We start from the raw sequence: 72,089 nt of genomic DNA on the forward strand, positions 1-72,089 counted from the left end.
TGGGCTATTTTGGTAGACAACGACGTTGACATTGATCGCAAAATTGATAAGCATCTGTTTTATTATAGTTCTTGCCACGTTCACCTCCGGTGGAAGCAGAAACGCTACAAAGATAACATGTGTGATTGTGTGTTTGTGTTAGCTTGATGTTGTGGTGCAATTTTTGACATATATCAAGATTTTTCTAATTTTTTTCGGGTATGTTGCATATAAAGCATTAGCTCTGCATAGCATTGCGCTTGGTATTGAGCACTCTTTTGTGGTATTAATACCATTTATCGTATTAAGCACTTTAGATTGTGCAGCCAACAAGTGAAGACTGCCAACCCTTTCCTCAATGATCATGCTGGTTTCTTAGGATGACAATAACAAAAGTAGTTTTATTTTTCCGAAGTTGATTCAGCCTTTCACTCATGTTGTCAGGGATATCGAGGCATTAAAACGTGACGTGTTGGAGACTTCACGAATGGTGACTGTGTCTTGCAACAAAGTCATAAAACTAGAGAACACAATACCTATCTCTTTCAATTGATCAATCTTTGTTGCGGCTGCATGGCCGATTGGTGAAGTGAGAGCCATATTGTACGACGTTCGAAGGAGAGCCGGCTCGACACCGCTCAAGAGCATGCCGCTGTGTCTTTGCAGGACACTTAATGACATGTTTCAAAGTGGATACCAAAACTGGCTTCCTTGCTTTCCCGTTCACTTAAACTAAATCTTCAACTGCAATAAAATCTCCTTTTCCTCCAAATGCTTTTGAAGATTTCACATTGCTTTAAGCGTGATTTGGTTTCTGGCAGAGATGATTAATTTAATGCTTTTTGAACCTGTAATAAAGCTACTTTTGTGCTTGCGTTTCTGGATATTGTACTTATAATTTAGATTCTGGTCTACTGGATCAAGGAACGATAGTCACATTATTCCTTTATTTAGGTTTTTTCACATATTACCTTTACATAAAGTTTACAAAGCAGCATGCTTACAAAATTGAGGCTAAATCAAACGATAATGTTCGAACAGCATATTTGCAATTAGAAGTTATAATATATTTCAAGTGCTTAAAGGTATTCTCGTGTTATTTACTCTGGTGGGGTACACCAACACAAAGACATCACTTTACCGAAGCTTTGTTGGTCAAGCAAACGATAGAATGTCGATCACTTGCAATTTGATATACTAATGGCCTGGTGCGCTTACACAAGTAGGAGGTTGTAAACGTATTTGAACGAATGTAAATATGGTTAACTTAATTGGCGATGTTGTAATTCATCCCACCTTTTACTTGACGTTTTTTAGTGAAATTAATCGTGATAAGATTTCTAATCATCATAAAAAAAATTTTTTTGAAGGCGTAGACGTATTGTACATCTACACTAGAAAATATAGTTAGTCAGGTAACTTTTCAAATACATAGTGGATGTTATCAGAGCCGTTGAGTTTCTTCAATCTTCCAGGCTCCTTCGAGAGGTTACAGGCCTTTAAAATCACGCTAAGTCCTGGTTCGAAAGTATTCCCTAAATCGTGCCTGATTGTTGAAACGTTGGAATAAATGCAAACTATCACTTGTTGCAGTGATAGTTTTAGAGCATAATAGACTGTCGAGTAGTTAGGGCTCTTTTTGAGCGTGTTTAATTTGATGTGGGTTGATACATCCGAATCGAGTATTGCGTTTACAATACCAGTTTTGTTAACATTGCTAACATTTATGGCAGCTGAAATCAGTGATCAATTTATTTGAGCATTAGAAGTGAATACAGTTCACCTATGGCTTTCAATTCAGCCAACATCATGCATATTATCATCTATGTTTCTGTTTCAAGCTTTTAAGGTGTTAATAAGCAAATCAGTAAACACGCCTAACAGCCTATGCCCTAAGTTTTCTCATACTTAATTTTATCCTACAATCTCCAGCACCACCAGCATAGAGTAATCTTCTTGTTTAAATACAAAACATAGCTACAGACCAAAGGGCAGTAGTTATTGAAAATAGTCAAACACCACAGCTTTGTCAATCCTGCTTTGAACTGTTCTGAAAATATCCACTTGTTACAGATAGTTTTAACTGACTTAGGACAAACCTTTTGAAGTGAGAAATTAATGTTTAATCTTCTTTTCAAACAAAAAAGTCCTCCAAAGTAATAACGACTAATGTTGTTTACACGCTTTAAGCAAAACCTTGACCACTGACCGTCAAATAAATCGCTAAAGCAGCACACATAGCCTATATCAACAATTTCAGACTGGCCTTTTCCATTAATTTAGTCTATTCTATGTAGGCTACAACGTTTGTGGTTACTGAGCAATTAAAAACCACTTGACTAACTATTTGTCCCTTGAACAAACCAATGTAAACAACAAACTGAACAAACCAAATGTTTGAAAGTTTATTTTATGTTGTTGATTTTCTTTGCGTCAATAACAATATGTTACACCCATTGACGTTACTCAACTTTATATGTCTATGGTACAACAAAGCAAACTCTTTACCAAAGCTTTATCAAATCACTCTTGTTATGCAGTTGTGATACTTCATGCGTTTGACTGCCCCATCTAACCTAATCTTTTCCATGTACATATTGCAGGGTCGGATCTATCAAGTATTCTTAGAAGAGATTTTCGCTTTTAACAGCATGATCGTTGCCTACTTCACAATGTAGATACTAACGATCTGTTTTAGCGTGATGCACGAGTTCGCTGTGGAGGAAAACTCAAACTCGAACCCACAGCAAACTCGCAACATCAGGCTAAAACAGATCGTTAGTATCTACATCAATGTGAAGTAAGCAACGATCATGCTGTTAAAAGCGAAGCTCAATCTATTGCAAAACAAAGTGATTTTAACGGGTTTAGCACATTTGATTAGGCAAAGAAATATAACACAAGTAAAATAAACTCAAACGTTTCCAACACGCACTTGTGTCCTCATCAGGAATTAATTTAAGTCTGCAGTATACCTAAAATGAGAATTAGGAGATGAATCTGACTTGCACTATAACTGCAAACGACACTCCGGACTAAACTTAACAAGAGATACAAAACAAAAGCTTTATCAATCTTCATATGGTGTCGGAATTTCTTTCAAAAAGGCCTCAAGAATAGGCCTATGCCCGAACTACATCTCACGGTCTCAAAATTTTTAATTATCATGATATTGTAGGTGGGCAGCTGGGCACTGGACAGTGTCAAACATTGTTCAAGAATAGACTACACTGATGACGTTGACGAAAACTTCTCTCTGACTCTGCACAGTGCACAGCCTGTAGAATATTTCTTATGAGCGACGCCGATACGTCAAAACAAAAGTTGTATTCCATAAACATACTCCCTCGAATGAAAGCTTGAAGTGATGCTATGCTAAACCTCGCAGTAAAACGACTTCATTTTGATATACACTCTTGACACTCAAATTGGCATTTTCCTTGAATGTTATCGCTTTTATAGACCAATTTACGGTTTATTGGCAAAGTATCTACACTGGTCGTCTTGTCGAAGAAAAATTCCAATTCCTTTGTAAACCACAACTGATACAGTAAATAGACTTTCGGAAGATTGAAAACTTTAAATTACAAAAATTAACAACTTTTTTCAGCATTTTTAGTTACTGTAGAATAACGCATAACGATGCATAGAGCTGCTGGTCTCACTGATATAGTTTGTACGTGCTGCCATGCAGAAAACCCAAATATCAAGTTACCGCTGTGCAAACTAATCAAATGAAACTGCCAGAGAAGAGTTATTCGCCTGTAAACAAGCTTCGAACTCAACTTGTCTGATGTAGGCAGATTGATGGCAGAAACTGCTTTATTTCAGCACTTTCACACCGGGGATGGTGAAAATAAAATCCTTACAGAAGCTAAAATGAAACCTTGTGTCATAGATTCATCATTTTATAGTACAACATTTAGCAAACTCTCTACTGAAGCTTTGTTATTATTTTATGTCGAGTTATTTTAGAAAGTAACTCAGTTTCTGAAAATGTAAAATCAAAACAGGCCTATTTAAATCTGATAAACTTGACGTAAAAATACTTTGACGGATTCAAGACAAGATTAAATCACATTTCAAAATACATTTCAAACTTTTGGAAAATCTAATCAAGTTCTGATCTGCCACATTCTGAATAGGCTAGCACTAGTTCTTGTTGACCTTTTCACCTACTGGACGTCTGGGCACAAGAACTGATCTTCTTCTGTTCATGCGGTAGAATGAAACCTGGTAAGCAGTTTTCATTCTTCGATTCTCATTTGTTTCAGAGCGTCGACACAGGTTGTAAAACAATTTCTATTTGCTGAAAGTAAACAAATGCGTCGAAAATATTCATAACTGTTTTCTATTACTAGCTACCCGGTACATTTGGTTAGCTAAATAAAAAGCCTATCAGGATCTAGCTTACTAGTCACGACTGTTCTACAAACACGACTGTTTTCCACAAGCACTTTTTATGAAAAACATTGTTTAAATCAGGGGCCTCCAAAGTACGGTAGGCGAGAACAACATCTGAACCCCCTTCTGCACCCATAACCTCCTTCAGGCATGGAGGAACCACGTAGGCCTCGTGGGCCTGGGTGGGCCCACCTACTTTATTTTCTGGGTGGGCCTGGCCCACCCACTTTTAAAAGCCAAATTTCTTTGAAAAGGTAGTGAAAACGGTAAATCAGAGATGGAGTTTTAAAAAAAGTTCTTCACTCATTTGATACGCACTAGTTTGATTATCTTTGGTAGCTCAATGATGAAATCCAATCTTCAAACTTTTCTATTGAGCCCACTATCGATTGGAAGCACGTATGGGTGTGGTTGCATGTGATTTGTGGAGCAATCTATCAATCAATATAATTATTTCCATGGTCTCTATGGTTGAAGCTATGATATAATTGTTTAGATCAATGAAGTGATTTTTAGTCTCACTGAAATTAATAGAATAGGGCAGTATAGGCCTACTGTATGGTACTGCATTGTTTGTATCTGTCTGCCAACTAAAATGAGGAAAATTACATCGTTTTTCGCCAAGCGGTCTTTAGACAAGTCCAGATTCGAAGAAAACTCAGAGGAACCTCATTCTAAAAAATATAACTGTGTGTGTATTGCTGCCTTTTTATTTGTGTGTACATCGCCATAGAGCAATTTAAAAAAATTGTAAATTTTTTGGCCAAAGCGGGCCCAAAAGTGGAAAGTTTTTGCTTTTTGACACGAACGGCAAACATGAAAACACAATGTATAAACGATTTGAAGTAGTATGAATGCAAGAATGTTAAGGGAGGGGATCTGGGAGGCGACACCCCTCAGAAGTTGGATTGACTTTGACTGCTGCGCCTCTGTGCCCACCTACTTTTAAAATGGTTCCTCCATGCCTGACCTCCGTTATATCACTTATGATATAACGGAAACCTAGTAGCTGAAAACAGACTTTTTGAAAGTTGCTAAAGCTGAAGCTGCATATTTTTCCACACTTCGTATTTCTGCCACCATCTACGTGCCACGGTTTATCAAAATGTTGAATGAAAAATCACAGCCACATCGATCACATAACATGTGATTTCTACGTTGCTTTAAATTGTTTGAATGGTGTAAGAATGCAAACAAATAAACTAAGAGTTTTGTTGTCTTAATATAACCAAATGCGTTTCGTGATTGGTTACCCTACAATATGCAATCTTAAAGCTAAAGTTGACAAACATGGATGAAAAATTTAATACGGTTTGCCAAAACTTACAGGTAGCGAAATGCTGCTCGTGGCTACAAAACTTTAAGCAACTTCGTTTTAACTTGTCGGCGGCTTCAATCAAGAACTACAGTAGTATTTGTAGCATTTATTCGTCCGCAATTGGTTCGTCATGTAGCATTGACAATAAGTTAGTTAATGTAATACTAATTTCACATGGCAAAAAATGTGGAGAAAAACGGTTCAGAAAGTGAACTGAAAAATTTTAAAAATCTTTCATTGTGTCTTATAGGCCTAGAGTGACAATGATTATTATTATTATTATTATTATTATTATTGTTATTATTATTATTATTATTTATTATTATTATTATTATTATTATTATTATTATTATTATTATTATCATTATTATTATTATTATTATTATTATTATTATTATTATTATTATTATTGTTATTATTATTATTATTATTATTATTATTATTGAAAGCAGCGATGGTGAAGGTTTACATAGTGCAAAGACTTGCGGATTCTAGGACGACAGATTCAACTTAGCAAGTTATTTTTACTTTTGATAAATAAGAGTAGCTTACTTATGTTAACTGAAACTAATGGTAAACAAACTAATAGAAAAGGTTGTGCACTACCTCAGGCTTCTTGCCAAAGCAAATGCCAACAAGTGCCAGGCAAACTTGTTCAAATAGAATTATTACTGGTTCCTTATAATTGTTGTTAATCTAAGTTCCTTCCTTATAAATCTAAGGTCCTTCCTTATAAATCCTTATAAATCTAAAGCGGCAATGGACGGGACATGTAGAAACAATGACAGACAGCAGATGGGCCAAAACAACTACAGATTGGACACCAAGATATGCAAAAAGAACTAGAAGGAGACGGAAAAAAAGATAACGGGATGACATTGAAGAAACAATTGGCATCACCTGGAGGAGAACAGTCACAGAATGAAGTGGAAACATATATGCCAGCAGTGGCATGGCTGGCTGATGATGATGCTGATGATATTGTTATTATTGGATGTTTTTATTTAAATGTAAAGATTAATGTTATGTAATAATGTATCTATTAAACTAAAACTATTGCACGCTGGCCTACTGATTCGGGTTGTTTGGCTCTACGACGAATATAGGTACGATTTTAAAATAAACTTAGAACACATTGAAATCTTTCCTAATCCAACTTTATATCCCTGGCATTAGGTCACTCAAATGAAAGTTTTGTTTTATGGCCGTTAGACACCATAAATATTGTTGAATGCGAGTAGGCGGAAGTGCTACACATCCCTATTTGTTCGATTTCACATAAGCGAATTATTTTCAAAAACCAATTTATGAATATGATTAATTCCATCTGTTCCATATTCACTATGAGTATTTGCAAATAGGACCTTACAGTAGCCTACATTATTTTTCCTGTTATTGTAATTAGCTTACCATTTATTGTTTGCAATACATCACAAACGAGATCGCATAAGAAGACACATTATGTTATAATTTGGATATGGACAAAAATTATAATTGACAGATTATTATATAACGTAATCCCTAACCCACTACAAATAAGCCAATTAGGCACACACAATAAATTCCAGCGCAGCTCAGGAAGTGGTGTGTACATAGGCTAACTATAGTAATGTGAGAACTGAAAAACGGTCAATAAGAATATTTGCTTTCAGATAAAATATTTCTGAAAGGAATAGCGGCAGAGGCCCATAAAAGTGGCATTTTATTTCTAAATAAAATGTATATTTTATTGTAATCGCCTATGCGCTAACTAAGGTACAGAAAACAATCATTAAAACTAATTGTTAACTCCTTATAGTGCGTTGTTTAGTATTCAGGCTTACAAAAAAGGCAATTTAAAAAAAAATTTTGACTAAAAATGACATGGAAAATATTTAATGTTAAATTTGTTTTATCTCATTTTTTGATGACTTCAACTTCTTCGGCCTAGTCTTATAGGCCTATCAAGCCTAGACCTAAGCCTACTTACCAATACCAAAGTCGAGATGCCAAATATATGTGTGGAGACGTGCTATGAATAAATAATATTTATGCATTATTCCATTCACTAACTGGATTAATTAAAGCTTGAACTTTTACATCCAAATATAAGTTAATGTTATCTTGTAATATAGGGTACTTTAACAGTAGGCTATTTCAAATCTTTTCAAAATAAACAAAATGTTGTTTCAGGAGTCCTTTCTACTCTCTATGCTTCGCTTAATCATTTTCAATCAAGCTCCTTGCTGTTAAAAAGCAGTTCTAACACCCTCTTCGGCTATGTTAAACCTGCAGTATGGAATTGTGCAATGTGCAGCAATGTAAGCTACAAACTGTTAGTCACTGTAGGTGTGTTCAGTGGTGAGTTTAGATAAACTTATAGAACATTAATGTTGTTTTAAACAACCCAATGTAAAAAAGCAACAATCTACTTGACATTCAACTGTTTTGTATTTGTGTTCAAGGCGTTAATAAATAGTTTTACCATTTCGCAGTGGAGTACTGTATGTAGTACAACTTCTATTCCAAACGAGCAGCCTCTTTTCTGTGAACTGACTTTCTCTCGATGTGCTTCATAACCTTGCATCCTTCCCTGCTTAGCATGCCATGTTTGTATAAAAGGTCGTTATCCTGTCTACAAAATTTAATTGCTTATACGTAGTCAACGTAGAATCGACGTCAAAACAAGAAACAATGTTGATTTGGAAAAGCCAATGCTATATCAATTTTGTTTCAAAGGTTGATGACAGAGTGGCAGTTGGTGAGTTTATAACCTCGTTAAACTCACTGTCAGGTAGAATAATTAATCGAAATCCACATAATAGACGCGAGGGCGCCAAAGTTCCTTTCAACCAGAAACGAAGAGTTATAGATTTTTATCTCAAAAATTCGGCCTTTAAAAAATACCAAAATTTGAATGGATTGTTGAGAACAAAACATTTAAAAACTAATCGAACTCACATATTCTAACGTTTTTGAAATGATGTAAGTTGAAGCATATACAGTAGTTTGCTATACACATCATCAATCCGTTTGTAATAAATCTTAGCATTAAATATTAATGAAAAATTTTAACTTTACAAAAATTGGTTCGATTTTATTGAACGATGGTAATTAAAATCTTTAATTTCAAAACCATTCGGCTGATAGTTTTCTCAGTAGCGTTGACAAAGGGATCCTGAGAGTTCTTTTGGACGGGCCCGGTATAATTTTAAAAACCCGGAACCTTTTTAAGTGGCCAGAAAACAGAAAGAAACCTCAGCGTATTCTTTGGCTACTCTGCGTTTTTTTTTCTATAAATGTTTTGATTTGAGGCCCAATTATCTCCTTGGTACCGGCCTAAAATATCCTCTATCGGTATGACTCTTTACGTTAAAGTGTAACAAATGTGAAAAAATTTTATTATAAAAAGCTGACACAAATTCTACACCAATACTTCAATAACCATCCTGCTCCGAAATAAATGCTTAGGGTTGTATCCTATTGGGGACTTTGAGGAAAGAAAGTAAAATTTAATAAAAGAAGGTTTAACTTTTTCCGATGTTCTAGTTTTTGCAAGGTAATTTCTATGTATTTTAGTTCAGCGTGAAATTTGCTAAAAAGGTCTTGCCTCCCAGATGCAACGAAAGGGATTGATTGTGTTCTGTAAGTGAAGTCTGCTCGATGTTATGCTTCACATTTTGAATGTCCCTAACCCAGTGTATGATTGTTTATCGCTTTTGGCTCAAGAGCTGGTAGGTCTGAGTTCGATCCCAGATTGGGCCCACCAACGGAATTGAAACGGTACTGATTTGTTCTTTGCTGCATAAAGTAGTGAAGATATGTTGAGTGATAATTTAGTGCCATCGTAAAACGATACAAAATTGAAAATAAGTATTGTTGCTTAAACACGCTGTAAGCTGTTAAAGAGCAACAACAAATATAGCTAAACTACCGCATCAGTGGCGCACACAGGAGATCAGCTGGGATATATCCCTTTCCTTTTAAAACTTTTCTTAGATGATTTATTTTCACATCGCTTCTCGATATCTTATAAAAATGCTCTGGCTGGATAAAACATTTTGAGACCGTGATTCAGTATGAGTTTGATGTACTTGCTGCTGTTTTGTTTGTTTGTTGTGTAGTTTTGGCTCCTTCCCATTAATAAGTAGATTTTATTTTGCGCCCATAGTGACAAAATACAGTACACTGCGATCACAGATGCGATACAACAGACGACAGGAAGCAGCAAAATGACATATTAGTCTTTAAGTTTGCTGCTCTCATTATTTTGGCGTGCTATTAAGTGTCTTTGCCGAGACACAGCCGCGTGCTCTGGCGCGGTGTCGAACCCACGCTCTTTCAAACGTCACACATACGCTCTCGCCACTCGGCCACACAGCCACTGTTGAGAGCTCTTGAATCGCAATCAACTGCCGGATTTTTAAAGGAATCCTTGTTGTACGAACGTAATTCACTTTGCCTGTAAGACAACGTGCTTACCCCCCCCCAACACCGAAAGCAGAGTGCCCTGCGGTTGCCAACGACGTTCTTGCTGCTAGTGCTGCTGATACCTTTTTATCCCACGATGCAGTGATGGCCTTCAGCAGATTATCCCCAGAAACTATTCAGTCAATTAGCGGCAGATACAAAAGAAAACATCAAACAGTAAATAAGCAATGGAAAATGCAGTGAAAAGCCCGATTCGTGCAGTGAAAGGCATGGCGCAAAAATAAATTGTAAGTACTCTCTGTAATAGCCGCACAATGGCGTGCAAGAGCTAAAAAGCAAGCTGCAATATTCTCATTTCAGCTGCCAACTCTGCCCAAAAAGCCGATGCTGTGACCGATTGATCGTGGGATTTTATCTTCGGAAAAATCATTTTTCAGAATTTTAAAAACATATCCTACAACTTTATGGTAGTGGACAGTTTACTTTCTCTGAATATTTTTTGCATTATTAGGGTAGCTTATTTTTTTAAATATTCACGGGTAGTAAATGGAGCAGCCAATCCACGGCTGCCACAAAGATGTTCTTGAAAAGTGTGTTAAACAACTGGTGGATTTGAATCAACGTTTATTCAAACGTCCTTTAAGGAAGTATGAATACGTAGTTATTCCCCTTCAGAAACACAATTCCGCCACGGTGAGGTGAATAATGACCTCTCCATGACTGCTATCTTTTTCATGTGACGCTCAAATTATTGTATCAATGCGATATCTGAAGAAATCAATGTCACGAATTTTCGCTCAAATTTTAATATGAATCAGCTTAAGATTTAGTTTGACGTAAGAGTAGTCAACATAAAAGTAAATTTCGATTCAAAATTTAAACCTTATGATTCGTGTTGATTTCAAAGATATGACGTTTTTGTGACGTGTGTGACGGATTTGCAAACGTTGGAAAATTGTGTTCAAAGATGGTGCGATAATATAAATGAATGAATCAACACTGCCTTCTGGTTGACCTAAGTTAGTTATTCTCAAGTAAGATCACTCAGTAAGCTAAAGGTTGTCCCATACTCAGTTACTGCGCTTCCGGGGTTTTTCATCACTTAGGCCTTTAGTACTAGTGAAAGTGGGCATGCATCACGGAATTTTAGTGATCCATAGTGTAGGGTGGCTAGTTTTGTTCTTTCGGCCGCCTTTCCTTCAGCAATTATGTCCACCCAATTTATTACCCCCTGGGTTGAGGTGAGTGGTGTTTATCAACAACCAGCTTAAGCCGAGTGTCGAACTAGGTCTGCTTTATTGGAAAGCCAACGCCTTATTCGCTGCGCCATCCCACCTCTCAGACCCCTCAGTCTATACATACAAAAAGCAAAAATTTAAAAAATATCAGTTCACACAACAAAATTATTTCTCATCACCTATTGACTGCAACATGAAAACTACTTGTGGAATTGCCTAAACCGGGGCTACATTTTGGGTTTAAGCTGAAACGATCAAGCTTTCTTTAATAAAATTAACAGTAAATGGAGTTGGGATGGAGAAAAGTGCAGTGACGTCAGATACAGTTGTTAAAGTTGCAGAACCGTGTAAAATAAGTACTGCGTAGCCAGGGCCGTGTTAACTACTCTCCGTACCTCAGGCCGGGGAGGCCCACGGCTGGGCTCACTCATTTTAGCCTGTCATATGTTTTTTGACTATTTAAAATATAAAAAAAGTACCAAAGAAGTTCGATAATCATCGATAGCTAATTAAATCATGCAAGGCCGTATTTACTGCTTTTCAAATCCCGACTGGGGTTCTAATTCATATTTAGTTCGTGCAGCGTTTTTCGGCTTGTAATTTTACAATTTTTTTTCCATTTTTATAAAAAAAAAATTCTCTCGCTCAGTCACATTTCGTTCATCTCGGCGATATTGAGTAAGCATAGTTGGGGAGTCTGATTAACAACATTAACCTCAGAAAATTGAGATATTTCGGACACATAGCAAGAAGAAACTCGTTGGAAAATTCAATATTGACTGGGATGGTGCAAGGCAAACGAACAAAAAGACGACAAACAATCAAATATTTTGAAAATTTCTAGCAAATTACAGGAATAAAAAGCATGCCGGAAGCACTAATAAAAACAAAAGACAGAACAAAATGGAGGCAGTTCATAAGGGAGATCACAGCTGATCTAACATGATCAATCTGTTGAAGAAAAAGTTCGGGATTAAGGGAGTGAAAATTTTTTTGATTTAAAAAAAAAATGATGCAATATTTTGCAGTAAACACTGCTTACTTAAATAACCCAGTTAATTAATAATAATTAAATTGATAAATTTCAATGTGAATCGAGATAGGTTATGAAGTGAAAATGTTATCTGTGAAGGGGGGGGACACCTCAGGTAAAATTTTCGAAATTTTAGCCTGATGAAAGGCTACAACACACTAGGCTATATAAACTTTTAAGAAATAAATTATTGAAATCCTTCTGTGGTTGTGAATAAAAAAAAATTGAAATGATAGGCTAACTTAAAGTCTAAACAAAACTTCTACCGCAATCCAATTTTAATTTGATGAACTTGGTTACATACAAAGTGTACATCTTAATAAAAAAAATATTGCTCCTAAAATGACTAAAAATTAATCAAAACAGGATTATATTTGTCAAAACTTTCTGAGAGGTGAGCCCCCACACCCTCTTTCCGTTTCATTTATTTGGACACTAAGTTTTGCATTGCATTGTTCATTCATGTTATAAATTTTACTTTGCTAGAACCCTGGTCCTTCCCAACTTTTTTCTAGATCCCCTTCTGCATTGTTGGCATAGCCTATTAACTATTTTTCCATATAATCTTAAAAGTTGTTTACTCTTTGCAAAAATGATCCATGTAATTTTGTTCCCCACATTGAATGAGTTTGCCGCCCTAAACGCTTTCTGGTCTTATTTTTAAGAGCAATCACTAAACATAAGGGCCCACTAGTGGATTTCGGGGGAGTTGAGTTGATGTTCACACGGCCCTGTGTGTAGCAGTAGCGTTGACAGGATTAGGCTACTGGGTAGACTACTTTTTGACCCAGGCCCATTTTAGATCTCCTAAATCTTCCCTGGAGGGCTGGGAAAGAAGAAAACACCGAGGTTTTCGGGGGTCCGATTGTTTATTTTCTAGATATGTCTTGTTTATGATGCTCGGGCCTCTTGTTGTTAATGGGTCGAAATTATTATTCTTTCAACAGCCCTGCTCGTCATAGAAAGAATATGAACAGGAGAAGGTTGATGGTTGATACACTAAATTAAAAAACGTCGAGCTTGAACAAACGACACGAAAACTGAATAGAAAAAGAACTTTCTTAACCATTTGATTAGCACAAGGGCGGATCTAGGAAGTAGCCTGAAGGGTGATGGTAATTTTAACAAAAACACAATGAAATGTAGGTCTACAATAATCAAATCTTGAAATACACCACGAATGTAGTTACTTTCGCTGTGTTGTAGGGGGAGGGGGTGATCACCTCTATTGCCTCCACTCTAGATCCGCTATTGGATTAGCATGGTTTTGAGTGACTGTCAGCCAAAAGTGTTTATCGCTCCCTTTGCGATTGGATACAGACCAAAGTGTGACTAAAATACTATATCAATGCTTTCGGTATTTGAAACCAAACACAAACGCATGTCATTTTAAGTCAGAGAAATAGAAAGAAAATTCCTGTTGTTTCTGACCACAAAAGTTATCCCAATTAATTCTGTGGTCAGAAATGTTAAGTTGTCGCAACATCATTGCAATGCAAATTCGTAATTGTATTTCAACGTAAACAGGTGCAGGCTTACTAAGCATTAACCTTTCATTGTCTGCGTAAAATTGACAACTATTACAGCATAAATAGCCGTCGACATGCCCAAATCAAATAAACCGTATAAACGACGGTAATAAGCCATGTACTTTATAATCTTCAATCTCTGGCTGTAGTGTACCTAAAACCTAACCTAATAATGTTAATAAACACGCATAAATATTCTGTTGGTCGTGTTCATGCGCACAATAGTTCTTGCTCTGTTTGTTTTGGTTTAATAAATGTTCAACGAGCTTCGTTCGCAGCGGCGCATAAAGAAAATCGTTCTTTGATGTCACATCATATTGTAAACTGATGTGTGCTCGCAATAAACTGCAGTGCTGAAAACACGGCCATTGTATCATGAGTTGCTACATGGTTGTAATGAACAATGAATGTAATCAGCATGCTGCATTGTCATGCAGCTAGAAAAAGATATTGAACGTAACATAAGCGTCACATTTGTTTGACACTGTTTTGAAGCAAGGTAAGGGGTTGAAGGCTTTCGCTTTGAATGTTGTGTGAGTGAGGTCGATGGAAGTTTAGCGGCTAAACTTTAGTCTACAATATGATTAATTTAAGATTAATACTCTGCACCATGGCTGCACTAATGAACAGAAGAAGTAAAGTTAAATAAGTGATTTTGAGCATGTAGAGTTTTTCAGCTAAGATAACTTAGGCCTATTGATATAAACAGGAAGACAAATATATTTCCTAGTGGACCACACACATAGGCTATCATCACAAGCTTGCGAGATTGTAGCCTGGCTTTTTCATCTTTTGTGACTTTTGACGCTGCAAAGTACAGAGATGATTTTGAGATGAGATACTAAATACCCTAAAATCTTGCTTTTGAAATGAGGTAAATACAGTGGTGTTAAAACTTATATAACAGTGCAATTTTTTTAGAAACCTCTCTTCAGTCTCTACCCTATACGTAAGTTAAAGATTTGCGCAGGTCTTAATGATATAATTGAAGCACAGTCAGCTTTGTTAGTTGAGAGAAGTTTGAGAGTACACGTATTGCTAATAAAGCAAACAACGATACATTCCATAAACTTTGCCATCCGTTTCACTGCAACATCGTTAAACGCTGTGCAGTGGCAAATGTATGTGCAAACACACATACAGTAAAAGTTTCAAGCAAAGAAAGCTTTAGCCTACAAGGATTTCAAATGAACTGTTGTGATGGAGCCATTGGTTGCATCTATTGAGTTGATTGTTAGAGAAAAAACGTTATTTTGGATGGCAGATGAAGCTATTTTGTATTTAGAAACCAGTGTTGCATGCTGGTCAGTAGCCTACTTCGAAATTTCACAGTGATATGATGTTTACACTTACACGTGTGTTCTAGCGTTGAGTTGATTGGTTTGCTTCAAAGTCTCATCAAATACCATTGTGATGAAGCCGTGATGAAATAATAGTGATGAAAGAAGCTGCCTTATATAATCTCTGATGGCAGCTCAAGTATCCGTGTCTGCCAACAAGCCGATTAAGATTATAGTATGTTGAAAGCTTCGCCTTCAAAACCTGACGTGTTTTGAGGTCGTTTTTAAGTGTGGAGTGTTCCTGAATCGAGGGAAAGGTTTTGTGTGGGAGTCTGGTTTTTTGGTCCTATTCCACACCCTTTCATTTTTTTTTACATCAACATTTTATGCAATGTTGTCGAGTTTCCTATTGCGATTAAACAGCACATATCACATAGTCATAGACCTTTCGAAAGTATACCTGTCAACAATAACAAAAACTCGTCAAAATTTCTAAAGTATTAAATTTATTAACTTGCAAAGTGTACATATGCTGTGTGTTGGTGGCTATTCACCTACAGGCTATTGATATTTTGAATACAATGATTTGCATTAAGCTTTTGAACCACCATTGAACAATATCTTCTGGTTCATTAATCAATCTTTGTTTTTTTCAGATTTAATAGACTATAAAATAATTTTTATCATGACGGATTAAAAAATATTGTATATTAAAGAGGTTAGATGCTCTAAGGTTTCACCTGAACAATATTTTCCTTATCGCAGTGGCCATTCACGTAAGGAGTAAATATTTAAGTAGATAACCAGGCACACTCATCAACTTCCTCTGATAAACTGTGTAGCCTACAAATCGGCTGCAAAAGTCAATAAAGATAAGAGTGGGGTATCGATTGAATCTAGGTTAAGCAATTTCGTTTGACCTGCTGTATCGTGCAAATGAATAGCTGCGAATCATAGATATACACTATACACCACAAACTATAGCCTAAGCTTTTGTAGGTTGTACGATATGCTGGTGCTGGGCCATAGTACAGCCTACTGATACAAATTCTTGTCTTTAGAAGTTGTTTCTGCTAGTCTGTATTTCTGCTTGTTACTGAATAGGTCCACCTCTTACATTCGTACAGGGATTCATACAGTCGTGTTTTGCATGCGACTGAAACATGACCTCTCAACTGAAGAAGATATGGGCGGAAAGAATGATATCTGAATGAATACTTAAAGATTAAAAGCTTATTGGAGCAGTTTACAATTGTAGTTTGAATTAAATGTACGTCATAGTTTATATATAATTAATAAAATGTAAACAATGGTGGTTTTGGTATGCTTATCCGCACTTTGTATTGTAGTTGTAGGTAGGCTAATCTTTTGTGTTTATGGGCTACGCTAAGACCAAGGTTAAGGTTTAAAACTTGAAACCTCACTGCTTTGCAACCGTCATAGTAGTTCAGCTTTTTAGTGTTTCATATTTGCATTCTCAGTACGTTTCATGAGGTTGCTTGTTTGTAAACTGTTACATGTTTACAAACATGGCATTAGATAGAGAATTGTAGCCAACGCCATAATCAAACTGAGGTGAGAAAAATGTTAATTAAAACGCATGTAGCGATGCTGGCCAAATTCAGGAATGATTTTTAGCTTTGTTGTTGAAGTGTGTCCCTGGGAAGGTTGTTTGATAATACTAAGGTTAGGCAGCTTTGATGCACAGGTCCACTTTTTAGACGGATTGCTTGCAGAAAAGGAAAAAGCACAGCTTGTACATCTTTGCTGGTTAGGTCCACACTATGTCAGCAGTTAACTGTAGCGGATCCAAAAAAACAATTTTGGGAAGCGCCAGATTTCGTTAAAGTTTATTGATTGAGAGGAATGGATACTACAAAAGTTGAGTCTGAAGGGGCAAACGTTTTGGTAAAGAGAAGTCTTTTTTTAACGTGCTCATCAAATTCAGGCAAGATTGTATGTTCTGGCTCTTCTAAAAAGTATTGCCGACACCCTTTAAGTTTTGAGCATATAGTGTAGGCACATTTGTCATGAAAAAAGGTTTCGTGTTTTTTTTTTGTTAAAAGCAAAAACTTTCTTGATTTTGTCAGATGATACAATAAAGATGAAAAAAAATTAGGGTGGCATTTTTTCTGTGCACTCTAATGACCAGAAATCCCCTATCAAAATGGCCAAAATGAAATTTTGGCCCCATTCATTAACGGTAAAAAATTTATAAAAGTACTTTATGACGTAAATAATTTGTAGCAAAGTTACTTTGTGACGCACATACAGCAAGCTTATTGAATCATTTTAATCAGCTGTTTTTTATAATTTGTGACGTCATAGATGAATGACAGTAGGCTACCAGAGAGAACCCAAGCTTGTATAACGGTTTTTACAGGTTTACTCAGGCTGCTGGATAAAAATAACAAAGAAGTGATGCTGGAGTAAAGGGCGAAACAGCCTGTTAAAATTTTTCAATAAATTGAAGAACTCATAGTAGCTGCTTTTTATGTAGAAATAGTTTCTGGCGATGATCTGCGAAGCAAACAGTTTGCGAGTAGCCAGAGTGTCTAATGATAAAATGTGATGCACAAATAAACCACTATTGCCCATGATCATTTAAATTATGCACGCCTTTTACCACTTTACATTTCTACAATGCAGCAAGCAGAAAAGGAGCACCCAGAGATTAGATTTACTGTGATGGGGTGGTGGCTGACTAGATGACTGCTTATGGTCTTTCGCTACCATCCTGATTGCGCCATAATCTAACCAACAGTTGTACAATGCATTGTTTTGACAATTACATTTTACTCTGATTATATGTTAATATATGGCGCTGTTAAAACAAAATAAATTGACTTGACTTGACTGGCAGAGTTCATGAAAGGGAATTTCTGCGTAACCAAAGGTGTTGCTGGATTCACATCAATACGTGCAGACCACGGAATTGAACAAGAAAATCGTGAACTCAAGGTTATTGGAGGCATAGTTGGAATTGCACAGAATCAAAAGTCACTGGACAAATACTTTCTCATCGCACCCAAACTCTCAAATTTGCAGCATGACTTTGAGAAAAAGTACTATACTCTGGTAACAAGGCAAAGAGAACGCAACACCATGAGCTCACAGGAGGAAAACTCTCTCGAATAACGCAAAATGCTATCAAACTCAGCGTAGTATTTCACGAGCATAGAAACCCATTTGAATCCTCTGACGAAGATGAAATTTACAATTTGCTCACCAAAGCAGTTATGAACGAAACTGCTACCAACGACATCCTTCGGCGTGATGAGATTGGGCAACATATTTTCGAAAATTTCGTCATTGAACGAGTGAACGTCTTGTAGAAGGAAAACTTTCCGTTTGGGACAAAATGACCAGAAAGAAACTGTCTATATTCGAAAGTGCCAATGCAATTGCAAAAATCAGCATGGGAGACAAGGTAATCAAAATTAAAGAAGAGCGAGGACTGTTGCAGCGTTTCATTGTAATATCAAGAAGTCGACCAGAGATGGACCTCAAGGAATGAATCGGAACGTATGAGTTTGGTGTGGTGCCCCGATCCCTGTTTGCTTCAGATGGATCCCTCCTGCTGGCATATGATAAGGCATCAATACTCAGTCATCTTGAGAAGCTGCTGGATACCGGTAGTAACAGACAACGGGTACAAGTTGACAAGAATGAGGTAACTGTTACTAAGCGGTCTGATAACCATTAATTCCAAGTACCTTTAAAGATGACAGACACAGCAGTTGAATATACCACTGTGGACCTACCAGATGAACTGACAACTCACCAAGTGATCATCATTGATGGGAGGGCTACGGTAAACGCAGTTACCAATACGGAACAAATGAAAACATGCCAAGACTTTGCCGAAGCCTTTCTTCAGATAATTTGTAACATGGGTACATGGCATGACGAGATCAGGTTGGTGTTTGACCGGTACATCGAAACATCACTCAAGCAACAGATGCGGACAAAGAGGACCAAGAGAAAGTCAATATATTACCACGTGAAAGACAACACTTTAATCCAGAATATTTCCCTGAAGGACTTTCTCTCAGATATCCGCACCAAAGGAGAACTGACCGAGTATTTAGCTGAAAAGGTTGTACATTACAGCAAGAGCTCCAACAACAGACTGAAAAAACTACTGGTGACATCGGAAACACAAACCAAGGGCAATGTTAATATTCCAGACTCGCTCCTGACTCACAACCAAGAAGAGGCAAACACTTTGATTGTTCTGCGCTCTCTAACTTTCCCAATGAAACAGAACTGGCTGTCAGTTCCCCAGACTCGGACATCTTGTTGTTGCTCATCTACATGTATCCACACTTACCCGGGTCTAAAACTTTCCTTACGGGAAAGGGCAGATTAAAAAGGGACATTTGTGTGCGAAACATATACAACAACTTGGGACCAAAGTGTGCTTCTGCACTTCTAGGTTTTCATGCTCTGACTGGTTCCGATATGACTGGGAGATTTGCTGGCAGAACCAAAGACTTGGATGCGAAGATGCGAAGAAAACGTAGATGCGAAGGAAGGTGCAGCTGCCACAAGAACAATATTCCATGTAGCCTACAGAAGTCTGTGGCTGTGGTCTCAGCTGTAAAAACAAAACTATCCAACCAGTGATAAATGAAGACTGAAAATTTGAAGATGAATTGCTTTCTTTGACATTCAATAAATATTATAAATTCCGTAGATGTCGGTTGTTAACGATAACTGCCATTTAATCAGAAGGCCTAAGACTTCTTACATCTTTCGCGTGTAATACGACTTAAAGGATCGAACATTAATTCAAGTTTCATTGTATTTATATCAGTTCATTGGATTTCTAGTTGCGTATTCTTTGTGAAAATGCATGCATTTAAGTTAATACAGTCCTTTGTGTAAAATTACAAAATTACGTAGGTAGCTTAGCATACGTTTCGGGTGCGCGGGGGTTATTTTGAATAACATTTTAAAATTTGACACATGTATATCATACATGAAACATAAATTCGATGATCCCATTAGATTTCCTGGCTCAGAAAACATATATTCAGATATTTTATTTGTAATTGTAGCCTATATACTTGCGAAAACATTGCATAATTATTGTTGTGCCCCATTTTGGACGCCATCTTGGATTTCGTGGCCCAAAAATGTTCAGAAAAAATGCCAACCTAATTTTTTTTTAAGCTTATCATGTTTTCTTTCAAAAACAAGTGAGTTTTTGCTTTTAACAAAAAAAAAACACGAAATTACAAATACGCCTACACTAATAGCCTACCTATCTTTGCTATTTGCATTGATTGATATTAAACTGTGAGTTGGTGTCCTGCAGACAACTAACTGGTACTTAGAAAATATTTTCTTCGTGAGTCCTGGTCAAGCTAGCCGTTTTTTAATTGTCGTAAATATTTAATTTGTCTTATTAACATTTTAGTTTTTTCCAATACCTAGATCAAAAGAGTACGCTAGCTACAAAACAGCAAGTATGTGATGTGGCTCCAATGAGGGTGTTGAAATCTTGAAAGGTTTAACTTTGAAACTTACTCGTATAATAGTTTGGATACGATAGCTCACTAAATTGCATGTGAGCAGCTGGTAGGATATAGAACAACCATAAAGCCAAAACATACAGTCGCACGATATCTATTATGAGATAAAGTATATTCGATAATCTGGAGGATGTTACTATTCACTACTATAGTGCCACTGCTTTACTCAAACCGAAACACAACCGATAGCCTATGCCTTTTAGCAACTTTTGTATTAGGTACCCGAACTGGAATTGAATCCAAAACTATGGAAAGCAGAGATGCATTCACCATTCCTTGTGCTGTTGCGCGATCTTCTGATCAATAAAGTCATTGTGGAGTCATGTTATGTGCATGAAATCATGCGACACCTCTGGGTTGTTAGAAAAGTGTAGGCTAAGTGGTTTAGGCCTGCATTGATGCATTGTTTGGTTTAGAATCATATGTTTTTTTTTACATTTTTGTCGATGTTTAGCTTGTCTTGTGGTCCGTTGTTGACCTTACAAGCGTGGGCCACCTTTTGTTTATTTTTTCTTCTGTTGTTTTCGAATTCTGTACCCAATTCACTGCGGACAGTTAAATGGACAGTCTGGCTCCCAGGCTCATAAAGAATTCAATACTATTGATTGGCATCGGATCGATTTTTGATGATTTTTTTTAACATTACAGAGCTAATTTTACAATAAAAAATGCCTTAGCCTGAAAGAGAGAACTAAAAGACCTTTGAAAGCTGTTTTTACGGTTGATTACAAGACACTGGAAAAGAAGCTCGAAAAATAATCACCAACGCCATGACACGAAAGAATTCTATAAACAAACATCAAATTGGTTTGTATTCAGTTTACTACTAATTAAAATAAATTCTAATATTTACCGAAATAACAATACAGTTTGCGATTTTTATTCTTGTATATGTTTTTGCATTGCCTTCTCGTGTTTGTTGCAAACACTTTCGACTTGAAGGTAAATTACTGTTTATCTTGAATTTAAAATGGTTACTACATTGCAACAAAAGGGAACTTTAAAAGTTTTAATTTGTTTAATTTTGCTTTCCAGCAATTTCAAAGTAATTAACTGCCAAAAATGGGAAAAAATTATTTAAGTAAAATTTTGCCCATCGTCTTGCAAGTAGGGTACCCCTTTCGCTTTCTTTTTCTTGAATGCAAACTTGATTACGTTTGCAACCTTGCATGTACAGTCGCACACACTTGTTCGTAGACTTTAAGTGCATATTTTGAGTTGAGATGTAGCCTACCTTGAGCCTAAGTCTGCAGTAACTGGAATGAACTTCATTTGCTTGTTGGAAAACTCGAAAGACATTCTTTGTATGAAATTCTGCTAAGTCATTCATTGTCATTGAAACATAAAATAACTATTAAAGAGATGTTAGATAGGCTAGACGTGGCACACAATGACACAACATACTATAACTACCATTTGCAGAGGCTTGGCTAGATGACCATCCTGAATTTACTCAAGATTATTTTCTCCGGAAAGCCACTCAGTCCATGATCAACACCTGGCTAGCTGATAGAGTAATACGGATTGCTGCTGATGAGCGAAAATTATCTAGTCCGCTGGATAGGCCGATTATAAACAGAATAATATCGAAATCAGGTAATGAGGTTCATCCTACAGTGTTCTGTTTAGTGTTTTTTTCTTCTTCGCAGCTAAGTTATACGTTGTTTTTTGGATCTCAGTCGTTGAAGAAGACATTATGGGATAGCCTATTCTATATGAAATGTTTTTTGTATATAATAAAACGGAATGTTTTCGTCACAATGCATGAAACTTTTAAAATTTGTGCATAAAAACAACCTAGTTATTTACTGATGGTCATAAATAATGCACTTTAATTAAACACAAATCATTATGTGAAACATGTTAAGGCAAGTTGCTATTATCTTGACACAGTATACATTACGTTGTGATAAATTGACTAATTGACTCGTGACTTTGAGGTGTTGATTTGTGTCGCACGTAGTTGTTTTAATATGACGTGTGAAACCCAAAAATTGCCAGTTATGGTCAATTTTTAAGTTGAACTGTGGATAGCAAAGCAAAGTTTTCATCGAATACTTTGCTTGGGGAAATTTAATAGAAACGTAGTAGAAAAAGTTGCTTGAGCTGGTTTCAAGTGCTGTAAACACAAAATTTACTAACTGATGAGTATTAGCCTAGTGTACCGCTTCAGGTATAATTAATCAACACTATGGCAAGATTTCATGTGTTCAACGCAATTTTAGGAGATGGAGACTCACGTCCAAGCAGTGCATCCGGTGATGCGGCAGGAAGTACAGGAAGAAAGACTCCGATGAGAAAAATCAGTCATGAGGAGATTAACCCTCGAAATCTTCCCTTAAAACCTATGGTGTCCACTGATGAATTGGGTGCGCCCAGCTTCTATACGCCAGAAACTTCTTCACCCAATGCAATCAGAAAAGTACTACCCAGGGCTTCAGAACGATCCGTAAAGACAAGAAGGATTTCCCATTGGCACAATCCTATGAATCAAAAGCCCAGTGAAGATGGGGGTGGGAAAAGAAAAGATATCCCTGAGTTTGACGAAAGAGATATGATTATGGAGCTTGTTAGAGATATAGCAATGGACTTGGATGTCACATCTGTCAGCCATAGGATTCTGCAGGTATGTATCAAAGGGATTATAAAAAACAAATTGTATTACATTTTCGTCTTTCATCGATTGATGCAAGTAACTGAGGCGTTAAAATCCATCATTCGCACGTAACAGACGATTTCTCAATTCCAACAATATTTCACATTTAATTTCTGAACGAAAAAGATAAATTTTTAGCAAGTTTACGCTTTGTATGATCGACATGTACCCTAGTCAGTATCAGTAAGCTACTTTTCATTGAAGAAAAGTAGCTGATTTGGCTTTTCTGCGGATCAATAGGGTTGAAAATTCACAGCAAAACCGGATTGTGGATGTTTTATGTACAATTTACAGTATATCAAAAGCATTTGATTATGTGTTATGGCATGTAATATCAACCTTAACTGCAAAATTACAATTTATTCAGTTTTGTTTTCAAGTTTGGAAAGGAAAGGCTACTACTTTATAGCGCCGTAGAAATCTTCAGATGTCTTATCTCTTGAATTACACTACACTTAACGCTGCATAGTAATTTGATATTTCAGCCTGTTGTTACGTCATTTTAAGATTTTGACATGGTTTTTGATTTCACTCAGATTTCATTTTTCATGATTGTGTTGCCCGATGTTACTTTTACAATTGCCTCTGGTGAAATTGCAGCTGAAAAGCACAGTCGATTAAAGTCAGTATTGGGAGCTGACGTCACCTCAAATGACTTGAATTAAATCAAAGATCAATTCGCAAAAAGAAAATCCAAAATGACATTTTTCTTAGGTTCAATTTTTTCGCATCATTGAATTATCTGTAACAGGCCATATCATATTTGAATTGGACGAAAACGGTTCTTTCAGGAAACAGCCAATTTACTTTTAAAATTTGTGTGAAATGTTTTTGACGTCGTTTTTAACCTTAGAAAAGGTAAATCGAACGCCTTGATACGTCATTCAGTATGTAGAGAAATTCGTAAAAAGGATGCGATGTGTTGGATGTCGTAAATTGGCAGTGACAACGTTTTCCAGCCAGCAAATCCGTCCTTTTTACATTAATTCAATGTCTGCAAACGTTGAATCTTTGTGAAAAAGTGACAATTTTCTGACTGGGATACTTTATGGTTGTTTGTTTTGCTATTTGCCACAGCTTTTTATTTCTTTTTTGAAATAACATGTTGTCAATGCGTTGGTACAACGAATGTCGCAATTTTTGGTTACAACAATCGGTTAAATCCAGCTTGATCGACCTCGATATCAGCTTTGCCAATTCATGATCAACAAAGCTGGAACTTCGTCAAACTTTGCTTTGTTGTTATGGTCATACTGTTGTCATCTGTATCAGTTCAATATCCAATCAACGCTGTATTGGCAATGAATCAACAAAATGTGTCTCTGAATGAAAACGCCTCGTTTCAGGTGATGGCTATTCTTAACTTGCGTCATTTATCACTAGATATTATACGAAAACTATGCGATTAAAAGCTATCTCGCTAGTCAATTAGCTAGATGGCCATTTCAACGGCGGTTATTTTTGTGTAAAAGGAGCGATCTACCTGGTATCAGCACAAGGCTGAGTAGCCTACTTACTATAGAACCGCGAGCATTGCTTTTCGCTAACCACAGTGGTGTAGCCTCTACGCTAGCCACCAATACTTTTCCAAACATATGTTTCTCTGTAGTCGAGTGTAGCAAGAATTGACAGTGATAGACACGTGTTTCGCTTCTGAGGCTGGGTTCATCAGTAATTGGCCAATTAATATATTGATTGTATTGGATGGTGGTACGATACTGATTAGCCTCATGGGCGGAACACGTGTCTGTCGCTGATTGCCGAGAAACGGCAGTTATTCCTGTAATACAGATTCTTGGTGTCACGTGGTTTGATCTACAGTGTATGTCAGTGGTGTGTACTTTGCAGAATGTGAGCATTTTGCTCGAAGCCGACAGATGTTCGTTGTTCCTCATGCGAGAGAGGGAAGGAGAGAAGTTTCTCATCAGCCATTTGTTTAACGTCAACAAGGTATGTAAAGATAACGTTATCGTGACGTAAGTTGACATCAAAATCAAAATCCCATAGAGTTTATACTTTCTTTTCACTTCACGTATTGTTGTTGGCATATGAAAAAAGTACCAACAACTACCTATAAACAGAGGTAGCTGCCTAAATAATTTACAAGTATTTTTCTTATTTGATGTTCGTGTCAATATATAGTATTAAGTACTAGCACTCTAGCAGCCTAATGCATCTAGCATACTTTTCAAATAATATAATCGCACAGCTTTCTAAGGCCAAACAACATTTATCTACACAAATTTTATGGTTTGCACATGGTAACGTGGTAATAGAAAAACAAGCTACTTTAATTATAAGAAAAACAGGGGTGTGCCTGCAAACACGTGTCGGATTGGCACTACTTTTAGTGGATGGTTTATGTCCGTGTCTAACATTATTATTTTTTGTTTGGTTGAATATTTTTGCACAACACAGTGTATATTTTAATATATAGGCTAGCACCTAGCATACGTGCTTTGTCAAAACTGAAAAAATGTCTCAATGATTTGCTGATCCAGAAAACTTTGTCGCCTTTCTGACCGTGAAGAGTGGTGCGAAGTTGTTACCGCCACCCAAAAAGTTATATATTTGAATACATGTTTCCAAAATTTCTAAAAAACATGCATTTTCAAACATCAGACTTAAGCCTATAACCAAAACAAAAATACAACACATTAAAACAGTGGTTCCCAACTTTTTTTGGTGTCGGGGCCGAATTTCAAACTTCAGAGTACGTATGGAGCCGCATGAAAACACTCAAGTAATTAACGTGTGCTTTAGCGGATAGCCTATGTGTGCTTTAAGCGTGCTTTGTGCTAATTGGTATTGGTTGCAAATTATTGGGCTTGTCTTTGTGTTGATTTGCCTGTTTTGGGCTTGTTTCTTAGATTCACTTTCTTGTTTTCAAAAAAACAACCTGACATCACTGTGTAAGATGTAAAATGAAAATTTCACTGACAATGCAACCTCTACGACACAACGACAATACAGTTTGTAAACAATTTTGACTTCGCAAACAATTTTGACAAGTCATAAAATAATCGCCCTAGTTATTATAAATAGATTTTTTTTTATTTTTTTGTGGGATTTTCAGGGGTCAACGAGAGCCGCAAGAAGGCTAGCTTGGAGCCGCATGCGGCTCTAAGAGCCGCGGTTGGGAATCACTGCATTAAAACCTGCAAACAAGCTCTAGTTTTCAGTTTCACAGCGTCGTCAAGCACAAACAGTGCGTGACTCGCAAACGAAAATGGATTTTTTACGATTTTAATTGTTGTCAAATGAAATGCTTTCTTTTCACAGCCTTGTCACTGTCGTTTCACATCAATTTTTTCAGGAAACATCTTTGGAAGAAGCCGTTCTAAAACAAAATGAAATTCGCATAAATCTTGGTCAAGGTATTGCTGGGATGGTCGCACTGACAGGCAACACTCTGAATATTCCTGATGCTTACAAGGTTTTGATTTATTCGCTTCTTTCACTGTTTCATATGTGTTCAAAAACAGACATATGTTCAATGTTGATTTGCTCTACCCCAAAGACCGAATGTTGTTTGATTTCAGTTGATCGGTTTTTGCTCAGTCAACACAATGGTTTGTTTGTTGTGGTGAAAATCTTTACCCAAATAGCAATTTCCGTCATTTTTTACATTGATTGACGTTGAATCAATGTCAAAATGATCGATTTTGCTCTGGTTGACCTCATCGATAACTATATCCATGTCAACATGTTGACTTATTTTAAATTGAAGACTAGAGTACACAATACGTTGAAAGCTTTTTCTTTTAAGCCATGTTGTAGCCTACCTTTGCTTCAACCACCAAAGCTACAACCTCATTGGTTTTGACGTTTCCAGCCAGTGTGGCTGATTCATGCGTACGCTACAATAAATGCCCTAAAATGAACTAAGCAAATATAAGCTGATCCTTTAGCAAAAAAGGTACAAAACCTGAAGCAGATTTTTAGCCCTAAATGTTATCACAATGTCAAATGACAACGACAAACATGACAGTGTCTAAAACAAATAAGAACCTTTACCCATGGAGGATGACAGCTCAACCAAACTGCCCAAAATGCACCATACCCTATCAGTCCACAGACCATCTCATATTGAAGTGTCCAGTAAGCAAGCTTCAAGGAGGATGCCTCACAGCCCACCAATGCAACAACGTCCTCATGAATTGGCTAAATGAAAACTGCTTGGACTTGAAGCATCATACGAGCAACAACAATGTCAAAAAAGAACACTTGTTGTGTGCACTAGACAGTTAAACGTATTCTGCAATAACAGAAGCAAAAACCAACAGTCGGAGCACTGTGTGACTGCAAGCTGTGTAGCCTACTGTTTGGCCTTTTACTAAAAGCATCTAATTGTAATAATGCCAAGATTTATGTATTGTTGCTTCACAGCAGCAAGGTCTTTAAACGACAGTACTTTTGTCAATTTTGTATTAAATTTACAATGTCACCACATATTGATCTGACTTATCCTCACTACGCTATGCAAGAAAGAACACAATCAGTACCGTTTTTGAAGTCTTTCGTATGAACCGACCTGGTATCGAACCCAGGCTTACCAGACGATACCTATTTAGCCACTGATTTGGTTCCGCGAGTGTCTGATCTGATACCCGAAAGAATGTGATTTTGAAACTCTTTGAAATCACGCGACTGTGGTGACAAGACACATAATCGCGTGCAATGACGTGATTGAAGGCGGACACGAAGATCAACTTCTTCTTTCACTTCGTTTAAATGCTCACCACCAGAGCGTAGCTGGAGCATGACAACGCAAAGCAGTATAACTGCTTTCAAATAAATTCACAACTACACACCCCACTTAACAAACAAAGACTTTCAACTTACAATGTCAGTAAATACCCTTGTGTTGATATTTCAAAACTTGTAGAACACTGTCATGATGGTTCTTCAGAAAAAGCTCTCTCAGTCCAAATTAAAAATAAAAGACTGCTCAGTTGCAATTATCACACTCCATGACCAATTCCAGTCAAATGAGCCTACCAGTTGTCTTACTGTATGCGGTGCTGGTGATTTAAGCGAGGTATTAAAACGGTTTATTCAAGAAGTCATGTTATAGTGGCTTATTCCAATAACAGATTATTCTGATCTTTCTCTTATTGCGTTGTAAAACTTCATGTACTTTGCTTTTGCATACAAACAATGCAAAGTTAAAAAATGTCGCTATAATTCAGGATCATCGTTTCAATCAGACTGTGGATCAAAAGATGGGATTTACCACGCGGAACATATTATGCATGCCGATCAAGGATGGGGAAATGAAAGTAGGATTCTTGCTGTTTACGTGATATGGTGTACGTGACGTCTTTAGAGCATAAAAACAATGTTTGTTTTGGACAATTCAAACAGCGCCAGACTTGTGCATGTTTACGTCACGATTAATATCTACTGAGATAGCAAATCAGTCGTTTTTTACGTTGATTTGCTGTTTTGGTACTCGCACGTCTTTTGATCATTTGCAGGAATGTAAAGGAAAACTGTTTTACCAGACAAACATGATTTTGCTTTCAGCCTCAGTTGCATTATTTAAAACGTCAATACTAATATTCTTATGATTACACCAGAGTGATTTTAGTTTAGTGTTTTTGGTCGGTACAGTAAACTTTCGGAAGTTCTATAGCAAGAGATTTTTACAAAGTTGTATGAAAACGAAACTTAAAGTGTTTGCAAAAAGTCAATAAATTTTTCCTTTTAGCCTATCTGTCTTAATTGAAATCCTTTTAACGAATCTTTGGTCTTGTTTTTGGGCGGTTTGTTTGCAAAGCAATGTATCAAAGAATACATACGCTTTGAACATGCTCAGTGCATTAGCGTTTCTTTTGATTCAACAGATAGTAGGAGTCGCTCAAGTAATCAACAAGTCAAATGGAGTTTTCTCAGAGAAAGACGAAAAAATTTTTGCATCGTACTTGGGCTTTTGTGGCATTGCAATCCACAACGCTCAACTTTTTGAAAAGATTCAACTGGAAAATCGCAGAAACGAGGTACAGTTGCTCAAGATATTCAACATCGCATACATTAATGTCGAAAGCTATCCATTACCACAAAAAATGTTGCAAGTATGTTTTGATTGTTTTTAACATCAATCAAAACCTAGAAAAATAGAAATGAACGCTTTAGCCTACCATACTTTTTTCTGATATTCTATTTGAATAAGGATGTGATAACCCCCTTTTAAGGTGAAACAGGCTGTAGAGATTTTAGAAAGTAATAACTATATTTGATGTAACTTGCTCTGCTTGGCTGTTTTCCTTGGTATTAAGCACTTTTTGTAGTATTAATAGTATTTATTGTTCATCATCTAAGTTGTATGTAGGGGATACGAACAGTAGCGTTGACGGGGGGGTCCAGAGGGTGCTCTTGAAACCTGGCCCGGAGTCTTTCCAAGGGGCACGACAACTTAAACAAACCACTGCTTATTCTTTGGATATAGTGAATTTTTCTTAGAATTGTCTTGATTTAGAGCTCGAAAATCTTATTGGTACCTGGCTCAAATTATTCTCTCAACGGGCCTTGCATACAATGAATACAAGCGGCCGTTTGAAGTCTAGCACAAGCTTTCTAACGTATTTGTTACAAAGTTTTCACTTATTGGTAGAGAATGTAGGAAAATAGCCATACAGAAAATACCGATACGTAAGATATTCCGACTGAAAAATATTTTTTTATTTTTCGAGAGAGGGGATATTTTTCGAGTGGGTGTTTTCCAGTCGGGATATTTTCTGTATGGATATTTTCTTCATGGATTTTTTCCGTTTGAATTTTTACTGATTGCTATTTGTACACTACCAGTAAAAGTGCGTTCACGCACACTGAAAACCATTCAAATAGCTTCTACGCAAAAATACGAAATGCGACGATAATTGACTTTGATATGCAGGTACTTCTCGATTTGGCACGAGTTTTGTTTGAAGAACAAATTTCACTGCACGTTGTCATGGAAACCATCCTGACGCACACGACCTCGTTGTTAGGCTGCGAGCGATCATCCATCTTGCTCACAGATTCTTCTCAACCTGAAAGTGAGTTTAGTTCCAGACAGCAAATCAATCGTTTTTTACATAGATTCAACGTCTGCAGACGCTGAATCTATGTAGAAAACGATTGATTTGCTTTTGCTGTTTGGAGTTTATGGAACTAACTAAAAAGTGCGGTACATTTTTCAGCTGCACATTATTTGTGTTTTCAGCAATATGATTATTGGAGATTTTGGAAATTCTACATGCTGCACCCGCATTGCAGAAATCACTTTCTTCCGAAACGAAACGGCATAATTTCGAAGTTTCTAATTATTTCTTTTTGAACAGCCCCACAGAATACCATGTGGTACTGTCAGCGATTAGGGCTGCCCGAAACGAACCTTTTTTTAACTGAATTTAAAAGAAGTTTTTTTTTTTTTAAACAACGAAACGATTTCAAAACATTTCCGAAATAGTTTTGTTGCGAGCAATTGAATATGTTCAACTTTTGTTCCATCATCATTTTTTTTCAGATGTCTTTACGAAAACGTTCGAACACATGTCGGACGAAGCCAATCTCGCAGATAATTTAAACAACACTTTCAATGGAAATTCGAATACTGTGAAAAAACGAAAGGTTCCTTTTAATATCGCTATTACGTCATACGTGAGACAAACGGGGCAGGTAATCCTCAAGCACTCTTTGTTCAAAGCATATTTTCGCAAAAAGGAAATTTACCAACCTCACCTATGTGTGGTTTCTTTTTGTATTCTTCTTCCGGTCAACATGGCGTTACTCCGTTATCTTTTTTGTTCCGCAAACTTGTACTTGAGCAATAGACTAAAAGACCAATACGACATGTCTTTTGAGTAAATATTTGAAATCCATATATCAGCGGGGCTAAGTGATATGCTATTGCTCTATTGCAACTATGTTACTTGCAACTACTTGTAAAAACAGCAGGCTAAAACACACCGATTTCTTTTTATTGGCATGTGATACACATACAGCCTACACCTTTATTTGTTTGTTGACTCACTACAAAATACCTCAAAAGTTACTATTTGAAATGAGAAAAATAAATTGCATGACAAGACGCGCATTTGCTCCATGGTGATTTTTTAAACCAAGCACAATGTTTGATGTATAATAGTGTTGTGTCTTATCAATGTATTTTTATGGCACTTTTACCTGTCATATTCGTTCTTTAATTTTATCATAGTGGATTTCTTTTTACAAAAAGAATTAAGTGTTCTAGTTATGTTATTGCAGTTGTAGTCTACTCTATAAAACTTTTGGAAAAATTTGCCTGGTTTTAAGGAAACTCTGAAGGCAAAAAAGGCTGTAGCCTGGCCTTATGCAAGGCGAATTCAGTGGGTGCATTGTGTTTGGACACGAGAGGTCTATGAATGAAAAACAGCTTATAAAGATACGAAGTTTTGAATTTTTAATTTCAAAATGATTTTGTAAGGGGCTGATAGCGTTCGTTTGAAGGCCCCCTATTCTTGCGGGCTGAGAAAGTGCCATACATGATATTGTACTGCATCAAGTTGTCAGAATACATCAACGTTTTGTAAAAAGAGAAGATGACTTTGTTTCTTAAAAATAACAGAGCTGAGTAATACTAGTTTAATTCTGATTTAACTTCAGATTAAAAATAATAACATTTTTGTGAAGAAATCGAGAGTTTTTGTCTTATTATCGTGTAACGAAGGATAATCGTTGAGTCAGATACGTTTATGGTGTTACTTCGCAACAACACAACACCAGGGTAGAAAATAAACTTTTCGTTTAGTGTTTACGTAATGATAGGTTTATGTTCATGCATTTGTTTACCCTGTCCACCTCAATAGGTTTAAGGTTTATGTTCATGCATTTGTTTACCCTGTCCACCTCAATAGGTTTAAGGTTTATGTTCATGCATTTGTTTACCCTGTCCACCTCAATAGGTTTAAGGTTTATGTTCATGCATTTGTTTACCCTGTCCACCTCAATAGGTTTAAGGTTTATGTTCATGCATTGTTTACCCTGTCCATCTAAATCGATAAACACCTGGCTCCATAAAAGAAAGAAATGTAGAGATTGAGCAAATCTAGGCGTGTGCAGACAATTCACTTCAAAAACAAGTTTTGTTTTTTGGCATCCAGTGTAAAGAATACGTTACCAGCGATAACCCGCTGACTACAACGAGCTACTGCTACCTAGTGGCCGCTTTTTTGTGGTCCAGGCAAGCTGGGGTATAAACAAAATAGATCCTTGTCCCAGAAGGGTTAAACGTCGAGATAACATAATCAAAAACTTCGGTTTGTCAAACCTTGACGACCACTTGGTTTAAAGCAGGCGTGACAAACCTTTTTGCGGTCGCGGGCCACTTTGTCAATTACACATGAGTTATCGGGCCACACAACTTAACGCCTCTACTAGTAGTCCAAATGAAACTACTTGAATTCAGCTTCAATTCACCTTTTCTGTTCAGAGATAATCTCAGATAAATATTCTACGAAATTAGTATTAGTTGATATCAAAACAACGGCAACTTTAGTAAGATTTTGAATACTCAGGATTTTCCACTTTGTAGGCCTATTTGTCCCAGTATTGACTTCGGATTTGTATTTTCTGACGTGACTTTGCAAGGTAGGCTACAGTTTGCTATAAATTTTTAAAGCATTAACTTTATACTTGCAGTCGCTCAATATAACTGATATTGCCAAGGACAAACGATTTAAATTTGAGGTATGTATGAAGGCTACATATTACCGTGTGACGATATTATGAACCGTTTAATTAACATAACAAATGGTTGCCGCACATGCGTATTTTGTATTTAGTCATTTAGATTTACTTAACCAGACTTTTCAGTATAACCAGTATAATCAAAAAGTAAACAGCCCAAAATGTCGACTATCTTCATCTTCAGTGCTATAAATGCATAGTGTAATGAAGACAGTATAATTATTGAAACGTTTGTTTGCTGAACAAGAGTTTAGTATCTACATTTTGGGCTCTTCATTTTTGATTAGGTTAATCAGTATACTTCATTAATTATTAACTGCAGACAGTTCACACCGTTTCGGCCTTCCGGCCTCCTTACTGCAGTCAGTACACTGGTTTGGCCATGGAGATATATACCTCCATGTGACATTTTCCATTTGTGGTACCTAAGTTCCAAAAATGGTACTACTGCCAACCTTGCCAAAGTGCTCAAACTGCAAGCAGTGAGCTTTGCACAATGCATAGCAAGGTGCCTCCAGTAAAGAGCTCAATCGGCTTAAGCCAAGAGCGTCCATAACTGCAGACAGTGCACACCGTTTCGGCCTTCCGGCCTCCTCAGTGCAGTAGGTACCATTGGTTCGTACCATTGGTTCGTACCATTTTTTGTTTGTACCATTTTCAATTTTTAAGCTTATTTCTTGTTTTGTAATGTGTTGCATTTTTAGGAAGATGCGGAACTTGGATTTAAAACGAGATCCTTGCTGTGCGTTCCAATACGTGACAGCCTCCGTCAAGTTATCGGTTTGTTTTGCTTATAAAACGGTTTCATAGAAAGTTTTACCATGTATGATATGTCTCAAGATTGTTCGCTGCAATGACCTTCATGAGCATTAATCCGAAATATTCACGACCTGATTTGTATTGATACAGTCCATATTTTACGACAATCATAATCGTTTGATTTAAAGTACTTGTGCTTTGTGAGCTCTATGCCGTGACGAATATGGCGTGATGGCTTGACATAGCGGTTATGAAGTAGTCAACATTGTGTTTACAGTAGTCTTTTCTACTGATTTTGATAAACTGAATATAGAAATACCAATTGTATCTGCCTGAAATCATTGCTGTGTGGCTTTGACAATAATTTTTGCTCTCGTGTCAATTCTAGTTATGTCTACTGATCACACAATTGAGACTGGAAAAATGTTTAAAAAATATGTTTTTAAAATTTTAACTGCTTTTCCTTGTCAACACGTTATATGGATAGTTGGACACCCTCAAACTTTGCAAAGTAAAATTAGCTACGTTTCTCAGAGATTGCGACTTTCTCAAAGGATTGTCGCCCAAGTTATGGGGTGCGGTTGTCTTGTTTTATTGTGTAAAAATATCTTGAATAAAATCATGAAATTCTCAATTTTTTTTACTACTTGAATCAGGTGTCATCCAGCTCATCAATAAACAGCAAAAACTCGGTTCTTTCTTCTCCAAAAGCGATGAACAAATTCTCGAAGCTTTTGCTATCTTTTGTGGTCTTGGTATTTCCAACACAAGAATCTATGAAGAAACTGCAAGACTCGCAGCAAAACAGCAAGTTATCTTAGAGGTAATTTATAGTTAGATCTCTGCTTCTTATCAAGTCTGTTTCTTCTCGATGTTCCAATAATTCCTATCTTCTGCTCTCTTCTTCATTTTATATTAAGCTAACTAATTCACAAAATCCAAAGTTCATTTTATTGTACCTCCTTTAAAAAGGCAAGTAAACAAGCGCAATCAATGATGATTGTGATCCTTATTATCAATCATAACTATATGCTCGTACTCCAGCATTTATGTAGAAAACAAATGATCTACAGTGTTGGATAGTTGTCACGTTACGCAGAACCAAAAACACAAAATTATTGATGCACAATGCACATGATGTCGATCATCAGTTTATTGTACACTGCGGTTACTTTCTCTGAAATGTATATTACTTCTATACAAACCCACCGGCGAATGCAGTGGGAAACGATTGGGGGGATCGTTCCCCCCCTCAAACAACAGAAAAGTAACTTTATTCACGGTGTGTTTGCAAGGTCGGATTAATGTAACCTTTCATGTCAATGCGTTGTTTCGAAATCACCCCCCCTTCTTTAGCGCTACTTGCTGGATCTGCTCCTTTGCAGATGTGACTGTTTGCAGGGGTGCTGCGAACGATAGTTGAAATCAACTCATACATAGCTTTGTTGTTTCGTAAAAGCTTTTTTTGCAAAGTTTTTTGTTTTGTAGGAATGCTTATCAATGCATTTAATGTTGACCAAAACTTCTCATGTTTAAATAATACTTCATTGTTTCAGGTTTTGTCCTATCACGCCGTAGCATCACAAAAAGAAGCCAAAGCGATTGCGGTATGTATTTTGATTTTCTTTAAAAAATATATCTGAGTAAATGTATCCTTTTGTTTTGTTGAACTTCAACGTGGTGGGATTAAGTAACAATTTAATTGTTACCTTGAAAGAATTAGGTAATCTGTATCATCACCTACGTCCCGTCGGCTGCACTGCCGAGTGGTGAGAGCCCTGGAATGACATTCAAAAGGGCGCCGGTTCGACACCGCTCAAGAGCATGCGGCTGTGTCTTTGGTAAGACACTTAAATTCATGCCTGAAGGTGGTCACGAAGATTGGCTTCCTTGCCTTCCCGTCCACTTAATCTAAATCTTCAATCACCGGGCCTACGCCTGGATAAGACAAAAAACAACCTAGGTCCTAGCCTATGTAAGCTGCATTGCCGAGTGATAGGAGCTCTGGTTCGACGCTCGAAAAGGCGCCGGTTCGACCCTGTCTAAGAGCGCGGGCGAGTCTTTGAAAAAACATTTTATGACATGCCAAAAGGTGGATACGAAGTTTGGCTTCCTTGCCGTCCACTTAATCTAAATCTTTCACTGCTGAGTGTAAGCCTGCATACAATAAAAAACCTTAGCAATTTACCAAAACTATTTCTGTTCAAACTGGCATCAATTACAACACTTCTCTCTTTATACAACGTTTGACACTTTTAAAATTTATTGAAAACCTAACTTTTCTGAATAATTTGGGAATCTGCATGTCTGTTCCCACCCTTCACTATCCTCGAATACAATGAACCTCTGTTTGGTTAATGTCATTGAGGAATAAGGTATTTAAGCAGCCTCATGATGCATTGGTGTTCCTTTTTTAACAGCAGAGTGATGTCCAGTCGTCACAGACATACAACATTCTTCGGTTTGATTTCGATGACGCAAAGTTGTCCGAGAGCGACACTGTGCGGGCGGCAGTCAGAATGTTCATCGATCTCAATCTTCTCGAAAAGTTTCATATCAACTTTGAGGTTGGCTTTGAAACGTCATAGTCCAATAAAACAATGTTTTAAAATTGTTATATCTCGCTAAAATTTCCAACGAATCAGAAAAAATACGACAATATAAAACAAGTCACTTAAATCACATTTTGAATTTCACTTAAAAATGCATTTTGAATATTAAATAATGAACTAAACATTATTGTTATCAAAACATCAACCATATTTGTAATAACTGCATAGCCTATCTCATTACTATTGTTCCTTTATAATAAAAAGAGTGTATATAAAGAAAAAAATTTGAGATAGAATCTAGATTTCTATTTGAATAAGAACCTTCTGATGATCCCGGTATAGATAAAACACTGAAACAGGCTGTTAAAGTTTTCAGTGAATAGCAACTGTACTTAGTGTCTTTTATGTAGACGCTATGTCGATGGGTGGCCAGTGTGAAGAGAAATTACAGAGACGTACGCTATCATAACTGGAGGCATGCTTTCAACGTCTGTCAAAGTGCGTTTTGCATGATGAAGACTGGGGGAGTAAGCAAGTTCTTCAGCGACTCGGAGCGATTGGCTTTACTTGTGGCATGTCTGTCGCACGACCTTGACCACAGAGGAACAAATAACGCCTTTCAAAGGAAGTATGTAGCTACAGTAGTTTGATGCGTGATACCTTCTTCTGACGTAAATAATTATCACAAGATGTTGTCAGCGACCATCTACATTCATTCCAATATTTCGTCAACCAATTCTCCTCTGGCGAGATCGATGAAACGCGGAACGCATGCAGATTATCACTTCCGAGGTGATGGAATTGTTTCGCATTTAAGCATAAGAAACGCCCGCTATGCTTTGAATTAGATGCCTGGTGAACAGCTTGATTTAATTTTTAAATTTCCTATCGCTACCAGTATAACTGAGTAAATAAAGAGTTCTTATTTCGACTGGGCACTTCTGATTTGAAATCCTGTTAATTTGGCTGCTATACAATACAACTAGCCTCTGCATAACCAAGTTGTAAAGACATTGGTACCACGCTCCAATGGACCCCGGTTCGACACTGCTTGGGCATGTGGCCGTATCTTTTGCAGTACCCTTAATGGTATGGCTAAAAGTGGACGCAAGGATTTGGCTTCCATGCATTCCCGTTCATTCAAACTAAAATCTTCAAACCACCGGCGTTAACCACCGCTGCTTGGAGTTATCTCCGGCCGCCCTGGTGTTATGAGAAAAACAACACCCACCTCTCTTTCAAGATGGATTGAAATTGATTGGTGGAGTTACAGAAAAAATCGAAACAAAACTAACCATTCCACTCTTTTTAGTACCATATTGACTCGCTTATCTCAGCTGTCAATTATGAGACCGCCTTTGTCTTGATTGTCACCGGTACTGGCGCCAAAGTTGCAGTTTGTCTTAGATCAACATCGAATTTTAAATCTTCTCAATGCATTTTCAGGATCGAGCATCCATTAGCCAGACTTTACTCTACCTCAACAATGGAACATCACCACTATAACCAATGCTTAATGCTCTTACAAAGCGAAGGTAACTGAACTCTTGCATAAACTTGAAAGTGTTATTAAATTACAGGGCTGTGGAGTCGGAGTCGTGAAGTTGCAATCGGAAGGAATATGGCATGTTTGGAGTCGGAGTCGTTAAAAAAGGCCGATTCCGGCTGAATGCAAAACGATAAATAACAAAATTTTTGTTTGCTATGTTATTTCAATTTATTGTTTTTTGTTTTCCCTATTGACTTTGACAACTTTATCGAAAAATAGAAGTGTTTGTTAGTTACTGTGAAAGTTTCCGTTTCAATTTCAATTTGATAACTTAAAGTGAAATTAAATTTTGAAAAAATGAAAAAGGGCAAAAATGTAAAAACAAATCTGGCAACCCTCCAAAATCTGGCAACATTGAAGCCGGAGTCGGCCAGTTATAAACCGAGGAGTTGGAGTCGCACATTTTTCGCACGACTTCACAGCCCTGGTTAAAATTGACAAATGATGTAGGCTACAAATGACGAATGGGTACAATAGTCGAATGCATAAGGTAAGAATAGCAATAAACAGCGTGATATTGTAACTGGAAGTCTCACGGTTAGCGTTGAAGCTTCACCGACATGGTGTGTAAAACTCAATAAAGTAGCTGGACGGAGACTGATCAGCTTTCTGCTGATACTCAAGATAAACGTTTTCATACAGCAGGTTACTTTCAATTCATCACAAATTCAAAAGTCTTTGCATAGACTATCGTTTTCAAGATTTGTGTTTGTGTAGCACGCAAACTTCCTAAAACGATGTAAAACCACTTCGATTCAATACAATATGATCATAAAATGACCACAACTAACTAAACACAGGAAGCTAGTTTTGCATGTGTTCACGGCAAGGACATAGTCGTATTACAGTGCTAGGTGGTATACAAGCGCAAGAAAACAACAAAGAATCAGTTTGGAAAAGACACTCTTTTGATTCATCGTGGTAGCTTGGTGCGTGACACGGTACCTCAAACTCTTTGTAGGGCTTGTTTAAACTTCGATATTTTTGATAATCCTCCCGTGGGTTTATGTGACGGCTGCTTCTGCACTCTAGCGCCACTTTGCGAAAGGCTTCCAAAGAGTTTATATCAGCAAAAAAGCTTGGCTCGCACACCATCTTGTGGCGGGTGCATGTTACTGAGCAGGTTTCATCGGCAGTGCCAATTTTAGCCTAAACATTACAATTAGAGCTTGTTACTCAATAGCTTGTTTTTAAACTGCAATCTTCGTTCCGAAGTACTGCCATATACAACATACACGATTCAAGGATACAGATAAAAGACGTAATTTTATTATAAAATATTTTCTTCATGAAAGAGAGAAATGACCTGAATTCACTGACCTGCAGAAATGATACAGGTGGCCATTTTGTTTTTTCATATTTCCAAATGTTCTTTGATCCAATTTTAGTTCTGATCGTTTCTGAACAAAAGTCTTGATTTTCAACGTAAGCATTTATGCGCTGTAAAAAAAGATGCAATAAGAAAATCTACTTTCTAAATCACAGTGGTAGTACATTTATAATATTCTGCATGCCAGAAGAAACATTTTGTTTCCGAGTTACATTAATAATTCAGTTTATGCAATTCTTTATAAAAATATATCAAATTTATATTTGGCTTGTAATTAGAAGAACGAAAACATTAAAGCAAAGCACAAGAAGTCTATTTACGAAATCATAAGCTATTCTTACTCTGCGGACTTCTATCTTTTTTTTTTTATATCTAACGTAGACTGTTTTGCTTCTCATATAATAAAAATCATTCGTGCAACGTTGAATCGCGCCAAGCTATCAGTTCTTAATCGACGATTTGTAAACAGAAGTCCTATTACTTAATCAAAGATACTGCAGAATGTCAAAATGGTAAAGCTTGTTATGCTTACTAAAAAGTAAAGAACCCAAAATGTAGGCTAGATACTGAACTCATTTTCAGGACGTTTCAGAACACTAAACTATCATCTTCTTCAGTGTTATAAAATCTAAGTGCCATGGAATCAGTTAATAACACTGGAAGATGAACACAGTTTTGTTTATAAAACGCTTACTGTCTACTGAACATGAATGCATCTATAGGCTATTTTGGGCTTTTTATTTTTTGATTAGGTTAACCAGGCGCCCCAACTATTTTGTTCCCATGTTACGCTTACTTTAATAAACCCTAGATGAGTGAACTCGTGAGGCACATACGGGTCCGGATGAGGAAGCTTTTCTATTTTTTTCAACGCTTCATCTACTTCCTCTACGTTCCGTATGTTTATTGTGTAAACGTGAGGTTCCCCTACACAAGAAAACGAATATGAAACTATTCTTCTAACATAAAGTAGTTAAAATAAAAACAACAAGGAATTACATTTATTGAAAAACTCCATAATCTATTTGGAAACTTACGTTACCTTAACGTAGCCTACATTTACCCGAGAAGATATTTGCTTGGTGAGAATATCTTCATTTATCATGCATTGTGTATCGGTCTATTGTATTTAGATTCAACTTAACTTTATGGTTTCGGCTGTGAAATTTTCGTGCAAAGGCTATAAATGTGAGATAAGACTAATTTGGATTAAATTAAATTTAAAACTTACCAATTTGGATTTCTGCATATGGGTTTTGTGAAGCTAGTTTTCGGCTGGTTGGTTTTCCTGCTGTAACTTGTCGCATTGGAATGAATTTTGGGTTCAGAAAAATTGCCCCGTTTGCTACCGCTTCGAGCGCTGCCGGGCCTTCCACAGGTGACCCCAGACCCACAAAAAGCGTTGACTGGCGCAACAAGTCAAGGAAATCAACTTGATTCATGTTTTTGTGGTTTATCACATATGGTGGAATATCATAATCTTCGTTTTCCTTTAAAACACATTATAAGTTTGCAGGGAAATGTCTTGGCTAACTATACGCAGCCGACAGTATACAAATTTCATACTATGTTTGTTGAATTTCTCTATTTTAAGCTTGGTAGAGGCAATATACATTACGAGATGCTACACTCCGTTTTTCCGCTTACATCAGAAGGGTTAATTCCCAACTTGTTCCCATCTTAAAGGAATCTTACAATTTCTAAAACTATTGTAACCTCATTTCTCTTATATAACAAATATGAATTACAGAGTTTTGGCAATCAGGAGAGGTCACTTTTTGTAGAATAGCGAATGGGGAAAGCGAATATAGTTTTGTAGCCCCCGATCTAAACTGTCTAAATTTAAGTGAAGATATATACAAAACACAATACATGTCCCCTACAAAAACAAGAGCAAATAAGTTGAACATGTCAGGCAGACGCTAAAATCAAAGTCAATCATATCCGTACTTTCATATTTGAAAATTTAGAGAATTACGAAGAGTCTTCACAAATTAAGTAACTGCAACATGTCCTCACAAATTCTGCTCCACACAAAAGTCAAAATGAAAACATTGTTTTAAATGTTATACATGTTTTGTCACAAAAAAATTGAATTTATTGTGTATATTGTGAGACTAGTAGTAGAAACACACCTTTGGCCACATTGTGGCATGAATTTCTTCATAAAATTCATAAATTTTATCCAAATACTTTCGTTTTCCTCTTCCTGCAAGTGAAGAAGTCCGTTTTCCGTACAATACCGCGCAACTTCTACATACAATGATACATTTCTACATAAATTTCCACATTCTATAAAGTAATCAAACTGAAATCTATATTTAGGCCTATACTATGTTGAAAATCGATTTTGGAAGGCTAGTAGTAGTGGCAGAATACTGTTTCATTGGTGTATCTTTGGTTAAGATCGAATAACTCTGACTATAAAATTTAGATTAGGCTACCACTCAATGCCGCTGATGGTTTCCCTTCCATTGTTAGAACGGATCGTGTTAAGTCACAATTACCTTGATCAAACATTACTCTGCCTCTATATTAAATCAAAACAAAAATAAAACATTTCTTTCTTCTTCTTAATCATCTTCTTAATCTTTACCTTTTTCGTAAATTTGTTTCTTCTTCATACTTTTCAATTACAAATCCGAGAAAAGAATTATCAGGAGAATGTGGAAAATGTGTAAAAAACTGAGCTGGATTCAAACCCTTTCCTGAAACAAAGACACAGCACTCAATTTAGCTTGAATGGTTTTAAAAATATTATCAAAATATAGTCTAAATCCGTTTAATTTTTCAATTTAGAAGATTAATTTTAAAAATGTTACGTACATATTAAACTCAAACATTGAAGACTAATTAGTCGGATCTTCTATTTGTAAGGTGCTAATTCAAACTCGATTGATAGAGCTTGAGTTGAGATATTACTCTGTTGTGTCACGTAGTTTAGTGGCCTGAGCAACAACACTGAACTTAACATTATTTGTAGGCTATTTACACTTTACGAATCATAAGTCAACAAGCCGGCCGATGTTAAGAAGCGTGATTCAAATATGAAATTTATATCTAGTTTTAATTTTGCCAAACTAACATTGTGAAAATCAGATAGCTTTAGTTTAGGAAATCAAACTTACCTCCCCAAGATCTTGAACTGGATTTATCTGGGTTAAAAAGGGGGTGATTGAATCTCGGTTCGGTGCCATATACATCTAGCACACGAACCAAACAGCGATAATGATAAAGTGATCCCATGCTTTCTCGAAGCTTCAGAAGAAAAAAGTTTGAAGTGTTGCAATCAATGTAGACTAAATGAAAAATTACATAAGTCGGACATACAAAATATTTTCTTGCATGGAATTAATCAGTAGGCTAAACTACTTTCAAACTGATATTGTCTGCGTCGTAAATGCTCAACGCAACGGTTGGTAGTCGAATCGAGCAGAAGAAAAGTAGGCTACCATCTTCTGACAAGCTAAATGTTGAAGCTGCTAGACCGTGATGATCTTAACCTGCTTTAAAACATGGCACATACATCTAGAATTGGAACTTGAGCCATTTTATTTGTGCTTACCCGTCGGGCTTAAAACCTTTAGTTACACTGTTGGTTATCAGTTTACCTGTTCGAGACCTACTAGGTCTGTAAAAACCATATCCACAGTCCTTGCAGGTTGGCACAAGTGATAATTGTCTTTGTTTGGCACCACGATTTTTCGCAACCTTTCTGGTGACCAAGAGAGCACAACATCATGTCCCAGTGTATGAAGTGCAGCCATTAGATCAGACCATTGTACCAACTCACCAAGCGGTCCACCATTCAGAGCAGCTTCACCAAAATTCAACCCATATTCTTTAGTTAGCAGACCCATGTGCAGAAGGATTTTTAGTCTTACTCTTTTGGAGTTAAAATCATTCAATAAGTATTTTTGTTCGCTGCCTTCATCTTGAAGGTCAAATGTTACTGATTTGTAAAAAGTGTTGTTGAAGAACAAAAACGTTTTAATCCATTTTGTTTCCATAGATATTATTCTGCTTTCGATCCAACGACATACCTATTGTAAGAAGACATAATTTAAAAAATCGAACAAACCATTTTTGTTGATTTGTTTTTAAAAATATAAAATCTAATTAAACAATGAAGAGACCAAAATGTAGATACTAAACTTGTGTTCAACAAGTCTTTTGAACATTGAACTGTTTTCATCATGGGTGCGATTGATTTAATAACATTTGACCATTTTGCTCCTACATGTAGGCCTATTCTATCAACCAGAAGCTTATCTTTACACAACAAAAATACGTAATTTGCAGCTTAAAGATTTCTTTACCAAAATATACCTTTTATTTTGCAAAGTTATTCACGTCTTGAATGTCTACGTTTTCTTGTCTCGAATATAAGTTTTGCTTTTACGAAAGCAGACATTACAACCCAAGTGCACTAGCATGAAATCATAACTTACCGATCCACATTCTCGCAATTTTTCATACAAAGCAGTAAAGTTTTGAGCCATATGTCTCTTAAATTGTGGCTCATCAGCCATATTTTGGTATGTGCTTAGTGTTCCAGAGAAGAATTCATCAGCTTTGTCAGGCAGTGGACAAACCCTTTCCACGAATACCAGATACTGATAAACAGAGCAATCGACGTCTGTAATTGGAGAATAGGCTGCTGTTAAACATGTGCTGCGTTGTGTTCATAAACCCAGTTTTCCTTTGGAATTGTTCTTCAAGCCTTTGAATAGGGTTGATTAGTATGATTACATAGGCCACTAAAATACTAGGCTACAAAGTTTTAAGTAACAAATGCTAACTGTATTAACAAAAACTTTGACAAATAAACCTTTCAGGGTAAAGTAGCTAATACAGTAGTTAACATATAAGCTACATTTCTGCATTTCTAATTAGGCTACTATACCTGCATGGTATGAAAACATAACAACTCACCTACTACGGAGGTAACTCCAAGTTCTCCAAAGCATTTATGCTTAATCCAATTTACAACAACCCATTTGAATCTTTTTATACATTGTCTATCTCGTAATACGGACAAGTGTTCGCCGCACTGTATTTGAAGCATATTTCCAGTGAGTATATTTGCCTAAACAATACCAAAAGTAGCAAGGTCTAAGCTGTTTCATTTTTGCCGACACACAAAATTATATTTCATTGATAAAAGGCAACATAGTAGCCTAATCTGCAGCTATGAGCAACATTTTACTCACAATTTTCAAGTTTTGTACCACCAATCAACTCTTTATAGTAACCTGGATATTCAGTAAACAACCCATCAACAAATATCACAACTTAGCCTACTAGTAGTAGTAGCAAATAGTTACCGCTTTCTTTTCGTTTTCCTTGTGCTGTCGCAGCAAACGCCCATGCATCAAAAGTATGGCTGCACTCCAGCATAATGCTAATCCGATAGCAATCAACTTCAGGTTTTGAAATGTGATATACATAACGTAATCACCTCTCGGACAGCAACCAATCGACGCTCTCACATCTTAACTTTTTTCACCTTAGGGTATGATTGCAGACCAAATAACCTATTGCAAATGGCTAAGTTTACGCCCTGGATCAACAAGGACACATTATCCGTTCCGCGACTTCAGGATCACTTATGGTCTATCACAATTTTTTAAATGCTACTAAAAATGCAATCGTGTTTTGAAGCTTTGTGAACTTCTTTAAACAAAACCCTGAATAATTTCTTTTAAGCATATAGCCTACTATCAGGCAAACTATATACCATACAAATTCTATCATACTTTGCGAATTTGCTATGTAAAATTTCACTACGTTACAACAGATTCAGAACAACAGAACACCTCTAGAAACTTACCATTGTTTCTGCATTGTTGTCTGACATTTTCGCTTTAAAGATATTAAGAGTTGCAGCCAACATGCTAAAAGTTTAGTAATACCTTAAAATAGGATTTGCACACAAAAAGATTCTCTTGCAAGACATGGTGTTGAACCTCCACTAACCCTATGTTCAGTGTTTTTTTTAAGGTGTTTTGGGGGACCGAAACGGTTCCCCAAATTTCTCCAGCGGTTTCCCAAAATTTGGACTTGCAACTACAGTAGAAAAGTAATGGTTGTTTCTCGCTATGTCTTAAGCAAATATGGCTATTTTTTGGTATTTAAATGAAACACTTGCGGTCTTTTAAAACTACTTAGCGGTCACCCAAACCAAACCTTAAAAAAAACCCTGCCTATGTTAATCCGGTATTGAGTAATATCTACTTTCGCTGTGGCGGAGAAAGTCTACAACTTATCTCCTGTAAACTTGCCGACCTATTCGTGAGCAGTCTCTCCATTCCTATCAACATCTTACCTACAGCAATAATTGCTTACATGTAACCTCAACACAGAAGTGTGATAAGACCTGTTCTAAAATCGCATACTGTAACGACAATTAGATTGAGTCTCTTAATTTTGATACGAAACTTCCATTTTATGAACTGACTAAACTAGTTATTGCCTACTAGCTACAACTTACTTGGCTTCTTGAAGGCGTATTTTGCTAGTTTAAACTTTTATGCCCTCGGGGTTGCAATGCGGTTTCTTCGGTAAACTCTGCAATGATTAGCATATTTTGAAACCGTATATGATAAAGGATGTGATTTTTGTCTAATGCAGCGGTATACTATTTCATTCTTCCCCAGTTGGTTATATAAAGGGTATCGTAGGCTACTGTAGGCCTACTGTTTACATCGTGTGTTTCTTAAAATCCAAGTTACGTGATATTATCCCACTTTCCGAAACTCTTTCGTTTCCTAAGTAAGCCTACGCGGATCATTTCATTTATTTACGAAAATTAGATTCAATTTAGCGCGCTAGACTACAAGGTAACTCTAGCGGTTAACTCGTTAAATGCGTAATTAATATTTCCCAAATCGCGTTATTGTGCGTATTTAATTTGGCAACGCCCAGTCTTTTACGTTGCATTATTACTTCATAGAGTAAAAACAGAGAGAGACTGTTCACCAGGCATTTTATAATAAAAGTAATTTGCGTTCTTCTGGTGACTATTTACTAGGTTACCTCCTGATGTTAAAGATGATAATCTTTAATCTATCATCTTTAACATCAGGAGGTAACCTAGTAAATAGTCACCAGAAGAACGCAAATTACTTTTATTACTTCATAGAGTGTTGGGTGTCCTTAGCCCTCAGCGCAATAAGCTTTTGTTTTGTAGCTTTTACTCCATTTTGGCTTTTCGACTATTGTCTTCTGATGTAATCACACTATTTTTGTCAGACTGCAATCATAGGAAACAGTGTTTCTCGGTTTCTTCACTCGTCGTAATAGTGCCGACAAGACAAAGAGCACAAAGCGAACTAACTTAAACGCGCCATGAAAGGCTCGTTACCGAAATCGATTATAGGCTTGTTGCTCACAGCGACCGGCATGCGCACTTAACAGGTTAAAATTAAAACATGTAAAACGACCCATCATTTTTTCAATACCGATTTTCAAAAAGAGTAATTTTTGCTCACACACGTGACTTATAAAGTGTAAAAGTTTTTTTTTTTAAGGTTGCTGAAGAATGAAGATATGTTTACAGTAGTTTCCCTTCATATGCTTCAATGCTTTGTATTTTACCGTTTATTCTGGACTACGACATATGTTTAGAGTTAGACCTTGACTGAAAAAAAGCCTAAAAGTTTTGTTTGTTGTGCAGGGTGCGAAATTCTTTCCCAACTGAGCTCTGCAGAGTATGCTGAAGTGATTAAATTGATCCAGCATGCCATTCTCAGCACGGATTTGGCAATTTATTTCCAGAAACGTCAGGCATTTTTTGATGTTGCACAAGCAGGAAAGCCGGACTGGAAAAACAACGAAACACATAGAGAACTTCTAAGGTAAGTCTACCGCGCATTAAAAGCAAAATTTCTTGATAAAATCCATAATAGGTTTACGAGATTTGTAAAAACGGCACATAGACTTCAGTAGCCTACAACTTATGTTTGGCTATTTCAATAATTGTCATTACTTTGTATATATACATATCGCAACTACTTTTCAACAAGCTGTGATGCTATGTTTATCCAATTTCTAAACCATTGTTTATCTAAATCTGCTTCTTTTGCACAGTATAATGATGAATAAGCTATCGGCTGCGTCACTCAATATCCATTTGGCAGGGTGTCTTGATGTAGACTGCAATAAGATCTGAGTAATTTATTAATAGCTTACATTGTAAATGTGAACGACTGCGGTCTACGATCGATCGTAGGCTTGAAAATCTTTGAGCTACTAATAAATTACTCTACGGACTCAGGAGCGTTTTAATTACTGGATGTGACATATCGGGTATCACCAAGCCTTGGAACATTCAGAAGAAGGTAGAAACTCTTGGGAATGACATGTCTTCTTATCCTTGACCTGTTTCACAGTGACTTGTCACAAATTCGTTTTTTGACTGGCTTGCATTAGGCCTAAGCACACAATCACACGTCTTTAAAGCACTCCCATTTTCATCAATCTACAGTTTAGTGAGTGAATGTCATTATTTGCTCGTTGATTCAGCACAATGTCTAAAAAAACGGGCCTAGACAATTAGTTGGCATCAATTTACTCTCAATTATCCTCGCAAAAACTTTTGGCAACTTCAAACATGTCTGTTTTTCAATGAAGTATCTTTTATTGGGGATAAGTTAAATTATTCAAATTTGGCAACACTGCAGTACAAAACTATTTACGTCTCTTGGAACACTACAAAAAGGCGGAAATACAGAAGATAGACCAGAAAGGACTTAAAGCTCTTTGAAGCAGTCCAGCGATGTCGATGTAGCCTTGTTAAAAATAGAAGACCAAAACTAATAAAGAACTCATATTAATTAAACAGTAGCCCATTCAGATCAAATTTGGCTTAAAGATACTGTATCATAAAACTTCAAATACTCAAACATGTGAGGAAAGTAATGGAAATTTTATAAAACGGATTTAAACAAATTCCGTCAAAGTCGATTTTCCGTTTATTGGACATCGGCATTAATTGCTTACCTCTAAGCTACAAATATTTCATCCTGTCGTTATTTATTTATGTATTCTCCCTTTCTGGTTTTGTCCGCACTGCTGAGTCAACGGAAACAATGAGCAATCCTCACTTGTAAACAAGCTTTTGGGCTGCACTCATGCATGGGATTGCTTATCAAGTAAATTTTTTTTTTACTAATCTTACTAGTGCTATTATCTTCATTTTGCGAACATCCATTATGTCTGGCAAAAGTCACCGATATATTTTGCTTTGGCTTGCCTCAGTGTAATCCATATGTACACCAAAACACAACATAGCCTACATTAAAATTGTGATGCACTGGTGTAGGCTACTGAGCTACACATGTGTAACTGTAGTCGCCATATGCAAAATACTGCAGCTAATTTATATTTCGCTTTTATAGCAGATACAAGTTCAAAAACTCCACTTTTAACTTTACTGGCTTAACATAATCTTTTATCTGATAGCCGATAAAACAAATTTTTTGTAAAAAAAAGACTGTCATTCTGTGTCAAAAGCGTCATTATCGTAGGTTATTGGTTTATGGGTCAGCCGGTGGTGTGCACTTATTTGGTGATTTCTATTTTTGCATGTTTGCGGTGTATAAATAATTGCGCTTAAACAAAGAGTTAAACTGTTTGGCCGATTCAACAATGGTTGTGACAAACTAAGACTTCAAGCTATGCTTCAAGCTATCGGCTGCTTGGCCAAGTAGTAAGAGCGCTGGTTTGACTTTCGATAGGGCGCCGGTTCGTCAAGGGCATGTCGCTGTTGTTGGCTGGGGCCTGGAACTTAAAGAAACGGTTGCGTATTCTTTGGATATATTGCATTTTTCTTAAAAATGTCTTAATTTAGGGCAAGAGGATCTCATTGGTACTTGCCCAAATTATCTTCGCAACGGCCCTGCATGGCTATGTATGTGTCGACTATCAATAAATACCGCGTTTAAGCCAACAATGTGACTTGTTACTTCAACGCAATGTTCAAAAGAAACGTTACAGAGCGGTAAAAACACCACGTTAAATCGAACTCAGCAAAAATGTCAATACCACGTTTTCTTCAATCTAAATGCATGACAAGTGGCTTTTAAATTAGCCCTGTAGCGCCCCGCTTTCGTGGCATTATTACCATTATCACGTTGAAGTAAATTGGTGCAGTAATGTAAATTTTACGTTTTTCGGAGTATCACATGAACGTTGAAACAACGTTCAAGCCAACGTGGTTGCAGATTGGATTTAATGTGATAGTCTACTGTTAATTGGGTAGCTCGTATTCTTTTCTGTAGCCTTTTCATATTTTCTCAGTGTTTTTTTTTTAACGTTCTGGTTGCAGTAATTGCCCTTAGTGTGTCAGCGTTTGAATGCAAAATCTGTGCATTTTCACTTCATGCTGCGGTATCAGAAGAAAACAAGACAACTTCATAAAGATACTGTATAAAAATCGAACTAACCTACAATTTTACAGACAAAGTAGCTAAAGACAGCAGGATCTTGGTGTATCAAATTGCACATGGGTATATGCAAATACTTCATAAAATCGTTTCACTAAAAGATGTCAATTGAGGCGTAGCCTGCCACACAAGTTTTTTTCGGGGAGGCAATTTTGGAGGTGGAATATTTGTAATTTCCTAAGAAAAAGTGCGCAAAATTGTAATAATGTTGAATCAGAATTTTTTCTGGGGTAAAAAAAAAATTTAGGTCCAATACCCCTCCAGTAACGTTGGCAGGTTGACTTTTAGATCCAGGCCTGGGATACTTTTAGGCGTCTTTTCCAAAGGGTCCCAGGAACTTCAAGAAATCACCGCGTATTCTTTGAATACAGTGTGTTTTTCTTGTAAGTGTTGAGATTTGGGGCCAGAGGATCTCACTGGCACTGGGCTCAAATTATTCTCTCAACGACCCTCCAGACACATCCCTGGTTAGCAAGCAGCCGAGTAGGAATCTTTCTAACTTCTCATTTTCCTCTGTTTTATGATTTGCTTTTGCGCACACAGGGGAATGGCTATGACTGCAACGGATATCTCGGCCATCACTAAGCCGTGGCCAATCCAATTTAAGGTATTTCAATGTGCAAACAGCAAACTATAATTTACCAAAGTTTATTGTAATTAAAAACAAGCATACCTACTTTAAGTATGCTGTTGGATAAGTGTATATAACGAAGTGACATAGAACCCCAACATTCAATGGTGGGATGCGATTTTTTCCGATTTTCACAACAACCAATAAGTTAAAAATGTTATTGGGATGTCTACTGAATCTAATACGTGTAGCTTAAGCGCACTTGTCACTATTGGAGTAGTATTAAAGCGACTAATTTTTCATTCACGTTCAAATTAGATTGTTGTGCAATATATTTTGAATCACGTAATTATAACATTAAACCTATTCTCTTTCGTGCAATTTGCAAGCAGGTTTTCTTGCATGCCTAGTTTTAATACGGACAGCATGTTTCTTGTTCCATCTAACCAATTTGCATGTATCATTTCTTCTATACTAAAGTAGTGTATGTACTGTAGCATAATATGTATTACACATTCGCATAACGTTTTGCGTCAAGACATCATTTGTTACGCTTTACAAATTGTAAAAGCTTGGGCCAGAGTTCTCAACCTTCTTATTATCGTTCGCTACTGCCACAGACTTTTGAGAGATAGCCTACATTTACAAACGCCCCTCCAGGTGTTTTCGAATCAGACTTTGGGTAGTTATCAGACATCTTAACTATCTTGCTTTGGTAAATTTGGTTGCAGTTGAGAACTCTTACAAGCATTCTTGATTTTGAAGTGAGTTCGAGTCCAATTATAGGGCGTAACTCTGCGCCTACCGCATGTGGTTGTTAATCACATAATAATTTTCATGATTCATTTCATGATCATCAAAACAGGTGGCACAGGAAGTGGCTGAAGAATTTTTCGAGCAAGGTGATATTGAAAAGAATCGACTTCATCAAGAACCTATTGATATGATGAACAGAAAACTTCGGCATAAATTGCCCAGCATGCAAGTCGGCTTCATTGAAACCATATGCTTGCCTTTGTATGAGGTAGGCCTAGGAAAGTTGGACATCTACTGACAGATCTACTGTAGCCTACTATTAAAACTGATTATCTGCCGCATTATGTAGCTACGTCTATTTCTTAAGTTTGATCCTTCTGCAAACCTTAAAGTCCCAGCAATCCTATATTTTAGGTTAGGCCTACGTTTTAAAAAATGGAGATTTTTCTCGTATCCAGGCTTACGCTAGTGGCTGAAGATAAAAGTGAAGGCAAGGAAGTCGGTCTTAGTGTCCACCTTCAGGATTGCCAAGTGTCTTGCTATCAACACAGCCGTTCTTTGGTGGTGTCGAACTGACGTTTTTTCGAGCTACCAGAGTCCAGGGCTCTGACTGCTCGGCTATGCAGCCAAAGGTTGTTGTGTAGCACAGCCGTGTACTTTTGGTGTTTCCATGTGATTGTAGTGTAGATGGAAACTCAGTAGTCTGCATTTGTAATCGGAGCTACTTTCTGAAGCATTGTTTTCATCTAATTTGTTTCAAGACGTGTAGCAACCATTAAAACGTGATATAATTTATTGATGACACAACAACAACATTATTATTTAAGACTTATCCTTACTACGTTAACAGTAGCAAAGAACACAAAGCCATCGTTTTTGCAGTTTTTGGAATGAGCTGACCTGGAATCGAACTCATAGGCTACCTACGAGAACTAGAACCGAGGACGATGATTCTTTGCCACTGAGCTAGTTATTTTAACTTGGTTGGTTGCACTCTCCACAACGTGCTTGTAGTCGTTGCATGTCATTGATATGTGTCTTTTTTTTTCAGTCGTTAAGCAAAGTAACCACTGGACTTCAACCCTTGCTGGATGGTTGTCTCTCGAACAAGAAACACTGGCAGGAATTGTCAAACAAAGGAGCTTCTGTAGAAACTGATTTGTAAATTTTCCGTCAGTCTATCTACTTCTTCAAAATCCTGTGTGGTTGCTTGCGTGCGTTAACAGCCAACAGAAGCACCAATGCACCATATTACTTCAATTCAACGTTGTAGGCTGCAATGTTGGAACAACGTTTATGGATATTGCTTTGTAAATTGTTTTTTCAATCAATTGGTATTATGGGTGTACCGTACTGAAACAGGTTGTTGTGGACACACACAAAACTTTGGTGTCTAAATAGTTTTCATTAATCGTAATGGGGTTAGGCTACTATGTAAACGATGACACAACATCTGCTCACGTGAAAAAGTAATCCGGAATACTCAAACGGCTAATCTACGTGGCATCTTGTGCTTTCATGTGTCCTGCTGAAGAGATGTAAGTTTGGCTATGGTAATATTAATAGACTGAAATCTGTTCGACATAGGAAAGGCTTGTAACCTACACGTTTTTTGATTTGTCGCATGTGAGAATTTTTCACAGTGACAAACGTTTTTTTTTTCTAATTGAGATAAAATAAAACGGTTATGTAAGTCGTAGGAGTATCGTTAACTCATTGAATAATCTAATAGGCTACAACTTTGACGTGCAGGTTTAGTTCAATGAAAAAAAAACAATGTTTAATTTTCTAATATAATTTACGTTGCTACCAAGTAGGCTACCCTGAGCAACCGACTTATTTGTGTAATAAAATGATTGACTTCTTCAACTTGAAGTCAACTGCAAAACTTAGGCTACGACATTTCTATAAAATGTTTGTTTTTTACAATTTTTAGATGAGGTAGCTTATGTGGAGTGTAATCAGAACTTTGATTTATGCATTGTTTAGTTTTAATTGAACTTCAATAAATGGTTGAAAGACACCCTTGATGATGTAAAAGTCCATTGATCAATAAACGAGAAGGGTCACATTGGGAGGATAGCCTACAATCTGAGTAGCCTATTACAGACGATTTAAGATTTAAAACAAACTATTACAGACGATTTAAAACCTACAGACAATTTGTGTTGTGGTTTGTGGACCCGAATGTTGCACGCCTCCGATCTAAGTAGGCTAGTAGTCTACAACAAATAAAGTTATAGACTAGCCTACTATTTAGATCGGAGGCGTGCAACATTCGGTCCACGAACCACAACACAAATTGCCTCTTTCTTCATCTTTAACATCACGAGGTAACCTAGTATATAGTCACCAGAAGAACGCAAACTAATTTTATTGCCTCTTTCTGTTGAAATTAAACAAGTTCTTTTGTTTTAAAGTAGTTTTCTTATTGGTAACTTCTGACGTTCTATTACAGTACATCCCAATGTTGTTTAATCTAAACTAGCATAGCCTACCATATTATGATGACTCGCAGTCTAAGTAGGCTAGAAATACATTCCTTCTAAAATCAAGTTAGCTAAATTTAAAGGCTGCGAGTAAGAAAAATAAGGTTAGTTCTGAAAAACAGAAGTTCAATAGTGAGTTGCTTGTCAAAAAGTTTGTTCAAACATGTTTCCTAATTTTAACAAAACTTACGTTTCCTACTTAAACAAACTGTGATTTCAGTTTGTTTTTATTTCTGACCATCATAACGACAAACAATATATGCCAAGGATGGCAGAGGTCTAAAAAGAGGTAGCCTACCGCAGAAGCATTATAATATTCCAAATAACAAAAAGCTTGAATTCTCAACAGTGGCGTAGCTAGGGGGGGGCGGACCGCCCCGGGCGGCACTTCCAGACTATGATTTTTTATTATAATCTGATAAAAAATGCATTTCATTTTCACATGCTTTTTCTTGAAGGGTCGGCAAAATCTGAATCCGCCCCGGGCGGCACATTCCCTAGCTACGCCACTGATTCTCAATAAGTTTTAAAAAAGTAGTCGAAAAATCATTTTCATCGCGCTTTAGAGATTTTCCGATGACAAAGTTGGCTTTCAACGTTTTGCTTAGGCCACATGTTTAACCTATTGAGAATATTCCAGAAAAAAACAGAATTGCAAAAAAACTTTTGAAGTCATAGCCTACAGCTTGCAATAAACTTCTCCAGATTGTTCAGTTGGTTAAGCGCTTGACTCTGTGCGGAAGAAACTGCAAAATCAAGCATCGCTGGTTCTGCTGTCGGGGTGTGCGCTTAAGCAACGCACTTGAAAGTTAATTCAGTGGTTGCACTTAGCAATGCATTTCAAGGACTGCTCTTCATTCAGCGGCACCGAGTGGCTGGAACAAATCTCCAACAATAACAAGCGGAACCTTCACTCTGCCAATCTTGGTAACCGGCTCTGCATCAAAAACCTCCAGGCCTACAAATAGCCTAGGCCAGTGGTTCCCAACCTGGGGTCCGCGGACCCCTTGGAGGTCTGTGAGAAAGCATTTGGGGGTTCGTGATTACCTTGATGAATTTTGAAAAAAAAAATTGTTTTACGTATATGCACGGATAGAGCACCAGCTATGCTCGGGAACAAATCCGGATTTGCTGCTTTAGTAAAAAACGAAACTCCTCGGGTGGTTGTTATCTATTATTGCTTCTTGCACAGGTACGCCTTAACAGCAAAAACTTTATCAGCAAAAACTTTACCAGCAAGTCTCAAAGAAATTCTGACGAATTGCGTGAAAGTTGTTAATTTCATCAAAAGCAGAACTGTAAACCACAGTACTTTTAAAGGGCGGGGAAACCCAAATTCACTTTTTGCGAGTTTTTTGTTTCAGCGTGATGTCATTATGTACAACATGCGTTTTAGCAAAAAAATAATCCAAATTTTGTTGCCCTCGTCTCGCTAAGGCCGCTTTTGTTTGATACCCGTTTGCGAGGTCTCGTTGCGCATCAAGCTGTGATTCTGTTCGCTGTGACGTCACAAGGTACATATAGTTGTGTCCAAAAGTTAAAGACCAGACTTGATTTATGACGATTTTTGCATTACTTCAAAATACTGCATCATATATTGTTTCAGTTGCATCATCTTTATGCATCATCTTATATTTGTTGCAGTATTTTGAAGTAATGCAAACATCGTCATAAATCAAGTCTGGTCTTAAACTTTTGGCCACAACTATATGTACCTTGTGACGTCACAGCGAACAGAAATACAGCTTGATGCGCAACGAGACCTCGCAAACGGGTATCAAACAAAAGCGGCCTTAGCGAGACGAGGGCAACAAAATTTGGATTATTTTTTTGCTAAAACGCATGTTGTACACAATGACATCACGCTGAAACAAAAAACTCGCAAAGTTAATTTGGGTTTCCCCGCCCTTTAAAGCGCTCTATCAAGAAGTAGGGTCAGATTACGAAATACTTTTGTACATAGGTGTACGGGAAGCATATTTTTTGGGGGTGCGAAAGAATTCTTGCCCAAATATAATCAACTGCGCCTAAACAAAAGTACACAAGTAAGAAAAGCCAATAATATAGTCTTCAAGAAAAAAACAGCGTAAGGCATCAACTGACAAGACTTCTACAAGGTAGGCACTTTAACATTACCCACTTGTCGAAAAGCGTACTCGCGATTCAGCTGATTTCAGTCATGTGACTCGACACGTGATATTCTGATCGAAAAATTTTGATACAAAGAAATTTAACTGAATGCTTCGCTACAACCAGCGTTGCCTAATGGTTAGGGCAGAGGAGTAGTTATTTCGATTTCGTGGGTTCGATTCCCACCCTCTGCTAATACTATTTTTTCTTCTGCAACTGCACTGAGTGCAAGAAGGATCTTAATGACTGCAATCAATGGAGTTTATAAGGAAAATTGTGACTAAAACACAAAGCAATTTCACATTGAAAAGCAGGCACTCTTCGACGAGTGGGTGATGTTAAAGTGCCTATACCCTTCTACAAAGCCACTGGTATGACACCATTATGCAAATTTGCAAAACAACAAATTCATCAAAGTAGCCTACGATTGAAAGGAGTAATTGACACTACACTAACGAACCAGTAGAATATGCAATACTACCGGTACATGCCTCTAAAACTGCAAAACTAAACTAAAACGTATTGATTACTACAGCGTGGTCCAACTACAGGTCCGCGGCCGCATGCGGCCCGCGGATAAAATTTTTGCGGCCCGCGAGCTTTCACAGTTTTGATTTAATTTGTATTTATGTTACAGAAAGTAATTTCAATTAGAACAAGTATAGCATTTGGATAAAAAGTGTCAAAAATTTAATTCAAAGTTGTAGACAGCAGGGCCGATACTGTTTCAACTTATCAGGTCTCGTCTGTACAACTGGGCTTCTTGAAGGCTGATATGTACCTATAGTGTTCCGGACGTTTTCGTTTCCTTTAGATATTCCACAGTTTTCATGTTATGTATCTTTTAAATTGGAACCCTAATACTGGCTATTGCGCAACAGTCAGAAATTTGGCATTATCCAATAATTGCGACAGCATCATTGCATCGCATCATCCATTTGTGTGCATCGCGTCATCCAAAGATTAAGGATTTATCTTGTGAATTTGAGAATAGATTTAAAGATTTTGACAGATTAAAACCTAATCTCCATTTGTATAACAATCCTATGGATGTTAATGTGGAAACACAGCTACCAGAACTTCAGCTCGAACTCTGCGAGCTTGAGTGCAACCAATTCTTGCTGTCAAGGAAAAATGAAACCTCAGAGTGCTTCTGGAAATTAGTCAGCAAAGATAGATTTTCCAAACTGAAAAATTTTGCATTAAAAATGCACTCAATGTTTGGAAGCACATACATGTGTGAGAGTACATTTTCTAAAATGAAGCAAGTCAAGTCTAAAAGCAGAAATCGAATGATAGACGAAACACTGCAAGATAGTCTCCGACTTGCTACCAATAACATTGAAATTGATGTAGAAACGATAGTATCAGAGAAACCTCGACCTCAGGCATCTCACTCAGGGCCGGATTTAGCTGATGAAGGGCCCGGGGCACTTTTAGATCGGGGGGCCCGCGTGCAAAAAATTTTTTTGCGCCCACGGCGCGAAAAGCTATCTCTACGTTTACAGTATAGCATTAATCCAGCACTGCACGGTATTTTGCAGAAACTTCATAGGCAGAAAGAAAAAGAAAAACCCACAAAATCACATTTTTTCTACATAGGGAGCCCTTCAATAGGTAGTCGGGGGGCCCCGAGCATCTGCACCCTCTGCTCTCCCCTTAAATCCAGGTCTGATCTCACTGATAGAGATTTGCAATAACCTTTTATTTGCTATTGTTTAACAATTTCGATTACGCACTCACTATCATTTTATTGGAAATGGCCCGCAAGTTGTCACGTTTTTGTAAAGTGGCCCGTAAGTCAAAAGTAGTTGGACCACGCTGGATTAGTAGATTAAATGCAGTGGTAGACTGGTGGTAGGCCTATACACAAATTTAAAAGAAGTATTTGTTTCGCCCACTTTGCTGTCCAAATATGTCTACAATGCGATTGACATCCACTTTATTTCTTGTTGGTCTTTCCAAGTGCAACAAAGCCGTGTCGTGTTTGGCCCATTGTTGATCTCAGATATGTCTTCAGTCGTCGTAATCTGGAAAAAGACCTCTCAGCTGAACATGAAGTTGCAGGAACTGTTGCTAGAATTTTTACAGCTTTTGCAAAGTGGGCCATACTTATATCTAATCCATTTGAAATTAGGAATTTTGTACATTGTTCAGCAGTTTTGATTTCTCTGTTGCGAGTGAGTTGGTGAAAAGTTGATAGGCTATTCCGTTTCCAGGAAATCCTGTTCCACGGTGTAGAATTCAGATATCAACTTCAAGCTTTGTTGGTTGGCATTATTTGTATCTTTCGAAAATTATCTTTTTGAAGACTAAGGAGGGTAAATAGGTATAAAACCTTGCCCAAATATGAAATTTTGCCCAAATTCTCGACAGATTGGGGGTGCGATTGCACCCCCTGCACCCCCGGCTCGTACACCTATGCTTTTGTATCATTCTGAGGTGCGTTGGTTATCTAGAGGAGAAGTTTTAAAACGACTGCAGCAACTAAAAAATGGGGTAGGCTATTAACTCTTTTGAAAGCAAAAGGAAGTCCCCTCTCAAAATTGTTTGAGAGTAAAAGTTTGCTATACGGCATGGCCTACTTAGCCGATATTTTCGGTCATATTAACAATGTTAACCGTGGCATTCAAGGACCAGGTGTGACAATAATTGATGCAGCCGAAAAACTGAAAGCGTTTTTAGCCAAGTTGCCGGTTTGGAAACGCAGATTGGAAGCAGGTAATTACGCTAACTTTCCAATGTTAGAAGATGTTATCTTGATGAATGAAACTCAAAGAGAATGTAGGCTACTCTTGTGATGTCTATGAGAGAAAAATTTTGCGCACACTTGGAAACCCTGCAAATCTTATTTCAACGTTATTTTAATTTAAAACACCTGCCGCACGAAGTTGAAACATGGATTCGAAACAGTGGCGTAGCCAGAAAAAAAATCGGGGGGGCCAAATATTTGATGAATTGAAGAGAACGACAAAGTGTTTGATTTAAGACATCGCCACCTGATGTGCACTGACGTATCCTGGTGGGTTAAGCAAGGGAAACAATGAAGGTGGTGGAGGGTTAGAGCGTGCCGAAGGCACACGTATTCTAGGGGGTCCGGGGGAATGCTCCCCGGAAAATTTTTGCAAAATTACACTCAAATAATGGATTATAGCGCTTTCTGGAAACACTTTTAGGCTAATATTCGTATGAAATTTATTAGCAGATAAACAGCTATTAACTTATTAACCAGTAGCTATTACACACGATTGGGCAAAAACTGCGGCTAAAATTAGAGAACACAAAAAACTCAGCTACACAAAAACCCAACAGAGTAAGCGATTCTGAAATTGCTTCCACAGATTAGTTAAAAGAAGCGTAAATCGCGTAAACTTTGCGCGATTTACAATTTGCAAAATTTATTGGTGTTTTTTTGTGTGTCTAAAACAAGTCCTGGGGGGTGTTAATAGCCAGATGTCTTAGAAAACGATATAAATTTATTCAAATTATATTATATTTTTAACAAAGGGTTCAACTTCTGAATCCAAACTTTGAAAATTTGGGAGGGGGGGCCATGGCCTCTTTCGTCCCCCCCCCTGGCTACGCCTATGATTCGAAATCCTTTTCTTTTTAACTTGAGCAACATTAGTGATGACGATCTCAGTAAAGATGACCTAATTGATTTGAGATCAAAAGAGATATTAGCCTACGCATTGAATTTCATTCAAAAACTGCGAAAGAATTTTGGTGCTCACAGCTGCAAACCTACCCGTTCTTGGCAAAGCAAGCGATTATTATTTTGTTACCATTCATAACCACTTACCTTTGCGGGGCAGGATTCTCAGCTCTTGTTACAATAAAAACTAAACATCGAAATCGCCTGGACGTTGAAGAGGACATGCGTGTTGCATTGTCAAAAACTCAAGCACAGTTCAGTCGTTTAGTTCAGGAAAGGCAACAACAGCCCTCTCATTAAATTTGCTTACGTTGAAAAAGTTTCGGCATGGCACTTTGGGTCACCTTAATATTCAAATACTGCTGACATTTCTTGAACAATTCATTCATTTTCTTATTTGAGCAACTGTTTAACCTGATATTTGCCGCAGGAGTCATAGCGGCAATGCAATATGACACAGTAGGCCTACAGTAGTTGAGTAGTATAATTATTACAATAATCAATAGTAAGTTAATTGAGTTTCAGGCAAAATTTAGGTAGGGGTCCGCAGAATTAATAATTTTTCTAAAGGAGTCCGTGACAACAAAAAGGTTGGGAACCACTGGCGGGGCCTATGAGAGGGGGGTACGGAGGGTAGGGCGTACCTTTGAGGGCCCAGGCCTGTGTTTGTTTGGGGGCCCAAAATTGTGGTTTTATAGTTTACGCGCAAAAATGTTTGGTTAAAACCATCCTAAACGACTGATTTCAAGCATAAAAGTTGTTATTCTTTAGTCCTGGGGGAACCCGCAATCTAGCAAAAGGGCCCAGAAAGATAATCGAGTTCTTTGCGAGCAAATTAGGGGCCCAAAGTGGTGATTTAATGCTTTACGTGCAAAAATGTTCTGTTAAAAGCACCCTAAATTAAATCATAAAAGTTAGTTATTCTCCTGTCCTGGGGGGAGGGGCATAGTGTAGCAAAAGCAGGTTTGAGAAAAACCCAGGCAAAAAGCCCGGGTGTTTTTTTGTGTTTTTTAAAAACTATTTGACAAAGGTAGTTTGACGCTTATTTCACTTTTCAAAATGAATTTCGGAGTTAGAGCAGGAGCCGAAGAATACTTTCGGAGCAGGACCGGAGCCGGAGTCAAAAAAAGTGACTTCTTTCGTTCACCTCTGCTAGTGCTGGGCATGTGGTGAATGCAAAAGTTAATGAAGAAAAGTTAGGATTGGTCAGATGATTAACTTGATTATGTTTTAACAAGCTGTTATGTTTGAGCCTTGGTAGAGAGCTTGGCTTGTACTATACCAGATACATATAACACTCAGTAACGTTAATGGATTTAAAATTAAACACACAAAAAAACATGAAAAAACTACTAAATCCAACGTTTTCGACATCACATAGTCTCCTCTTCAGAAATAATTATAAGCTACATCTAAGAGAAATAAAAAAATGAATTTAAAAACTTTACATTAAAGATGCAGGTTACAATAAGCGACACCTCTCAACAGCAGTACAGCACCATCAACAACTGACACACGAATTCAATGCAGGATACAGAAGTTGGCGAGGGTCAGATCACATGATATGCACAACACAAAATAATAGTTTTATTGCAGCCTGATACTATTATTGCGCACAGATGTCCAATTCTGCAGTAAAATGTTGTGTGGTGTGTAATACGCCTAAGCAAACATCACATTTTTTGCCCAAGACAAAGGGGGCCCGGAGTGAGAGGGGGACCCGTAATGACTCTTCGTACCCCTAGTGAAAATTTCTCTCAGAGGCCCTGACCACTGGCCTAGGCTATGTAGGCTACTGTAGGGATACAGCGGAGGCAACAATTAGGCCGAAGGCCGGATGATCCGGCTAGAGAATTGCAACTCCGGTCTTTGTTAGCCTAACATCTACTTCATATAATCAATGTTCCAACCGTACGGTTGTAGCCTAGCCTATAGGCTACTACTCTAGGCCTACCGTATTTTCATCGCCTAAAAAGAGGACACGTTTTGCCAACAAGTAGAATTTTTACGCTTGAAGAATCCTTTACATGTTTTTAGATCATTAAAGTAAGGCCTACGCAGCAAAAGTTACAAAAAAAACAAGAAAACAGATTGACTGAACGTTTAACTTATTTTATTCATTTATAGTGCTTCCTTAAGACAACAAATGATTTTATATTTTTAAGAGTCAGCAAAAGTGAAAAAAAATACCTAACTTTTAGACAGCTGAAAAGTTTGTTAATGTCTTTTTGCCAACATTTTAACTAAGTTACCAAGAAATGGCAATGGTAGGCCTACATGCTTTTTATTAATTTCGTGCAATTGTTCAAAATAAAACACTGTGGCCGATTGCATTGTTGAGGATTGCTGCGAGAATAAACTTTAAGAATCACCGATTTGCTGCTGATTTTTTACCATCAGAAACACATGTTAACCACATTTGCGACAAACGACATGCAGGCCTAGTTCATTTAATTTATTTGAGTGCGTTTATTGGTTGCATTTGCGTGTGTTCATACATCGTAGGTACACTAGTAGGCCTACAGCCTACCGCTTTTAGGTTTGAAGTTGGAAAGCCATTACATTATAGCCTTAACTTGCTATCTCATGTTTGGCAGCATATGAAGGATGAGCAGATGGGGTCGTGTGCATTTGAACAACCCCCTGTCCAAGAACGCTTCTATAGCAAGGAAAGGACCAAAAACATAAGTTTTATAAACTTACCGATCGCCTGTTTCGGCTCCACAGCATTGCTTAAAAAGTGCTCAAAATATAAAGATTTTCTGCAGACTTTGTGAGTTAATATATATAATATAGAACAATATAGGCCTAAGTTATATATTGGTTTACGCCGATTGAGCACTTTACTGGAGGCACCTTGCTATGCATTGCGCAAAGCTCACTACTTACAGTTTGAGCACTTTGGCAAGGTTGGCAGTAGTACCATTTTTGGAACTTAGGTACCACAAATGTCACATGGAGGTAGGCTGTATCTCCATGGCCATACCAGTGTACCTACCGCACTGAGGAGGCCGGAAAGCCGAAACGGTGTGCACTGTCTGCAGTTATAAAAATATAGAACGAGTATGTACTGTATATGGAAAAGTTTTATATAGTTAGGCTACTATATAAAAAACAAGTTAGACTCGTAATCAGCTGACATTTATGCATGCTTCAAAGAGAAATTAGACGTGTAAATGGTGAAAAACAGGCGACCTATTACAATATTAGACAGACCGAATTGAAATGAAAAACTAAAATTGATATGTTACAAGTTTACAAAATCTGATCAAAGCCAATTATAGCACAAATCCTACAGCTAAATTTGAAGCCACCCATCAACCTTGAAAAAAAATGGTGCTTTGGAACAAAAACCTGACTAAATTCCATATAAGTTAAAACATGCCATTTAAATTTTATGTCAATGTCATAGAGGGAACTCGTGTCCACTTCGAAACTATAGCTCATTTCATGTCAGGTAGTCTAAAGAATAAAAATCTGGTGCTCGGAACACCAACAAACCCCGATTTCCTGCGCATAATAGAGGTGATGTTTTATTGAAATGCAAATTTTTTTCAAATTTTTTGAAAAAAAGTGGTAAACATGTGAAAAACGATTGTTGTTCTTGCCATGTTATTGTACTGACACAACAATTATTGGTAGCCTAAAACAAATTGCAACAAATAACTTTTGGGAGATCCAGGCTTCCCATTGCTGGCACGGGCTTAAATTATTTTTTGAACTGCCTTGGTAACAGTTAATAAAGTTCACGCGAGTTTCAACAATGCTTAGTTATTTTCAAACAACCGGATTTATTTCAACTTGAATACTGAAAAGTTTGTGTGTTCATCATATCACAATTATCGTTTCTAGCACTAGTTGCAACGTTCATCTGATGAATGGGTTAGAAACGTTTATTTCAAGTTATTATTATTTCTTTTTTTGGAAAAATTCCCTTCAGCCTATGTTTAAAATTGTAATAAGAGTTTATTAGATCTTTACGGAACGCTTAAACTTGTCCGAGGCGGCTGCCGCAAACTCCTCGGTGGTTCACTTAGGCTACCTCACGGTGTTGAGCGGCGTGTGATTTTTGAGACTTCTGCTCCATGAAACCAAACTCCAATTCCGCTCCGAAATTTTTTCATTATTTTAAACTCCAAATCCACTCCATAACCAAATTATGAGTTCACGTAATAGCCTACTAGCCAATGCCAATGCTTCACTTGCAGTGGTGGATTTCTAGAAGATTAGCTTCCGGAACGTTAGTTTTTTACTTTCCAAATGCTTTATAGATGGTATATAGTCTATAGATGGTATTGTTACGGACAATCGTTCCCCAAATCAAACGTCACATAAAACCGTTAAGGTCTACTTAACCTGGTGTCTTACATCATGGAATATTACTAAAAAATGAGCAGAGATTGCACAATCCTTCGTAACACCTGTAAAACATTAAATTCTGTACAGAAAAGCGCATTTAAAGATCACATTTTCTCATGTAGCCTACAGAATGCCAAAATAACGTTTCTACCAAGCAATTTGAGATCATGTCCAGAGGCAGGTCTGAGTATCAAACTAAGATCTCGGAAGCCTTGTACATGGACTTCTAAATAATAGCATCTGGACTGGAAACTCAGTGGGCAACATGAGGCCAAACAGTTGGTACAACAGTTGGCCAACAGTGGGCCAACAGCCAAGTAACTAACCCTGTTGGCCCACTGTTGGCCAACTGTTGTACCAACTGTTTGGCTTCATGTTGCCCACTGAGTTTCCAGTCCAGATGCTACTATTTAGAAGTCCATGCCTTGTACATAAAACTACACAATCCACTTTTGAACAGACAATTGTATGTTTGCGGCTCGTCTTTCTTGCTCTCTGTATTTAAAATTAGTTTTTTCGCACCTTGCCTTTCTACAGTGGAGTAGCTAGGGAATGTGCCGCCCAGGGCGGATTCAGATTTTGCCGCTCCTTCAAGAAAAAGCATGTGAAAATAAAATGCGTTTTTTTATCAGATTCAATCAGATTATAATCAAAATCAAAAATCGTAGTCTTAAAGTGCGGCCCCCTGACGTGCCGCCCGAGGCGGTCCGCCTGCATTTCAACAGCCGCTGCACATTCACCCAATTCCCTGCTATTGTTAGGAGAAGCGTGGTAAAGGCTATAGCGCTTGTCCATAAAAGATCGAAATCGATTCAAATTACTGTCTGATTTTACAACATCATGAAGAGATAGTTTCAATCGATGGTTTGCACAATACCACACCACAATGTCTGAAAAAGCAATTTTGCCATACCATTTTTGCGACCTATCATCACAGCCGCGCCATCACATACAACACCAATCAAACAAGAAGATAAAAATGTTGTAGACATGCCATATGATTTTAGGCAGCTCTTCAGCAAATCAAAGCTGCCATTCGCCATAAGACTAGCGAGCTCAACAAGATCTACAAATACATTCACAGGTTCGCTTCCGTCAAGACTGGTACGAAGATATGTATTATCAGAGTGTATAGGCGGCTCAACGTGGTCGACCCTTATAGATATAGGCTACTTTTACTGAACAGGGCAAAGCATAATAAGAGTATAAAATATTTTAGCTTCCGGAACGCCGTTCCGGACAAGTCAACTTTTTGATCGAGCTTCCGGAGCGGCGCTCCGGACCGTTCCGACTGAAATCCAGCCCTGGTCACTTGCAACATGAAATGCTGTAGCTTGATCAGGGGTGCAAAAATTTTTGTCAACTTTAGTACCGGTATCACGAAAATGTTTTTTTTTTGTGACAAGGGCAAAGCATAACGGTAAGCACTAAATCGAAAATCATGGAGACAGTTTTTATTTTTTTCTTCTATGAACAGAACTATACGGGACTTGTTTGATTTATCTAAAATGCAAAGTCGCTGAACCAAACTTCGAATTCACTCCACTCTGAAACTTTTGTGAAAAAAGAAACTCTGAATCCAATCTGTTTTCTGAAATTAGGCAAACCATGGCCACCTCGAGATGGACAAACTCCAGCACCCCAGTTGAAGAACCCCTACGGATAGATGCAATTTATTACAAGCAACAGCACCTGGAGCAGCAGAGGCCGAGTGGTTAGCGCGTTGGGCTCGCAGTCGAGAGCCTGCATGTTTGACTCCAGCCACCCACACTTGCTGTTGTTTCTCTGGGCAAGAAACTTTACGATAATTGCCTATACCCAGTGATCAATTTCGAGTAATGGGTAATACCAAATTTAAGTCATAAGTAGAGTAGACAACCGGAAACAGACATTGCCGTCGGCTGCAGCGTGGGTCAGGTGTACGTCGGAAGGCGTACACCGATGCATAGCGCTCAAGTCCGCTTTCCCGCAATGCAGGACAAAGATAATAAAACAAAACAAAAACAAAACAACCTAAACAAGCTTAAACTTCACTCTGCCTCAGTGGTTCAAAGCTGTTAGAACTTGTCTTTCTCAGTTGAAGATAAAAATTCCTTCAATCCGTTTTCTCGATTTGCAGATAAAAATCCCCATTTCCCAATAAACATTCACACTTTTCCGACCCTATATCTCAACTGGTTAAGCGCCTGACTTAACGAACAAAGACTGCAAGGTCAAGCGGATTTGGTTCTACTTAGGGTTGGCGCTGACTCAGTTCGAGCAACGCATTTCAAGCTCTCCATTCAGCAGCAACGAAAAAATAGAACAACAACAAATCGATAGAACAAAAACAACAACAATCGAAAAATTTACTCTCTTAAACTTGGTGACAGTAGTTTAAAGCCCCCACAGGTATGCGTGAAACTGACATGTTTAAACCATACAATCATAGATGGTTTAACTCCAAAAGAACCTTTCTCAGTCCGAAAATAAAATTTCCTACAATCAAATATACTAGTTCGCATCTGGCAACACTACGTTTAGAGATTCATTTTTTATCATTTTTGATTTTTATTTTAGGCACCTGACGACCAGTGCTTCCACTTTGAAGCAAGGATGCCAGAGCTTGGTTTTTCCACCTAGATCTGGGGTTTTTTGACCACATCTGGGTTTTAAGTTTTTTTATTTCAAATTTAGGTAAATCTGGGTTTTTTTGGTTTTTAACTTTGTACAGAGCTTGCACGGTATTAAGGCACCGGGATCTTCGATAAATGGTCCACACTGCAACACAAAAATGATAAGGTACTGGTATCAAGAAAATGAAGTATCTTCTGACAGGTGTCAAACCCACAATAATGCTCGATATGAACGACTTGGTTACATGTCTTGTCAGGCGCGAATCTAAGAGTTTTTTTGGGGAGGGGGGCTAGAAAATTTGAAAATCAATTAAAAAGAAAGAAAAAGCTAAACAGATATGAACAATGATACTACGAAATATACGATATGCTATAAAATAGACATTAAAACAACCATTTTCATCAATTGTGATGCCGAGGGACTAATATCAGCTGTTTAGAAGCATATCAAACCATTTGATGCGGAAACATACAATTTTTCACAAAATTTCGGGGGGCCCGGGCCCCCCCCATAAATTCGCGCCTGTGTCTTGTAATGCAAAGAAATTTATTCTCACACGAGTCAGTTCAATCATATGATACAATATATTGCTAAAAATCGATTTCGATCAGCTAGAAGCTAGATCATCTTCAGTTAAGCTTATTCAAAATAAAATTTCTATTTAAATAAGCTTAACTGAAGATGATCTAGCTTCTAGCTGATCGAAATCGATATTTAGCTATGTATGATTGAACTGACTCGTGTGAGAATAAATTTCTTTGCATAAGGTACCGGTAATGTTTTTTGCATCAGCTACTGCAGTCAGTGAGGTTCAGGATGCTGAAGAAATTATTCAACTTTATGAAAATGTGGATGACTAAAAATTGGAGTAGTACAACTATTTGTGTTGCTGAACATTTATTTATTGTGAATTTGAGTTATTCTTTTCAACATTATGTTCAAATGAAAAAGGCTAAGCAGGGTTTATTGACTAAGAACCAAGTTATCAAGTTGTAGGCTACACCAAACTGTAAGCAGGCATGATGATTCTTCTCAGCCACAGTCTACAACTCACACAGCAAAAAGTTTAGTTCAAAAGTCAAAACTAACCTTAATGGCTAGCCTATACACTCATACATCTAGTCCAGGGGCGTGCAACTGTTTATCGCAATGGGCCACAACGTACAATTATAATGATGCTGAGGGCCAGTCTATCAAATAACACATGAATTTATATGAACAATTTATTTAATGGAAAAGTACACACAATCAAGTTACACATTGAGTGAGTGATTAATGAGATGTCTGATATCTTCTCTGTCCAGAGATCTTGCCAATGTCAGCTTTGACGGAAGAAGTGGCAACTCGAAGTTGACATTACAAGTGCTCATCTGTAAGCTGATTCCTGCATTTTGTCTTAAACAGCTTCATTTTTGAAAAGAACTGCTCACAGCAGTATGTGCTTCCGAAAAGAGAGATCATTTTTCTCGCGTGATTTTCTAGATTTGTGTAATTTCCATACACGTAGCTTCTGTAAAAAGTAAGCAAATCATTTTCATTGTAGGCTCGTTTGAGATCGACGTTTGCTTGCAATTCTAGTATTTCTATTTGGAAGCTAGATGGAATATTCTCCACAACCAGGTCAAATGGATGAGCAAAAAGTTGAAAGTCGGCATTGTGTTTTCGAAAATCTTCAAAGCGAGTTTCAAATGCCGAAGTTAAGTTTTCAACCATTCCAACATATTTTTCACAGTCTTGAATTTGAACGCTTCTACTTTCCAAACAAGGAAAATGAGTCAGGGATGCTTTGCTCAACTGAGATCGAAAGAGTTGTAGTTTTGCTTGAAATGAGGAAATATGTTAACAAATAACAACATCCTCCGATCTAACAGTGAAAAGTATTTAAAAATAATGGGCTTCTTGATGAAGAATGTGCGGGCCACGTAAATGGGTACCGCGGGCCGTGCTCTGGCCCGCGGGCCGTATGTTGCACGGCTCGGGTTCCAAATAGCGACTGTCAATAGAGCGACCACACAACAGCGATTCATTTAAAACAGCGACTGTCAATAGAGCGACTACACGACAGCGATTCATCAAAAACAGCGACTGCCACAACAGCGACCTCACTTCTTTGATTAAATCCAAGGCTTACGCGCACACGCACTCTTTCACCCCCTCCACACATACCTTCCATCCCCCACACCTCTCTACATAGTGCCTTCACTACTTTACCTTTGCTTTGCTATTTTCTAACCCTACAAGTTAAGGTTTAAGATGACAAAATAGCAAATGAAAGTTACAGCAGCAAAGGCATAAAACAGCTTTTGCCTGGATGGTATTCACACACTTCACCCTATATTTGGTCGATTCTGACTGATGACGTTTTTGACCAAGAAGCTGAGCATCTGTACTTCCAATACCTTAGCCTACTAATTCTAACTGTAAACTTGTAAACTAAAACTACCCTAAAAATACTTTACAAACTTTATCACAGATCAACTAGACTAGGCAATCATTGTCAAGCTGGTGCCATACACAACCACCCAATTCAAATTTGGCGCCTACAATAAATAAAATTCAAAAATATGCCACATAGGTGCCAGATGGGGCATTTTTATGGCACTTAAAGTGTTAAGTCGCTATCATAACAGTCGCTGTTTTAATGCAGTCGGCATTTATACAATCGCTGTTTGGAATGTCGCTCACTTCATTACGTCGCTATTATGAAGTCGCCATTATGACAGTCGCTGTTTTGACAGTCGCTATCCGGCCTGGATGCCATGTTGCACGCCTCTGATCTAGTCAGTTTAGAAATTTTGGTTAAACACACACTGAACCTTGCTAGCTAGACGCTTTACCATAAAGGTAATTTTGAACCAAAATCTTTGCTGTGAGCCCATATAGGCCTACCAAGCTCTTGTTTTTGTACCAACATAAGCATGTATTATTAGGGTGTAACGCTCCGACCAACTTACTTGTTGGCTAGTTATTGTGGTTTGCGAAATGACCTAACTTGATCAATGGAAAAAAAAATTTGGAAAAAAAATATTGTTTAAGCAGGCCACGCTCCCCGTTTTTGTTGCGAAATCCCCATTACCCCACAATTTGCTATATCTCGTATTCTGGTGGAGATAGAGAGCTGCTTTTGCCACCAAAAGATGCAGAATACCAAAGTTTCTATCCGACTTATGAACATGCTACAGCCCTAAAACCTTTACTTCTTTCTATAATTGAGAAAAACTGTTTTGAGAGTAAAATCTGTCATTTTTGAAGCAAAATGCTTGTATTTCAGATCTTGGCTTGCACGATTGTCATTCAGTCATTAAAAACATAACCTTTATAAATCAAACTTGTAAGCTGTATAAGAACAGTGATGTTTTATTCAATAATGAGGCAGGAAACAATCAACACAAAACTATACAATACATGCTAGACCAGTGGTTCTCAACCGGGGGTCCGCGAAAGTTTTCGAGTTTTCAGCATGATTGATAAATTACGAAATTTAAAAATTGTTTGTGCTTTGTTTATGTATCATATTAGCTTACAGTGATTCTCAAACTGTAAGTTGCAACCCACTGGTGCGTCGTTTAAAATTGCAAAGAACATTGCACAAAGGTTTGATTTTTTAACTAAAAAATATCATATAAATGACTTAAACCTTTTAATAAAGCAATGTTGGCTATGTTCAACTTAATTCTTTTGAGACAGCAGATTGTTGATCAATGATTAACTTGGAAATGCAACTCACATATTTTGCAATGACTGTGATTATAACGAATTAATATTGATTACAAATGAAAAAAGAGAGAAATTCTTTGTAACGGTCACAAGTATTCTATTAACTTTTAATAAAATTTATAGAAAAACATCCTCAGCATATAGATTACTGATGTTTGATCCTGTGTGCCAACAAATTATAGCTCATAAGTCATAACATAATTTCATCAATCGTCAAGTGCGTTGCGAATTCAGCAAATTCTTCTCAGTGTGTTCCTTCGAAACTTATATAACATATGATTCCATAAGGAGACGCGATATACCAAAATTTCAAATAGAAATTGTTAGGGGTCTGCGACTGCTTCGAAGGCACCAAAAGGGGTCCCACCAAGACAAAAAGGTTGAGAACCACTGTGCTGGACAAAGTACATTGTCCTGTTAATTTCTCATTGCGAATAGTATGCATTGTTAATGTAACTCTTTGTCTTTATGTCAACATCACTTGTGTCACGAATTTTTTGCTATTAATTGTTTCCTTCACGTGGCCTATCAATCGATCACAAGAAGTATTGTTGTTTCGAAACACTTCCTAATCATCCTTACTCCCTGGTGTCAGATATAGTGAAAATGCAGAAGTTGCATCCATAAATGCCGCCAGCGGACGGTTTGACCACAACAGAGCTTTGGTGTCTGCTTTATTTGCTGTTGAAATCCTAGATACATCAATGTTGGCATGCAGTGCACCCAACACAGCTGTCTTTGGGTTCAGCCATTTCTCACTGTGGTCAATGAAGCATTTCTTCGCTGGCTCAGAAGCATTACATGCTTTCATGAAGCTTCTCATTTTTAAGACAACTGATGAACCTTGTACGGCACTGGGATGCAAGTCTTTTGTCTGTTAATTTACAAACATTAGAACTCACAAGGTGTGATGATGTTGAAGCAATTTCCTCTTCACTGCCACTCATACACTCAAATTCACTGGATGATGACTTTGGCATTTCCTCTTCAAAAGATGTCTCTAATTCATCACTGTTACCAGTAAGATCAAAATCATCACTAGCGTGTTTATGGCAAGTTCTGAGAGTTCTGTTTTGTATTTGCTTCAAATGTATTTGCTTCAGACAGCCACATCAACACCACCAATCACCATGTTACGTTCTGAGCGCTGATCTAAAAGAAGTCTTAGCTCTTTTGGATGAACTCTTGAAGACATTGGACAAGAGCAAATAACCTTTGTTCTCCAATGGTCTGTGCACTGTGCAGGGGCGAAATGGCCTGTTTCGGCTAGTCCGATTCGGCTAGTCTAGTATATACATTTAAGTAATGCTGAAAGAGTTTCTATCACAGACATATTGCTGAGTATATTTTGATGTGATATTTAACACCAGCAGTTTTAAAACCTGAGGTAATTACTTAACCAGCTTAAAAAGCATTATTTTGGTGACCTGGGGAAAATTCATTATTCGACTTCTTACATCTTTGTAATCAATTTTGAGATAAACATCATAAAATTTTGTATACCAGTGCACAGTGCTGTATATTGGTGAAGGAAACTTGTAAAATTATACTGATTCAATTCTGTGAAAAAGTTTGAGAACAACAATACTGTCTTCTGTTCAATGACTGTACTAGTTACACAGTTGTGAGTTTGAATAAAGGCTATCTGTAATGGCTGAATGACATTCATCTAAGCCATGACCTGAAATACAAGCATTTGGTTACGAAAGATGCAAATTTTACTGTCAAAAACAGTTTTTCTCAATTATAGAAAAAACTAAAGGGTTTAGGGCTATGGTACATTCATAAGTTGGATATAAACTTTTGTATTCTGCATCTTTTGGTGGCAAAATTAGCTCTCTACCTCCATCGTGGGATGAAATATAGCAAATAGTGGGGTTGTTGGGGTTTCGCCACAAAAATGGGGAGCGTGGCCTGCTTAAATGATTTTTTTTTTCAAAAATTTTTTCCCCCTTGATCAAGTTAGGTAATTTTGCAAACCACAATAACTAGCCAGTAGCAATTTGTAAAAAAAGTGTGTAAAGTGTTACACCCTAATGTATTATTTATATATACGCGTT

General features: G+C 37.3%; 2 protein-coding genes across 6 annotated transcripts; one reads left to right on the forward strand and one right to left on the reverse strand.

The window, feature by feature from the left end:
* The first annotated feature begins 21,415 nt into the window (after positions 1-21,415).
* LOC145768168 (cGMP-specific 3',5'-cyclic phosphodiesterase-like) lies at positions 21,416-52,760 on the forward strand. 5 transcript variants are annotated; one of them, XM_082579641.1, is made up of 20 exons: positions 21,416-21,538; positions 22,154-22,327; positions 22,957-23,357; positions 25,236-25,337; positions 26,704-26,823; positions 28,580-28,669; positions 29,237-29,389; positions 30,286-30,427; positions 30,898-31,049; positions 33,051-33,098; positions 33,803-33,878; positions 34,514-34,680; positions 35,414-35,464; positions 36,278-36,424; positions 36,820-37,037; positions 37,856-37,944; positions 46,967-47,147; positions 47,567-47,630; positions 51,173-51,331; positions 52,115-52,760. In XM_082579641.1, exons 1-20 carry the CDS (start codon positions 21,502-21,504, stop codon positions 52,226-52,228), a joined length of 2,685 nt encoding a protein of 894 aa, XP_082435767.1. In that variant the 5' UTR covers positions 21,416-21,501; the 3' UTR covers positions 52,229-52,760. The 5 variants fall into 5 exon arrangements, with proteins under 5 accessions (XP_082435767.1, XP_082435766.1, XP_082435768.1 ...); XM_082579640.1 differs by lacking the exon at positions 47,567-47,630 and adding an exon at positions 50,280-50,343; XM_082579642.1 differs by lacking the exon at positions 47,567-47,630 and adding an exon at positions 50,280-50,343 and having other exon boundaries at positions 36,281-36,424.
* LOC145768268 (alpha-1,6-mannosylglycoprotein 6-beta-N-acetylglucosaminyltransferase A-like) lies at positions 38,644-44,688 on the reverse strand. Its single transcript, XM_082579748.1, has 10 exons — positions 44,616-44,688; positions 43,740-43,927; positions 42,900-43,331; positions 42,417-42,546; positions 41,885-41,996; positions 41,424-41,538; positions 40,520-40,778; positions 40,085-40,215; positions 39,279-39,398; positions 38,644-39,107 (listed from the first exon to the last, which is right to left on the reverse strand). Exons 1-10 carry the CDS (start codon positions 44,686-44,688, stop codon positions 38,763-38,765), a joined length of 1,905 nt encoding a protein of 634 aa, XP_082435874.1. The 3' UTR covers positions 38,644-38,762.
* Positions 52,761-72,089: the final 19,329 nt, after the last annotated feature.

Source organism: Aplidium turbinatum, chromosome 4 (assembly GCF_918807975.1).
Source record: "Aplidium turbinatum chromosome 4, kaAplTurb1.1, whole genome shotgun sequence".
NCBI classification, from domain to species: domain Eukaryota; kingdom Metazoa; phylum Chordata; class Ascidiacea; order Aplousobranchia; family Polyclinidae; genus Aplidium; species Aplidium turbinatum.

Excerpts from the sequence above, each read along its gene's own strand:
- LOC145768168 (XM_082579641.1), top strand. The coding sequence starts at position 21,502 with ATGACACGAAAGAATTCTATAAACAAACATCAAATTG. Across the intron at positions 28,670-29,236 it reads TCAAGGATGGGGAAATGAAA|ATAGTAGGAGTCGCTCAAGT; the intron begins GTAGGATTCTTG and ends TTGATTCAACAG. Across the intron at positions 37,945-46,966 it reads AATGCTCTTACAAAGCGAAG|GGTGCGAAATTCTTTCCCAA; the intron begins GTAACTGAACTC and ends TTTGTTGTGCAG.
- LOC145768268 (XM_082579748.1), bottom strand. The coding sequence starts at position 44,688 with ATGCTGGAGTGCAGCCATACTTTTGATGCATGGGCGTTTGCTGCGACA. Across the intron at positions 41,997-42,416 it reads CAGTTCAAGATCTTGGGGAG|GAAAGGGTTTGAATCCAGCT; the intron begins GTAAGTTTGATT and ends TCTTTGTTTCAG. Across the intron at positions 41,539-41,884 it reads GAAACAAATTTACGAAAAAG|TTGCGCGGTATTGTACGGAA; the intron begins GTAAAGATTAAG and ends TGTATGTAGAAG.